At 42.3% G+C, this 68,898-nt stretch overlaps 7 protein-coding genes, 1 long non-coding RNA gene and 1 other non-coding gene across 13 annotated transcripts; 5 read left to right on the top strand and 4 right to left on the bottom strand.

Moving 5' to 3' along the window:
- The first annotated feature begins 9,973 nt into the window (after positions 1-9,973).
- Positions 9,974-11,210, top strand: LOC104447815 (zinc finger protein ZAT10). The gene has a single exon (XM_039315013.1). It carries the CDS (start codon positions 10,167-10,169, stop codon positions 10,998-11,000), a length of 834 nt encoding a protein of 277 aa, XP_039170947.1. The 5' UTR covers positions 9,974-10,166; the 3' UTR covers positions 11,001-11,210.
- A 6,705-nt stretch (positions 11,211-17,915) lies between these two features.
- On the top strand, positions 17,916-19,320 carry LOC104447816 (LOB domain-containing protein 37). The gene is made up of 2 exons (XM_010061544.3): positions 17,916-18,282; positions 18,530-19,320. The coding sequence occupies exons 1-2, from the start codon at positions 18,099-18,101 to the stop codon at positions 19,051-19,053; spliced, it is 708 nt and encodes a 235-aa protein (XP_010059846.2). The 5' UTR covers positions 17,916-18,098; the 3' UTR covers positions 19,054-19,320.
- A 3,851-nt stretch (positions 19,321-23,171) lies between these two features.
- On the top strand, positions 23,172-26,542 carry LOC104422019 (DNA-(apurinic or apyrimidinic site) endonuclease, chloroplastic). Of its 3 annotated transcripts, none has more exons than XR_005551884.1 (6): positions 23,172-23,451; positions 23,567-24,131; positions 24,547-24,722; positions 24,808-24,888; positions 25,249-25,408; positions 25,567-26,542. XR_005551884.1 is itself a non-coding variant. In XM_039314994.1 (6 exons), exons 2-6 carry the CDS (start codon positions 24,033-24,035, stop codon positions 25,686-25,688), a joined length of 525 nt encoding a protein of 174 aa, XP_039170928.1. In that variant the 5' UTR covers positions 23,172-23,451; positions 23,567-24,032; the 3' UTR covers positions 25,689-26,542. The 3 variants fall into 3 exon arrangements, 2 of the variants coding, with proteins under 2 accessions (XP_039170928.1, XP_039170929.1); XM_039314994.1 differs by having other exon boundaries at positions 24,547-24,609; XM_039314995.1 differs by lacking the exon at positions 24,547-24,722.
- Positions 26,543-27,475: 933 nt separating this feature from the next.
- Positions 27,476-31,945, bottom strand: LOC104423641 (actin-related protein 2/3 complex subunit 5A). Of its 3 annotated transcripts, XM_039315087.1 has the most exons (6): positions 31,829-31,945; positions 31,018-31,659; positions 30,830-30,902; positions 30,651-30,751; positions 28,293-28,372; positions 27,476-28,156 (listed from the first exon to the last, which is right to left on the bottom strand). In XM_039315087.1, the coding sequence occupies exons 2-6, from the start codon at positions 31,236-31,238 to the stop codon at positions 28,152-28,154; spliced, it is 480 nt and encodes a 159-aa protein (XP_039171021.1). In that variant the 5' UTR covers positions 31,239-31,659; positions 31,829-31,945; the 3' UTR covers positions 27,476-28,151. The 3 variants fall into 3 exon arrangements, with proteins under 3 accessions (XP_039171021.1, XP_039171022.1, XP_039171023.1); XM_039315088.1 differs by lacking the exons at positions 28,293-28,372; positions 31,829-31,945 and having other exon boundaries at positions 30,835-30,902; positions 31,018-31,709; XM_039315089.1 differs by lacking the exons at positions 28,293-28,372; positions 31,829-31,945 and having other exon boundaries at positions 31,018-31,707.
- A 3,500-nt stretch (positions 31,946-35,445) lies between these two features.
- On the bottom strand, positions 35,446-37,170 carry LOC104447818. Its single transcript, XM_010061545.3, has 4 exons — positions 36,968-37,170; positions 36,765-36,888; positions 35,963-36,024; positions 35,446-35,836 (listed from the first exon to the last, which is right to left on the bottom strand). Exons 1-4 carry the CDS (start codon positions 36,968-36,970, stop codon positions 35,645-35,647), a joined length of 381 nt encoding a protein of 126 aa, XP_010059847.1. The 5' UTR covers positions 36,971-37,170; the 3' UTR covers positions 35,446-35,644.
- A 210-nt stretch (positions 37,171-37,380) lies between these two features.
- On the top strand, positions 37,381-37,453 carry TRNAA-CGC. The gene has a single exon. It is a non-coding gene; the product is annotated as a tRNA-Ala (tRNA).
- Positions 37,454-38,351: 898 nt separating this feature from the next.
- On the bottom strand, positions 38,352-39,921 carry LOC104447819. The gene is made up of 3 exons (XR_726140.3): positions 39,751-39,921; positions 39,158-39,257; positions 38,352-38,647 (listed from the first exon to the last, which is right to left on the bottom strand). It is a non-coding gene; the product is annotated as an uncharacterized LOC104447819 (long non-coding RNA).
- A 7,455-nt stretch (positions 39,922-47,376) lies between these two features.
- Positions 47,377-54,989, top strand: LOC104447821 (casein kinase II subunit alpha-2). The gene is made up of 10 exons (XM_010061549.3): positions 47,377-47,638; positions 48,618-48,747; positions 50,467-50,661; positions 51,000-51,157; positions 52,192-52,282; positions 52,362-52,427; positions 53,055-53,137; positions 53,617-53,680; positions 53,805-53,873; positions 54,592-54,989. Exons 1-10 carry the CDS (start codon positions 47,553-47,555, stop codon positions 54,649-54,651), a joined length of 1,002 nt encoding a protein of 333 aa, XP_010059851.1. The 5' UTR covers positions 47,377-47,552; the 3' UTR covers positions 54,652-54,989.
- Positions 54,990-62,367: 7,378 nt separating this feature from the next.
- On the bottom strand, positions 62,368-65,492 carry LOC104447822 (uncharacterized protein At2g23090). The gene is made up of 3 exons (XM_010061550.3): positions 65,208-65,492; positions 64,765-64,805; positions 62,368-62,662 (listed from the first exon to the last, which is right to left on the bottom strand). The coding sequence occupies exons 1-3, from the start codon at positions 65,278-65,280 to the stop codon at positions 62,543-62,545; spliced, it is 234 nt and encodes a 77-aa protein (XP_010059852.1). The 5' UTR covers positions 65,281-65,492; the 3' UTR covers positions 62,368-62,542.
- Positions 65,493-68,898: the final 3,406 nt, after the last annotated feature.

The raw sequence follows: 68,898 nt of genomic DNA, 5'->3' as shown, positions 1-68,898 counted from the left end.
AGCCAACGACTAGGGAGGCTTCTCATAGGCTCTTGGCTACATTAGGGTGCCCAAATCGGGACATGACATATAACAACTCGTGTAAGGAATGAGCATTTGAAAATGATGTTGAAAAAAGGAATTTCAACTATGGAGGAAAATGCGGTTTGTACATAAGGTGGTCCAAATGGATTATGTGAAATTTATGAATGCGTGCCCTCCAAGTTCTTTTTATAAATCTTTGCACCTTAACCCTAATTTATTTAAAAAAAGAATCATGTATGCTATTTAGAGGGATAAAAGGACAAAAAATAATAGGCTTAATTAGCTAAAGAATCTTATATATCAATAATTTTCATTCAAGATAGAAGTTCCAAAAATTTGGAATCTAAAATTGTGGTCTTGATCCTCTTCAACTCTAACGTGATAGGCAAAAGAGTTGGATATATTTGAGCCTACTAAACATTGCATTGCCCTTCCATTCTTATTTAAACACGTGGACATTCTCACTCTATACTTACGCCCAGAACAAAAAGTCAAACCCATCATTGTCAACCCTCCTCCACGTTTCTTCAATCCTTCTACAAACGGCTACTCCGCCGCTTCAGGCCATTGTAGCTGCCAACGCCTCTACCCTTGCCACGGACTTTGTCGACCGCCGCCACCTTTGCTCGACTCTTGTCTCTTGTCACCATCTCCTTTTGTTCATTTCTATCAGGAATCTATCCATCGCTCTTTAGCTCGCTCCCTGGAATGGACACACAAGCGTAGGCTCCCTCTCTCTCTCTCTCTCTCTCTCTCCATTGTTCAAGCTTGATGGAGCTAGATTAAGCTTCGCCCTCAGACTCGACTGACAACGAATTGCTTGTCGAGGTTGACGGCGACTTCCTAGAGAGAGAGAGAGAGAGAGAAGGGGACGGAGGACGTGGTGGTCAAAGGCAACAGACCATGTAGATAGTCGGTTTGGCTCGGTGGGGTTGAGGTTCTAACTCATTTCATATTCCTTTCCAAGTCTTCAAGCTTGAACTGATAAGGGGGCGCATACTGGATACACCTCTTGGCTCGAAGCCTAAATCCTCTCATCTGCAAAATTCAAGTGAACAGTTCACCTACCCTCGGCATGTCGAGAAACTTAAAATGCGCAAAGTTTTGGGCCAACGATGCAAAAAGTTCGAAATTCTCCGTTCTCCACAAACATCAATAAAAGCCCGGCCCAAATAGATCATCTTTTGAAGTTTTTTTTCCTCTATTGTCAACTCAACTAGGACCTATTTGGTAACTATTTTAGAAACAATTTCTGTTTATAAATGATTTTTTTTTATTATGTTTCCCGAACAAGTTTTTGAGCATTTCAAAACATTTGATAACTATCAAAAATTTCTATTCTCGGAATAGAAATGCATTTAGTATAACCTCAATTTCTTTAAAAAGAATTTCTTTTAATTTTTAATAATTTATTTCATCTTTTTTTCCTTTTATTCTTCTCCTTCTTCCTTTGGCCAGTCACCGGTCACCGGCCAACGACCAGCCAGACGAGGGTCGGCAACTTTGTCAAAGTGTCAACGGCCCTCGGTGAGGCCAAGCCTCGTCAATCGAGCCTTGATTGGGTGAGCTCGACCTCGCCAGCTCGCCTAGCCACCAAGGAGGCTCGACCTCACTGGGGGTCTGTGATGCTCCGACAAGGCCGTCGGTCATTGTTCTTTTTTAATTCCAACAAAAAAAAAAAAGAATAGAATTAGACACTGTTTAGCCGGTTATCAAATATGGCCTTAGTGGCGGTCCCACTTATTCCTTGTCATCTTTTGCGTTCTTGTATGTGTGGTATGTATTATGTAATTAGCACATCAAAGAGTTGATCTGAGGTTTCTATGTTCATCGATTGCATAACTAATCAGCCTCGAAAGAGGCTCGGTGAGAAAACATTTTCGAATTTGATGACTCAATCTCACATTTGAGAATTTAAGGACCTGCATCGAAAAAAAAAATGCGAGTTTAGGGGACATGATTTCTCTCCATTGTAATACATCAAATTCTGCGGTGCTGTGCAAGCTCCATTTTAATATTTCGATGTTAGATCCATAGGGTCGAGCTATTTTCCTACAGTAATTTTCACCATTAAAACGAGTATAATGAGGCCTTAAAAAAAAAGAAATTCTACATATTATAGGGGGTCCATGCCACATGGCGCTTCTCCATTGGTGTTCAAGTGGCGTCGGTATCCACCACACGCTGCTAATTAAGACAATGCTACGTCTATAGCCTAGTCTCAAGTGGGACTCTCTCTCAATCTATACAAACCTAAAGAATAAGAGATTCACACGTTTCTTTTCCCTAACTCACCAACACTATCATATGTGCAGGTCACATTCTTCATCAATCAATTGCTATTGGATAAAACTCTGGTGTACTACATCACACAAACATATACAAATTTCGGGCATACCAACTTGTAATTTGTCTTCGAGTTTGGCCCGGTTTTTAAAATGATTAACGACGTCGACACGAGATGCAGGTGCGAACTAATTGCTTTCTCTTTTCTGAGTCTCCTCCCCCGTCTTGCGATTTGAAGAGCAAGAAAGGGACATCGAAAGGAGAAACCATGGGTTTTGTCTGTCTTGTCGAAACGTGGATCGGGAACCTGGCCACGTGGCGATAAGCACGAGCAACAGGGATGGTAAAGCAGTGACTTCACTCTGCCCAAACGAGTGCGCCCGTTCCGCGGACGGACGACCATTTTTGTGGTGCTCTTTTCTCGTACCTTGTCCCCCTCCTTCGCGTCGATATCCATCAGGAAAGTTCTCGACACGACACCGAGCGCAGTGCATCTTCGTGCTGAAATTCGGCGGCTTTTGCATAGGAAATTTACCTTCGGACGGGGAAGTACGTCCGCCGTACAAGTGCTTCGAAGAATCCACTCCTCCATCGTCTGCAACAACCCGGAAACTATAAGGAAATGCCATGGGATTATTCCCACGCATTTCGTCCCGTTGTAGATAGATGCCGTCTGCTAGGAAATAGAGCAGTACAAAATGGAATCAGCCACCATCAATGAATTTTTCTTAAGAGCACGGGACTTCTTCGGAGAATCTCATCTTGAATTTACATGAAACCAGATTTTAGCTCCAATAAAGATCCCCGATCTTGATGAGGATCATATATCCATCAACAAATGAGGGAATCTTTCAGAGTCCACGTGACTATTTAAATGAAGTTGTAAGATTTGTTGTATTATAAATGCCCGTGACTGTTGACCTCGATTACATAAGGGGAGGTCAATGCTCAAATAGAAGTGTAGTTTGGAAAAAGGTTAATTTCCCACAATTTCACTGTGTATTTTGATCTAATCATGATGAGTTTGTTTGGCAAGCATGAGCTTCGCTTACCATTTTAAGTGGATTCTCCGTCGTCATTATGCTATCAATCGCAATCGACTATTAACCTGTAAGTGCCAATTTAAGAGGGTCAAAGATTGATCAGATAGAAAATGTGAAGCTTCTACAATAATACCAAAAGGGTTATTAACTAGTGGCGGCCCTCGCCTGATTTAGGCAAGGGTTGGGGGCACCGGCTCACCCCTACCCTCGTTGGCTCCTTCAGCAATGGTGCAACGGGGTGGTAGCAAGGGCTGCAGCCATACCTACCTCACTTCTTCTTCTTCTTTTTTAAATTTAGCTTATTTTAAAAATTTTAATATAAATAAAATTAGTATTAAAAATTGAATTTAGACCAAAACGACTTGTTTTAGTCTTACATTTTATAATTTACTCACGTCATTGTTATGTAGGAATAATATTTATAAAAGAAAACATATCGGTATTTTCTATTAGTCAAATTAAATGGAGTTAATAGAATGATTCGATTTAACCAATTTGACAAAGTTTAGGACTTAATTACTTTTTTGCAAGTTTTAGGACTTCACAGTGAACATATCACATAACTAATCAAATAAGTACATAAAAATCCGCGTATCGAAAAAAGTGCAACCAACCTTCTACATGTCTGAAACTTCTCAAACTTGTCTTATGCGCAAACCCTAACAATCCGAAGGCCATCCAGGCCAAAGGGGCCAGTACAAGAAGCTTCTTTTCTTGGCTTCTTTAAGCATATGATCTATTAATGTATCAATCTTAACGCTGTGAGCAAATCTCTAAACACACTCTTCTCATTTACAACCTCACGTTCCGATGGAGTTACCATGGTTGATTCCCACACTCATTGACAGGTTGTATAGTTATGGCTCAAATCGAATATTCCGCGGAGGATATTAAACCTTTTTTATGATACTTAGAGAATAAATCGCATTAGTCGTCCCTCTTTGCCCCGTCAACTAATTAGATAAAAAATAGCAATTGATCCAACGCGTCTTCCTCCCATTCGTTCTTCGAGAACAGCATGCGGCCGGCCATATTTGCCGACTTTCATTGAAATTACCAACAAGAACACCTTAGCACCTAAGGAATAAAATCTTCGAGCCTCGCTACCGTTGAAGATTTAGAGGAATTGTATTATCCCTCTCAGTAACATCGTACCTTTTTCTTTTATTACGAAGTTGAACTTCGGATTAATTAGAAATTTGTGTATGAATTCCGCGTAGTAATTCATCAGATTTAGTTGTCTGAATATAATCAGACAAGCATTAGATTAAATTATCTTCCGGTGCATGCACTAGTGTCTTCAGATCAACTGCATGCGTGCTATTGCCAATGCTATGTGACAGTTGTTTCATCGTGTCTACATAATTTATCGGTTTATTCATTTACTTCGAGAGTCAGGTTACCCTTGCGGTGGCGGAAGGTCGCCCAAACCCTTGCGCCCGCGAGGGAGGACAGCCCGGCCTCAGCCGTAGTGGATCGAGGGTTTGTACAGCGTCGCAATCAGTTGGCAAGGACGTGCTCGATCGTCGGTTATCCGTGAAAGGGAGCCGCTCAAAAGAGCCATCAAATGAGGGACAAGGGTGAAGAAAAGCATTTACAACCGACGAAATTAAATTGTTGTTGATAAGGAAGCATTTTTCATCGATTTATTATATCAAAAGACGCAACCGATTACTTTTAAGAAAATGTTTTCTAAATCTTTCATTCTACGCTAGATAAACAAAATCTAATAACGTTAGGAAATAATTAGATTGGGGTTGAATAACTTGGGTAACTTTTAACATGCGCAACCTCCTAGAGATACAAAGTCAACTATTAGAGAGGCTTTTCGTAGGCTCTCAGCGACAATGAAGTGCCTGAATCAGGAGATGACCATATAACAACACATGTAAGGAATGAGCGCTTGAAAATGATATTAAGGAAAGGAAAGTCAACTTTAGGGGAAAATGTTGTTAGTACGTGAAGTGGTCCGAATAGGTTAGGTGAAATTCATCAGTACGTGCCCTCCAAGTCTTTTTTTTTTTTAAATCTTTGTGCCTTTACCCCTAAATTATTAAAAAAAAGAAACATGTATGGTATTTAGAGAGATAAAAGGAAAAAAAAAAAAGGCTTAATTAACTAAAGAATATTATACATCAAGAATTTTTATTCAAGATAAAAGTTTAAAAAATTTGGATTCTAAAAATATGGTCTTTGTCGTTTTAAACTCTAACTCGATGCGTAAAAAAGTTGGAATTATTTGAACCTACCGAACAATACTACATGGCCCTTCCATTCTTATTTAGACACGTGCGCACACCCTATACGTACACCCGGAACAAAAGTCAAACCCTTCATTGTCAACCCTCCTCCACGTTCCTTCAATCCAGCCACAAATGGCTCCGCCGCCGTTTCAGGCCATTATAGCTTGCTGACGCCTCTAACCTTGCCACAGACTCCGTCGACCGCCACCTCCTTCGCTCGACCCTTGTCTGATCACCATCTCCTTTTGCTCATTTCTATTAAGCCCTGGACCGGACGCACAAGCATAGCTCTCTCTCTCTCTCTCTCTCTCTCCATTGCTCGAGCTTGATGGAGCTAGATTTAGCTTCGCCGTCAAACTCAACGACAACGAAATTACGTGTCAGTGACTTCCTAGAGAGAGAGAGAGAGAGAACGGATGAGGGACGTGGTGGTCAAGGCAACAGAGCATGTAGATAGTCGGATTGGTTCGGTGGGGATGAGGTGTAACTCACGTCACATTTTTTCTGTTTTCCTTTCTAAGCCTTCAAGCTTGAATAGATAACGGGATGCGGATTAGATTACACCTAAGCTAATTCATGTAGATGTCTATTTGTCAGGCTATTCACCTAAACCAGAGGCAGTTATAAATGCTATAACAAAACTTCATAAGAAAATAGCTAGAGAAATCTATGAAAAGCGAATTAGGTCTCAAGAAGAAAATTAGTGTTTTATTACCAATTTTCATGTTGGATGTAGTATTCATATTGGAAATTATGATCAATGATTACTCTATCAATCACCATCTCCTTCAGAGATGCCTCTTGAAACATTTTTCAAATACAAAAGTTTAGTATCTTCCCACGAATGAATTAGTGAATTAGGCAGATTCCTTTGTATTGACTCAAACTCTGAATTCTCTCTCTCACTTGCAAAATTCAAGTGGACAGTTCACCTACCGCCCTTCGAGAAATTAAAAATGCGCAAATTTTTGGGCCAAAAATGCAAAAAGTTCGAAATTCCACATCCTCCTCCGACATTGATAAAAGCCCAAGCCCAAGCCCAATTAGAACGTCTTTTTCAAGCTTCTTTCCTCTATGGTCAGCCCAGCGTCGGCCCAATTAGTGGTGGTCCCGCTTATTGAGAATTTGAGGACCCGCCTCGAAAAGAAAGTAATTGCGAGTTTAGGGGACGTGTTTTCTCTCCATTTTTATAGTTCTAATTCCACGGAGCGAGTGTGAATGCTCTATATATATTGAAGTTGGATCCACAAGCTCAAGTTATTATTATTTTTATTATTATTATTATTATTGCAATAACTTTTACCATTAAAACGAATATCACAAGCCTTCCAAAAAAAAAAAAAAAAAAAAAAATCTACAAACTATGAGTCCACGCCATGTGGTACTTCCCCATTGGTGTTCAAGAGTTGTTGATATCCATCACATGCTATTAATGAAAACGGTACTATATCTATAGCGAGGTGTCAATTGGATTCACACAATTTGCAACTTAAAGTAAGACAAAAATTTCGCACATTTCTTATCACTAACTCACCAATGCTAATTTATATGTGCAAGTCATCGTATTCGTCATCAATCAATTGCTATTGGATAAAACTGTGGTGTACTACAGCACACAAACATACAAATTTCGCGGATACCAACCTGTATTTTGTCTTCGAGTTTGACCCGGGTTTTAAAACGATTAACGGAGTCGGCACGAGATGCAGGTTGCAAGCCAATTGCTTTCTCTCCACTCTTATCTCCTCCCTACAATGCGATTCCAATAGTGTAAGAAAGGGCAAAACGAAAGAAGAAACCATGGGTTTTGTCTGGCCCGTCGAAACGTGGATCGGAACCTGGTTCCCGGCCACGTGGCGATAAGCACGAGCAACAGCGATGGGTCAGCAGTGACTTCACTTTTGCCCGAACGTGTGCGTCCGTTCCGCCGACGACCCTTTCTGTGGCGTGCTTTTCTCGTACCTTTCCTCCCCTTCGCGTCGATGTCCATCAGGAAAGTTCTCGACCCGAGACCAAGCGCGACGCATCTTCGTGCTCGACTCAGTTGGCTTTTGCATAGGAAATTCACCTTTGAGTTAGGCAGCACTCCCGCCATACATATATGTGCTTCGAAGAATCCACTCTCCTCCGTTGACTACAAAAACCTGGAAACTTTAAGGAAGTGCCACGATATTATTCCCACGCATTTTCATGCCGTCGTAGATGTCACCCGCCGAGTGTAATTAGACGAGTACAAATGGAATCGGCCATCATCGAAGAGTTTTTCTTGAAAGCAAGGGATTTCGGAGAATCTTATTTCGAATCAACGTGACAATTGAATTTTAATTTTGATAAAGATTTCCAATCTCAATCGAAACCATGAACCTAACAATAAATGGTGAACTCTTTTAGATTCCACACAACTATTTGAATAAAGTCATAAGCTTTAACGTATAAGAAATGTCCATCGGTCTAGGATGATGCTTGAATAGAAACATAATTCGGAAAATTTCTCACAATCTTATCACGATGAGTCGGTTCGATACGCATGCTTTTCGCTTATCATTTTAAGTGGATTCTCCACCGTGGTTACGCTATCATTCCCAAAGTGTTTTGATTTAAGAGGGTCAAAGACCGATCCATGAATTTACATGGCTTGTTTTTCACGTCTCCAATGGATTATCAGTCAAATCCTTCGCGATTCTCTCGCGAAAAATCAAAAAGTCGCCTCCCATCAGCGTCCACTGATACACATATATGTGTGAACTTGTAATTCGGGGTCCGAATTTTCTTCACGTCATTCATCCGTCTTGGCTTGACTTCATACGTGCTTGAAAATAGGCACGAGATCATCAAAAATAAGCAACCAAACGAGACGTGGGTGGTCCTCGTTGATTCGCTAACCTACGAAACATGGAGCGAAAGCGGCGACGTGTCCTTCGTAGGGACGGCGGGAGCATAAAACACTAAAAACAGGGGCGCATCTCCCACCAGCACCAGCACCAGCACCAGCACCGCCTCCCGCCACCCCCATCCACCTGTAATCAACACACGTGCGTGGGGCCCACTTTTGGCCGGCCGACACGTGTGAGACGGACGGTGATCCTTCGTGTATATTCTAGTAACGTCCCCCCCGCGACCGTCTCGTACGCCGCGGAGATCCCCCGAAAAATCCCGATGGCACGACAGAAACGCACGAGAAAGAAGAAAAACAGAGCAGGGTCCGCTCTAGCTACTGGCTTCTTCCTATTCTAGAAGGCCAAGAACGTGCCGCCTCGTGAGAACGTTGACGAATCGTCTGCGATTTTTAGATGTGCTGGGATCGAGTTTAGGCCGGGGGGGAGGTTGTTCGGTGTGAATGCGCGGCTGTTGCGGGCATGGATCGAGCTGGCAACCGTGCCCTGCCGAGACCGGACGCGTTCGTGAACTTACGTACATCGGTAGAAACGTGTTTTACGCTTGACGCCGAGCGCGAGAGTTCAGTCGATTGCAAACGTGATGCGTGTGGTTTCCGCTACAGATGCTCCCACCACGCTGGTAGTGCAGTTCCCCCGCGCATTATTCCGGGCCCCATGTCATCCGCCCCAGGACCTAATTATGGGTTCGATGGGAGAAATTTTTTTTATGGGGGGGTATCACGCGCGAGATCTTCCAAATTTAGAGAATCTTTATAATTACACCAAATGTGCGTAACTTGTGGGTTTGATGCTACGCATTTCGAACTGCAGTTGTAATCTGGTCCTTTCATTCTAAGTTACGACATTCTTTTACCTCGTTCAAAAGCGCTCCGATAAAACTTATGACGAAGCACACGTGGTCTTGGACTTGGTCAGATGAGTACAATATGATAAAAGTGGCTTTAAGGGAGTAGAGAAAGTAGGACTAGGTTAAGAGAGAGGTTGGGCGATATACGCACTTACGTACGTACACGCGGGGAAAGGAGGGATGGTTACTTAACGGACTGGACTTCCCCTTCCGACGACTCTTCCAATCCAAAGGGGAGGGCTGCTGGCGAACCGCGTTCGCAGTTGGAACGTTATCCGACTGTTTCGGTGGCCGTTGACTTTGAAGCGGTCTCTGGTCTCCACTGGAACGATAGGAAAAGGAAGGCCCTCCTTCCTTCCTTCCTCTACCCACTCTTTTCACAGCAGGCAAAGGCCGCCTCTCCCCTCTCTAGAGAGAGAAAAGCGAGAAGACACTGTTTGACCGACTTCAAGTCGTTCTTGGCCACCAAGCAAAACCCCCCCTCTTGTTCCTTATTCTAACCAATCGCCGAGAACGTGCTCCACTCCTCTTTTTTACTAAATTTTTTAATATTCGCATGCGACACGGAAAGAAGGAAGGAAAGGTTGGAGTGAGGGGAGAGGCCACTTCACTTCGCTTCCGACCACTTGTCACGCAACTTCCCCCTCACCCACTTCCCCCTCTCCTTTATAAGGCCTCCTTACTCACTCACTCTCCTCACCATTTCAATTCACGCCCTCTTCTCTCCCTCTCCCTCTTCCTCTCCCTCTCTCTGTCGCAGAGCTCCGTCTGAACTCGCAGAATCCACGCGCAGAGCGACCCAAGAGTGTTTCAGAACAGTCCGTCCATGGCCTTGGAAGCTATCAACTCTCCCACCGCGGCCTCAGCGCCGTTCCAGTTCATGGAGGAGCCCTTGAGCTCCCGCTTCTTGGAGCCCCTGAACAAGCGCAAGCGCTCCAAGCGCCCCCACCACCCTCCCTCCGAAGATGAGTACCTCGCCCTCTGCCTCATCATGCTCGCCCGCAGCGGCGCCGCCCCCAAGCCCAACCACCACGCCTCGCCCGCTCCTCTTCCTCCTCCTCCTCCTCCTGCGCCCACTAAGCCTGAAGAAGCCGCGGCGACCGCCACGGCAACCGCGGCCCCGGCGAATAACTTGAGCTACAAGTGCGCCGTCTGCGGCAAGGGCTTCCCCTCCTACCAGGCCCTCGGCGGCCACAAGGCCAGCCACCGCAAGTCGGCCGCCGCCGCCGCCGCCGCCGCCGCCGCCGCAGCCGCCTCCTCCGCGGGGGCCGACGAGCCCTCCACCTCCGCCACCAACTCCGGCGGCGGGGCGGCCGCCGCGAGCTCGAGCGGGGGCGGGAGGTCGCACGAGTGCTCCATATGCCACAAGTCCTTCCCCACCGGCCAGGCCCTGGGCGGGCACAAGCGTTGCCACTACGATGGCGGCGCCAGCGGCTCCGCCAACAGCGGGGTCACCACGTCCGAGGGCGTGGGGTCCGCGGCCCCGCCGGCGCTCGGATACGACAGCGGCCGCCGCAACTTCGACCTGAACGTGCCCGCGCTGCCGGAGTTCCCGACCGGGTTCATCGTGTCGGGCGACGACGAGGTGGAGAGCCCCCACCCCTCGAAGAAGCCGCGCTTCTCGACGCCCCTGAAGATCAAGCTCTCTCCAGAACAGTGAAATCTTTGCCTGTGCTTTTAGGATTAGCGCTTGTTAATTGATTTAGCTAGGGCTTTTGTGGATCTTTTGATCTGGAAATTTGGGTGTACATATACAGCTCGATCCCCAGGTGGATCTCTCAGTTTGCCTTGTTTCTTCATTCATTCTTTCGGAGTTGTAATGCCCCTATGCAATTCTTCAATATTCAATATTCTTTTCCATTCGAAGATCGATTTCGTGGATGTCAACATACAATTCTCGAACGATTGCTAAATTTCCATGGGAGTTTTTAATGATCGGCGGTCAAAATCCGGCGGTTGGGCCACCGAGTTAGGTTTGGCGGCGAAGCGGTCGTTGAGTTTAGCTGAGCTATCAGTGTGTTCTCCTATTTACCCTCTCTCTTTTTTTTTTTTTTGGAATTATCCTGTTGGGGTATTTTATTGTTTAATTACTATTTAAAAGGTGATATTTTTTTATTCAAAAAGGGCAAAACCGATGTACCGAATCCGGCGGTTTAAATTCGCAAGTAAATCTGGGGTTCTTCGCGCGGAAGAGCTTCTCAACTTCTCTACTTCTTTCTTGGTACAGAACATATTCCGTATTTATCCGATAGGAGTTCGCTCCTGGTTTTGTTAACGATTGTTTTTGGGGCACGCTCTTTACTCAAATGTAAGAGAAAGTAGCATAACACGAAAAAGAAAATTGCATTTAACAAATTATCGAACTTAATCTATAGTAGATACGATATATTTTTATGGCTCTTTTTTTACTCTCTCGTAATTTCACTTAATCTCATACTCATTTACTATGTACCATCACTTGAGTTTTGGCATGAGATTTTTTAATTTGAGTTAAATATTGAGATGTTTTAATAATATAAGTCAAGTTGGGTAGGGTAAGATCGGGTTGGGAAGATGAGTTAAATATTTCAATTTAAATAGAATCTTTTGTAATTTGACTCAGTTCACTCATTTGACAAGTCTAGTCTAGAGGTTGGGATGTCTATGTTGTATGTCGACTTCCACAAATTAGAAATTGTCCCTCTTGCTATTCAGACACGGATGTCGTCATGCATTATCTGTACTCGGGATAGAGAGGAGCTGAGGAATGTTCACAATGTTCGGTGAGGATAAGAAAGAGTCGTTCTTTGCGGGAACGGATTGGGACGACACATGGCCCTTTACTTAAGCCAGTAGCGTTCCAACTCATGTATTCTTTCCTTTTTTCAGGCGACTCTTCTTCCTCCATCTTTCTCTGTTTATTCCACGCCATGTATGGGAAAAAGACTTTGTCCACGTTCAAGGCTTTGAATGTTAGATCGGCACGAACCGACCTTGGCGAGGTGAAGTTCCTAGCAGTTTCTGATATTTTCTCAACAGTGGCGTGGTGGGCTTTCCGATCTAGAAGAAAACGATCCCAATTTAGCTTATGGCGAGATGGGTTTTTAGCTGTTAAGCACTGACCCACTACAATCCTCCACATAACGAGTGCAATGTACGAATTTACCCAATTCAATCCGAAGTGGCCTGGTCTTGGTGCATGCACATGGGGATCCCTTTATAGTCGAACCCTATTGATTGCACATGAAAACTATTTAATGTGACGACATTGACGAAGTGAGTGCATGCACACCGAGAGTTTATCTGATTATGACTCTGTGATTAGAAGGATAAGAGCGGAATGGGTTCCTTTCAGTTTAATCCATCGCAAGCCTTGTCTCAAGGCCTCGTTGTACCTTGAATTCGGAAAATGGATCACCGAACCTGGCTAACTTAAATACAAGACAGGGCAACGACGTGATATGAGTTTACTACAGTGTAAAGCGATCTAGCTCGTGTTGTTCTCTGTTTCATCTTCCAAGTGATCTAATCCTCACGCTCCATTCGTGTAAAATGGAGCATTGAACCTGGGGCCGGGTCTCTTGTCAACTTCGATTCCATGACAAGCGTTGACTTCGATTGCCAGTGCATTTCCATGTGATTTAATCACGGTGTAGGTGGGATGGTATTCCCTGAAACCAGGACAGGAAGGGCTGGATTCCGGGTGGCAACTGACTGGTAACAACCTCGCCAAGCAGGAGGAGGAATCCACGGCGCTTAACATGCGAAGAAACAAACCCAATATCCCAATCCGTGTGAAAACAACCTGGACTTTAGCTTCGATTTCCTGTCTAAACACATGGAATGTCACGCGTCGCGTCAACACCTCTTGTTTTGACGCCATCGCTTTTAGGTTTACAGACCTCAGCAGACATAAAAAGAAGAAGAAAAGACATCCTCGATTGACCCGATGATTGAGTTGCCTTGTCGTGCGTGAAAAGGTGTGGTAGCTTAACGAGCGCGCCAGGACCAAGAGAGGTTTCGTATGAAAGAGAGAAATATGCGAGAGCGAAGCAATTTCACGGACGTATGCAGTGCGCTGTTGGGTTTGTCCTCGTTGCAAAGCAAGTGGAGCAGCAGCAGCCATCACGGTCCCCGCGGGATCCCATTGTTTACTGCTCGAGAAGACGTCAAACATGCCACCCGGCTAATCAGCATTCAGCGCGGAAGCGTAACCTTTCCGGACAAACGCGTGGAATTGGAAAACCTTTTCAGCTTTTCCCCAAGTCGACGTTAGCGAAATGGGGCTGCAAAGCACTCTCCGTTTTAGGAAGGATCCGGGACAGCAATGGTTAACTACTTTGAAAAGACCTCGAAGTTGCGCGTTGACCGGTTCTGGGGCTCTTGCTTATATTCGACGATGCTATATCTGTGTACTTACTGAACACTTTGGTGGGATAAGCAATCGGCAAAACATCGATGAAGATAGTTCTTCTTGTGATCCTTGTACTTACTGAACACTTTGGTGGGATAGTAATCGGCAAAACATCGATGAAGATAGTTCTTCTTGTGATCCTGGCAGTCCCGAATTGACAGGTGGGGTTCGATCTGTTTTTGGATTTCTGAAAGTGAAGTTGGGCCGCATTGAGTTTGTGTTCTTGCTAGTAATTGAAACGTACACGACTTAATGCCACAACATGAAATTCATAACACGTGGATAAATGTGATTAATCAATCACATCATATCTTCACCCCCCGCATAATGCACCCATCACATTAAATACATTTTCGCTATGTAGACGTGCTCCGTAAACTTCTATTCCCTATGAATGTCCAACTCTTCCGGTTGTCAATTAGCAAGAAAAGAAACAGTTGCTACGTGATTTAGCAGCTAGTCTTTAAAGTATTCGTACTGGAAACAACAAGAGTGCTACCATGAAACTATGGTAACTTTTTCTCCATGGGAGTGTCCTTATGTGAAAATTCAATTAAAATGAAAAAATTTAAGTTCTGTTTATTTCGTAAAAACTTAACTTTGCTGAAAAATATTTCCAAAAGAAATTCGGCTCTATTTGTTCAGCTATATTTCGTGAATAATATGGAAGTTCTTTTTTTCAAGTTTTTGCATGAAGATTATGACACGCATTTGAGAAAAATTCTCTAGTACAACCCCATATCCCTTTCTTCGCCCATTAGGGACTCCTCAAGGCCAACATCCCGCCCGGCCCATAGGAGTTAGGGCACAACCATCGGGGTACCAAACACGGCCATACAGGGACCTAGGCCTAAGGGTGTATCCTGGCTTAACTTTCCCAATGAGCTTTTGGCCTCCATAATACCTTAGGGAAATGTTTGGATTTTTGGCAAGTTTTCCCAATGGGCTTTTGGCCTAATGTTGGCCTTGGGAAAGTTGAAAAACTAATGTGGGTAAAACTAGCATTGGGCTATCAATATTCGACCGAATACTGAAATTGATTTTCTTCTTTCAAAACTATCATCATCGATTTCTTTATTTTCCCAATTTTGCCCCTTGTTACTATTCATCTTTTTGAGCAAGGGCAACCGGCAAGGCTGGATTGGGCCGACGAGGTCGCGTGATGGTTGCCTAGGTTGCACAACTTTGTGCATTACAACAACACAACCCAGGTGGCCATCGCCCAAGGTCGCACGACCCTCACTGGAGGGGTTTATTTTTTAATTTAAAAAAAATAAAAATTAAAGCCAAAAGCCCTTTGCAAAAAAAAAAAAAAAAAAAATTGCTAAACACTATTTAGGACAAAGTAGCTTTACAAAGAATATTTTACCAAAGACAATTTGTATTTTCACAAGGAGATTTAGGTCAAAAGCATTTCCTCAACACTCATTTTTAAAGCCAAACCAAACCTACCCTAAGTCCCAGAGTTATAAAACCAAGCCTGACCATTGCAGACTCGTACATGGCGCCAGGGTCTTGGGCTGCCTTGAGCGACCCTGGATCCGACAACTTTCATCCCAACTTCCCAAGGACACGAGTCCGACCTTAGGGGTCCCGGGCACTAAGGTCCCTGGTCCCATCACCTAATCCCAGGATCAAGGGCCATGGACCAATTGTATTTTCGATTACGATTTCTGATTTTCAATTTAGAAAAGGTAGTCGAATTCTTGTATCTGTTAGTTACGACAAACTATCCGCTCGACTCATTTTTCTAAGCAATCCATTTTCAGGCAAAAAAAAAAAAAAGAAAAAAAAGAAATAAAGAGACCGTCGTAAGAACCGAGAGGCAAAGCAATCAGCTGGTGCGATCCAATCTTTTATTTCCTTCACCTGGGCTCTCTCTCGTTCGAAGAAAGCACGAAGATGTGGGCTCGAGAGAGCCTGGACCAACACGTATCCGTTCAGAACCAAAAGCCCATCACGAGAAAGAAGCCCAGCTCCGTATCCAAAGTATCCCCGCAACATTACATATCGGGGAAGAGAAATTTCCTAGAATAGGCTAGGCCTATGGGGATAATTTCGGCCTCCGCCATCCCCCCACTTCGGTTCCATTTCCGCGACGTACCCATGTGGATCGTGGACTCACCTTTACTAGTGGAGCCTCACCCCCTTCCCCTTTTAGTTTTTCCCCTTCTTCCAAAGTGGGGGAGCTTAGCTTTATTCAAACCGATCGCAATTAGTGCACATTTCCGAGAATGCACAATCCTTCCAGCATGCATCATCCTCCAAAAGGCTCTTTTGACCCTATGCATCGCGGTGCAAACTCGATTCCCGGAGATTTTTCTCACCGTTTGTCCCCGATTCTATATTCGTTCGATTCGTCGTACCTAATCTTACCTTTCACAAAAAAACATGTATATCAAGAAGGATAGGGGGCATGATCTAGATGCAGCCACGTGGATGACTCGCTCCATCTGGCCGCTCTCTCTGTCCGCCACGTGGCATTGGGCTTCTTCTGCTGTTCTGTATGTCTGGGGAGTATGGACAGAGTAAGTTAGGGGGGAAGTTTCGTAAGAGGGTTTTTGCGACTTTTAATGCGTGGAACCTTCCCCTTCATCTTCACGAATTTCTTGCAAAAGTAATAGAATTTATGTCCCTTTTTTAGTGCCAATCTGATTTAATATTCGAAAGTCCTGGTCTAGTACATGATTCGGTGTATGACTAGTTAATCGCAAGATGAGATCGCGATTGAAACGTGAAAGGATCATTTTATTAAGGAATTCGAAGTTAAAAAGAGTAATAAGGATTTATTTCACCCAAAAAAAAAAAGAGTAATAAGGATTTATATGTTATAAATGATGTTTTGCGTGTGAATATAGGAAATGAGAGAAGAAGATGTCGAGCACGTGCATCGCAGAGGGTCTTCATTTAGTTAATTGATATATTTAGTTTGAGGTACTTGGGACAAATTCTTTTATTTAAGGTGTTTTATTATTTTGCGTTATTTAAAAGGAAAAAAAAAAGCACCCGATTGAATGTTGGATACTATATATTTGCATCTATTGATTTTGTGATGTACTTTTATTTAATGTCGATGTCCTCAATAGTTTAAAAAAGGAGAAACACGGGACACACTCCCCCTTGTATTTTAGTGTTTTATTCTATGATCCCTTGTACTTTCAATTCGGTAAATACAGACCGTGCACTTTTGCCAATTCTACCAGAGCCCTTCAAAATTAGTTTTAGTAGGGTTTGTCATCAAGACGCGAAATAATAAAAAAATCGGACATGACATTTGTTAACAGCATGAAAGCTAAGTCAAAAAAATAAACTTGCAAAACGGGATTTACCAAATCCCATTTTCGAAATTTTATGTCACATTTTTCTTACAAAAAAACTGTTATTGAATTCAATAGGAATGGGATTTTAAATGGAAATAGAACAGCACACTAGATATGTACACCGAAATGGAAGATAATGCAAGGGGATCTTTGATAAAGATATAAAAGTGCAAGGAATGTTTGTATTATTTTAAATTGGAAAAAGATTATAAGAATTTTTATTTATTTTTTTGGGTTAGTACACGAGCACGCAACTTTGCCCCTTGTTTTTCCTACTTTGCAATTTGCATTCGTGCGCCTATTTTCCTTTTATTGCCACATATATCTTTATATATATTATGGATATTTCAGGGGCATTCTCTCTCCTCCTTTTTCCTCCGACCATAGGGAAAGTACAGGACCAGTGGAACTGACGAGAGCGCATCGGACGGTCCACGTTCCACGAGGCGTCTCCCTCGAACTAGTGGCCTCCGAATTATATTATTATTATTATTATTATTATTATTATTATTAAAAAAAAGGAAAAGGAAAATAGGAGGAAAGGGGAACAGGAGCTCGCTCTCGCGGAAACGCGCAGCCGCTCGAGCTCAAACTCGGGAGAGTTTTGGGAAAAAGGTTATTATCGATATCAAAATCATATTCGCCCCATCTCTCTCTCTCTCTCTCTCTCTCCCCAGGGGGGCCCCACCCCGGACGCCACAAACGAAATCTTGACCGTACACGGAATCTCCACCGTCGAGGCCGCGCCCCCACATCGATACCTCGAGTCCGATTAACCCAACCCTGGTTCGCCTCCTTAACCCGACCTCCTCCTCCCTCCTCCCTTTTTATTCCCTCTCCCCCATCGCCGAGCTCTCATTCCAAGCTCGCTCATTCCAAGCTCGCTCACCCTCTCCATCTCTCTCTCTCTCTCTCTCTCTCTCTCTCTCTCTCTCTAGCCTTCGGTGGTTTTGCGGCGCTAAGTGGGGAATCCCCGGTTCAGGAAAGCCAAGCGAGAAGTGGGTTTGCTTCGGTTTCTGGCGGCGGTGATCGGACGTGCGCGGAGATGAGCTGCAACGGCTGCCGGGTCCTTCGAAAGGGTTGCAGCGAGAGCTGCGTGCTGAGGTCGTGCCTGCGGTGGATCCCCTCCCCCGAGGCCCAGGGCAACGCCACCCTCTTCCTCGCCCGCTTCTTCGGCCGCAGCGACCTCCTCTCCCTCGTCGCCGCCGTCCCCGATTCTCAACGCCCCGGTACCTCCCTCTCCTTCTCTCTCTCTCTCTCTCTCTCTCTCTGTCGTGTCGAGAAATGATTTTCCGGGATGTGTTTGATTCGTGGGTTGATTTCTTTTTCGCAAATCGAGCTTCCGCATTGTGCGAAATGCGGGGCCTACTCGGCGTGTTGATGTCGACTTTGATGCGGAATTACGTCAGCCGGATGAGTCGTTTTGCGCTTACGGGGCTCTTATTGTTTGTTTGGTGGGGTTTGATTTTTTTACAGCTCTGTTTCAAAGCCTGCTGTTCGAGGCGTGCGGGCGCACGGTGAACCCGGTCGGCGGGGCGGTGGGGCTGCTCTCCAGCGGCAACTGGCACGTGTGCGAGGCGGCGGTCGAGACGGTGCTCGACGGCGGCGTCGTCCAGGCCCTCTGCGGCGGCGCCGCCACCCTGGCCTTCGGGCTCGACCAATCCGCCGACTCGCCCTTCTTCCCGCCGAGCACGTGCAGGGGGCAGAGCCTGCAGCAGTCCCTGCAGGTGCCGGCGTCGATCCAGGTGGACGTCAACCTCGCCCTCCCCCTCTACGACCCGGACCTCAGCTTCAAGGAGAAGCTGCCCGGGAAGAGACGCGGCAAGAGGAGCCACGTGACAAATAATTGGCCCACCCGGACGACCACGACGACCACGGCGGCGGCGACCACCCGCCTGAGCTCCGAGGCGTCGGAGGTGATCGACCCCCCGAGCGGCTACGATCACGGCGGCGTGGGCCCCGGCGGTCAAGAGACGAAGCTCCTGAACCTGTTCGTATGAGAGCGGAGGCATTTGATTTTCGGGGGCGATTTTTCCTTTTTTTCTTTCTTTCTTTCTTTCTTTTGTGGGGGAGGGATAAACCGGCGGTGTAGAAGTGAAGTAAATGAAGGAGGGACGATCGACCGGCCGGAATTTTGCTCCGGCGGTTTTTTTCGTTTAATGGTATGTAGAGACCCTTTAGATAAAACCGAAAGTACTCTAAAAATAGAGAATCTTACATGTAATGCCTTTTTTTTTATATATTAATGTCAGATGATTTCGTACCTACTTCGCTCTGTTTTCTTTTGTTATATTTTGCTATCGTTGATCTTGACCTCGTAAATACAATGCTCCGAACACACCCCGGTCCTTGTCAGTCCACGTACGGGGGAAATTTTGTAGGGGTTTAATAAAAGAGTTGGAGTGCCCTGGGAGAACGTCACGTCCATTTTCAAAGATCAAAGAGGAATCCCTTTTGAAAAGGAAAAGGTAAAGGACGAGGCAGCCAACGGAGATTGGACGCGAACGGTCTTTGGACATTGGTAAAGAGACATATCCGTCGAATCAAACCTCCATTTCTGCTTATCAAATGGGCGATCGATTTTCGGACCCTTTTCCTAAAAAAACTTAGGTTGTCAGGAAAATAAGTCGATTTTAATTATGAATGATCGTGAGCTCTCTTTTTGACCTCTTGCCAAAAGCACAAAATTACATCTAGTTTTAGGGTTGATGCTTCGAGAAGTTTGAATATGTATGTATTATCTTAAAAGAATAATTCCGTCAACCCAATCATGTAATTCCACTTAAAAGATTACGAGACCTATTGCTAAATTATGTGTTCAAAAGTTTAGAGAGCATCAATAATTCCTCACATAGGATTGGCAAATTTCAAACCGACTTATTTGCAAGACATATACTTAAGCATGCCGTATTTAATATAGACGGTTGCGGTTGAAAATAAGTCAACTCTTCTATCGCAAATAACAAATGCGCGTATCGATCGGCATTTTCAATCCCTTTATAACGTGTTTTAACGCGTTTAATTACATGAATGAGCATACTGTTCATGTTAACATGATGGGCTGTCTAGTACATTCAAACAAGTTTAAATACATTTATGCATGTTTAGATGAAACGTGTCACGTTGAGTAACTCCTTTTAATAGACATGTCGTGTTTGGATCTCGGAGTGTCAACACTATTAAAAAACATGGCGTGTTCGGGTTAAATCTGAATTCGACGTGCGATATGATTATGAGACAAGTTAAAGGAAATCACACCAATTGCCCGACGCGTCTTTTAGTATGAAAATCTTCCATCATAGAATACGTTCAAAAAACTTTGAGCGACTCTTAACTTCCCTCGTATCGTCCGTCGTTTTATATCTAGGAAACATCGAATCGTCTTGCATTGAACGAGATTAGTAAACACCTCCGACGCCGTCCTTTTAAAAAAAAAGAGAGAGAGGGAGGAAAAAATAACCCGAGAAAAAGAGAAAAAAACAGGGGGTGAAACGATTTGTCGGCTGGTGGTACAGGCCGCGACGGGTGGTCGTCTTATCGGAATCTATGTGTCGGCTTGCATAAGCAGATGGACTTCCATCTGTGGCGACTCGAAATCGCATGCGCGAGTGTGCTCCCGTCTCATCTCGTATCTCATCCGATTCGCCGCTTCTGGCTTCTAGGCGGGTCGTTTCGCTTTCGCCGCGACCACGATTCGCTCGCAGATTTTGGAATCGCTGCCGCTGACTTTCTCGACGCAAGCAAAAGACCATACGACGGTTTGAGCGTGCAAACCGGCGACCCGACTCATTGGCCCGCGCCACGTAAGTGGGGTCCGAATGAACTGCCGAGTCCTTTCTTCCTAGACCGCCTCTGATGATTTGCTGTATTTTAAGGTGGTTGGGAAGAATATCACTTCTGTTGATGGGACGGGAGCGTGGCGAACATGGGATCTGGCCAAACCGCCCCCGTGGAGTCGAAAGGAAACTCGATTGCGTTCGGGACCTAGCTTCAATAATTACCGGAGGAAATATGGTTTTGTTATGGAGGGGTCGCGGGGGTCGTGACGTTGGACTGAATTGAAGTTTGCGTTTGCGCATGAACTTGGGGGATTGTTGTGGCCCCGAGATGGAGATTCCTCGAGCCGAATATTGACAATTTTTGCTGATGCCAAGGCAGCGGAGCTTCTCCCAATAATGTCATTCGCCCCAGCAGATTGTGTTTAATTAATGACGAGATGGGGGGGGTTATTATTATACCTCGGCTTTACGACGGGATCGAAAGCGCCTTCTTTTGAGTTGGTGGTTGGTCTAATTGCCAAGAAATTGCAAGAGGGTTGCTTCCCTAGCGAAACCGCCTCCAACCACACTAAAAACGCACTAAATAAGGCTTGATCTGAAATGGAAATTTAACCGGGCGAAGATTTTAAAGAGGATCGGATAGTTACGGTTGCATAATTAATGGCTTTTAGGCTACTCATTGAGTGCCTTCTATGTGCCCATCTCGTTCTCGACCGTCGAACGAATCTTATATTAGGCAATTGGAAGAAAAAAGCCCCTTGTTTCAAGGTGTCAAAATAGTTTAGGAGACCCGAATCATCCGAAGAAAAAATGAATTTCTATTTTTTTTTTCTAGTCTTAGTTTTTGGGCTAAACTTCATGTTTGCAAGTTGGGCGAATCCTTAACTTTTTCATGAGTTTGAGGTTTACCTATGTAACCTTCGCTTTCTTGTCATTTCTTAAAAAAAAAAAGGAAAAAAATCAAGCAAGGAGAAAAGGTTCTTGATTCTCAATCTTATTGATTTGATATATTATACTATAAATGTACTTAGACTCCATATGTGTGACCAAAGCATGATACGAACAAGTTCCTTATGGTTCGCATGACATGAACGAAACTTTATCCTTAATGTTATATATTCTTATTCATCCATTTTCTTTCGCTCGAAAAAAGGATGCGAATTTTTTTCCAAAACTTTATCTTACGCTTTGATTTTGCAATACCCATACAGAGATACATATATAAAACTCTTTTTATTTCTAAATAGATTTCTATCCCAAATATTTTCATATTTTTATCTTATAGTCTAGAAGCGCAAGCTCTAAGCAATTTACATGTTAAATAAGGGAATCTTTGATTTTTAATCTAGAATGATTTTGACACCCTAGCCAATCGCATTCGGGCCATCAACCCGACTCATAAAAAGGTAATGTTTTTGCACGGCACGACGATATGCATTTGCTAATTCACATGAGGATGAGTCCATCGTGACGGAATCGAACACTGAAGAAAAGTTCATGAATTGTTATTGTAAGCATCGCTGCTGCCAAAATGAAAAGATGATCGGACAATTCATGCAACAATGGATGATGAAAGAGGTGGAACTTTTCTTAATCTCCCAAAAGAAAACGGGAGGAGGAAGGGAGAGAAAGAGAGAGAGAGAAAAGGGGGGCAAAAACAGGTGCGGTGCACGTCAGCCTACTCCAATCCCGAAGTCCTGAGAAAATATTGGGTACCCTAACAGTGCCACGTCATTCGTGCTCTGAACCATTCATTGCGCGACACGTGTCCGGATGTCAGTCCACGTCGTCCACCTCTCCGTTTCAGAGGTTCTGTCTCTCTCCTCTCTCTTCTCACGAATAAATAGGGGCGGGCTCGGCTTGGCTCGGCTCGGCTCGCTGCAGAAGAAAAGACAGGTCATGACTCCCGCCCAAAAGATTTCTCTCTCCTCAGTTAAATTTTCTGCAATTTTCTCTCTCTCACTTTCTCTCTCCTCGCAGAAGAACAAACAGAGAACGATCGAGACCTGCGTTTTCTCTCTCCCTCCGCATCCGCCGGTTGCTTCCATCGCTCCCACGCTCTCTCCCCTCCGCATCCGCTGGTTGCTTCCATCGCTCCCACGCTGAGGCCGACACCGCCGACGCTCCTCCTCCTCCCTCTCGCGACGTTCGCTCTGCTCTCTCTCTTCCCCCCTCCGCGAAGTCGTGCCTTGCTTCCAACGAAACGCGACGCCGACGGTCCTCCACCTCCGCCGGTTGCCTCCGTCGGTGTCGGAGTTCGTCGCCCCCGTCTCCTCCGCCTCTGCCTACACGCCCGACGCCAACGCGTCGAACCACGACGGCGAAAATGGAGGAGAGAAACGACGAAGCAGAAGACGGAGACGAAGAAGCAGAAGCGCGCGCGTTCGGGGTTCTGGACATGGGTCGTCGCGTCGGTCGCATTCCGGCTCGCCCTCGTCTATCTCCCAGGAACCTCCGCCTATCCACCCGCCCCGAGGTCGCCACCCCTCTCACCAGCATTCGCCGCCGTAACGCCAGAATGATGGTGGCGAGGGACGACTTCGTGGAGGCGGACAACGCGGAGGCCATCATCTCCAGGATCGAGCACAAGTCCCGCAAGATCGAGAGCTTGCTCAAGCAGTAAACTTCCCCTCCTCGATCCCTCTCTTGCCGCCTTTCCGTCCGCGATTTCGCCGGATTGACTTTGAGCTGACCCACCTCCGCATTTCCTCGTGTTTTGTTTCGTTGCGTGCAGGTCGAAGCTGGTGGATGCTCTCAAGACCGCCCTCGAAGGCCTTTCTCTCTCCACTCAATGGCCTCATCTCATCTCAGGGCTCCATTCTCTCGGCGACTCCTTCCTAAATCGCGCTCTCTCCCGACGACCAATTTCGCTCGCCTCTCTCACGACCTCCTCGCTTTTGGCGGTTCTTCCCTCGCGGTTCGGTGAGGTCTCGGGTATGCTCTCGTGCTGCGTCTCTTCTTCCTTGCTCAGCAACACCGTACTGCCTCTCTCTCTGAGTGTGACTCTCTGTGCATTCTTTCATCCATGAGGCAAGCATTTCGACTAGGGTTCAGGGGTTTCGCCTGAACCCTAGTCGAAATGCTTGCAAGGGAGATTATTGAGCAGGGAAGTGAATATTACTGATGGAAAACCATGAGGTCTTGAGAATTTGCCTTCAACAAAGAGCAAGGTCTTGAGAATCTGCTTCGTTTGGGTCAAGATGGCGGGGCTTTGCAGCCGCACAAATCCGCGGTCTCACGCTATATGGTCCGGGCTTGTAGCTCCATCGACGGCAGAAGTAAGGTCTACAGAGAACTCGGTCCGTCTCCCTCGCCTAATTCCATTATGTTGGTCTTTCTCAAATGCTTTCACGTGGGTAGTTCTTCTTTTAGTCAGATTAAGATGGAGTGCTCGGTTCATTTGCAAATGCACAAGATGATAGATGGTTCTTGCTTTTTTGAGAAGTTCTTTGACATGTTGTTTTAGACTGCTTGTGAAGAAATCCAGACCGGTTCGTGGTAAAATGAAAAAGAAAGAGTGAACTTTTCCGGATTTTATTGGTCATACAATCATGTCTTTCGCGTAAAATTTGAAGTCAGTAAGTATCTTTTGATCTTTCTCATGAGACCTCTCGCTTCACATTAGGTGAACTCCCATGCGTGAGTGGTTCTTGCTTTTTAAGTTATCACCCCTGTTTTGGGGACTTGACCATTTAGCATTCATTTTTTCTGTAGAAAAATTCTGGTGCAAGCATCGGTGAAGTCGTGTTGCCTAATAATGACCCGGCCAAAATTGAGGCAATGACATTTCACGAACTATGTAGCCCTTTTGTTTTTTGATAAAGCTATCTAGACTTTTGTTCTGGAGTCATTATTCACCATATCATGGATCAATTCTACAACCTATAAAGGTTTTCCGATAGACTTACCATTTTTATTCTGTTGCAATATTGTTTCATCTTTTACTCAAATTTGTGCTTGCTGTTGGCAATACAGGAACTTGAAAAGTCGAAGCCCGTGATTTTGACTGGCGATCTGAATTGTGCCCATCAAGAAATAGACATTTATGATCCTGCGGTAAGGGAAACAATCAATGTGCCTTTTCTGCCTTTTATTGACCAGGTGCATTAATAATTTGCATGAGCTTTTTAACTGTCACAGGACAATGTCCTGGCCACACCATATGCCTCCACCCCACTTAAAAGGAGGGGAAAAACCCCAAAACAGAGAAGAGGACTGTAATCAGGCTTTTCCTCCATACAACTGAATTTTGTTTTGGGTTTTTGTTGGGGGAGAGGGGAAGGGGGTGTGTTTGGGGTTTTGTGTTGGGGTTGATAAAAATCACAATTCAGGCTGTTTGGCATCCCGAAATAGAAGTTCTTAATACGTCTAATGTTTCTTATTTCTGTCATTAATCTGATTGTCATGAGACTCCAGGGAAATAAAAGAAGTGCTAAATTTACAATTGAAGAAGGGGAATCTTTTGAGACCAACTTCCTGTTGAGGGGCTTTGTTGATACCTTTAGAAGACAGTATCCTCATGCTGTTGGTTATACTTATTGGGGTTATCGGCATGGTGGGAGGAAGACAAATAAAGGTATACATAGATCTACTTGATGGAACATTATATATCTAATGTTACACTTCTCTCCTGTGATGGTGATAATATGAGCAATGACAAGCTTTTGCTTTTTATTGAGTCATTATGCATATCGTTGTCTAATCAGATGAAGCATATCCTCTTGCAATCTACAGGGTGGCGGCTCGATTATTTTCTTGTTTCAGAATCTATAGCAGACAAAGTTCATGACTCGTACATCCTTCCTAATATCACCGGTAGTGATCATAGTCCTATTGGCCTGGTTCTCAAGCTTTAGTTCTGTCATCTCTTTTAGGATCTTGGTGAGTGGATTCTGTGAAGGTAGTCTGGCAGCATCATCCTAGATGCTATTTGCTGAAAAGTATTGAGCTTTTATTGTCATTGTCATTCATGTTGAAGCCACTAGCAAGGGAAAGTTTTTTTGATGAAATTTGCTTAGCAAAGGAGGCAAAGAAAAGAAGGACGAGACGAGGGGGCTGACTGTATTTACTTTGTCTGGGCCCTGTGGAGTGATCTGGGTTTTTCTAGGTTATTTTACAAGGCATCTTTTGGAGGAAGAGTTATGATGGAACATTGAAATCACTTTCGAAAAAATCTGTGCAAGTTTTTGAACATACATTCTGATGCTGAAGTTGGTAGGGGAAAAATGCTGAAATACTGAGTGCAAATTGTAGGTACAACCGTTCTGGTTCGCAATTCAATCTGATTATCTGGTGGATGTTTTTTTTTTCATTTAAAAGGAAGTCTGGAAAGACAGTTGTCTACAACCGTCTGCTGCTCAAGTCTTTTAAGGAGTAAGGCTGGGCGTACAATGACTTATCATGCTTGCGTCTTGTTTTTAGAGAACCTCAAAGGAGCACGTATCAGCAATATGTCATTTTTGGCTCTTGAATTTTGTACATGATGAACGTGGTAGACTTGAAGATGGTGATGTTCCCATAATTAGGTGCGAAAAGTTGGCAATGTTTTAGACAAATGTAATTAGCGAGTTTCATTTATTTATGGAATCCTCCAGCTGCACAAGTGTATTACTGTTTGCTTGATTCCTTGACAACTACGAAGGCTCCTAGAATTTGTCTTTGCATGATAAGGGAAATTTGCTTGGAATTGTTATGTTGGTTATACCAGGAAGTCCCAGCAAACTTCACAAAGGCCAGGATAAAGCCTGAACTGCTAATTATTATCATCATCCATCGACATGTTTTTTCCATCCTTAAACTTTTATCTATATCAATGAACTGCAATTGCTTCTTCATAAATCCTGAACTGCTTATTATTGATTCTTTCTTGGTTATTCATGCTCATAACGTGAACTTATCATGCCCACTGACTTCATAAACCATTCTTAGTTATTCATGCTCATAATGTGAACTTATTATGGCCACGGACTTCATAAACCAAGTGAGAAGACGTAGGCCGAAGCTCGAAGGGAACAGTAACATTGAGAAACGAATCTACCTCATGCGTTTAATTGGCATGCCTGTTCCTCACACCAAATCAAACATTGGGATGTAATCAAACATTGGGATGTTAACATGTAAACTTAATTATTCCGAATTCTGTGAATGCATGTCTTATACATACTCATCAAACTTTGAGCGATGTTTGGTGTGATTAGAATTACTTATTGCTTTATCCCAACACCGTGACTCTGTGGCCTATGATGGCTCTATTGTCTTGGGGAGCGTTGAAGCTCGACAGTCAGAATTACTAAAGATCGTGAACCGGCAAAGAAGCTCAACTACCTGGACATACTGGTAACTTCATATGCCTAGTTCATGACAATAGTCATGATCTCGAGTAGTTTACACACGCGTGATGGGAATTTGATCAGATTACCTTCAATTTTTTAGCTAAAATCTCTTGGTGCCCCCAGTCAAAATGCCTACCAAAGGGTCACTTTCTATTTTCCCAACTTATGGTTTTGTCAACAAAATAAATTTCAGGCGTAGATAAGTGTATGACGAAGGAACAATTGTCTTGTTTTTAACATAAAAATAAACTTCAAGGGTTAAAACTTTGGGACGAAGAACCAACGCAGAGAAATAAATTAATAGAGCGAAATTGGGAAAAACTGCTTTACTATGGAGGCATGTCATTTGAGAGTCTCATCTGGATATGAGCTCCAATCAGAGGTTCTATATTACCGTCCAAAACAGAATACAGGTCAGGCGTTTCAACACCACTTCTTACATCTTTCACATGCTTGCGAGGGTAAAGAACGTATCTTCGGACCTTGTCTCACCATATGTCGAACACATTTTCTTTCTTGAAGCCATTTATGCCTGGAACTCCTACATCGCTAGCTGCGACAAGAAGTTTAGCCTTCAACCGGTTGAGGGCCTTAATCTTATTTGCAAAAATGCTCTTTTCACCTGGGATAAAAATTTTGAGATCTTATTTCTCAATCACAAAATGTCGTACTAGACAGGCAATCATGAACGTGTGTTCAGGAACAGGCATTTGCTTCTTTGTAAAGTCAAAACCGGATTGCAGAAACCATTGGTAAACAAATTTGAGTTGGAAGGTCAACCCTAACAAATAAGGGAATAGACAACTCATAACCCGAAGATTGGACGACAAAACCAGTAGGAACATGCTGAATAACAACTCCAGATTGGCCTTCAATGACTTTTACTTCAGGCAATGATGATGGGCACAAGATTAGCAAATCCTCCTCACTAATTTTAGGTCAGGGGCCGAACCACAGAACAGAGGAATTATGTCGACAGCTGCTAGGCTAACCTGCAAATTTTGAGTACTAAAATGAGGAACTGACAGGAATTTAGGGGCCAATAATGTAGCAGAACAGAAACACATTACACAGAAAAGGCATTGGCCAGCCAAACAACAAAACCAACTGGTCAATAAAAATATCTACCTTTAATCTCAGTTAACCATGGTAAAATTAGAAGACAATGCTCAATTTGCTGGTCATGAGACCATAGTTGCATGATGAGCCTGAAGGTCAAAGTAAAATACATGTTAAGCGTACATGCATAAGGCAAACAATAGATGCCATCAAATCCTATCTACTTAATAACCAGTCATTTATGTTCACAGCCATAAGAACATTCAAGTACTTTGACGATGACCTCAAGACAATTTTTGTTGTATACCATCTTGTCAGTTTAGACTAACTCAAGTACCAATAGCGATAAAGAAACACCCCCAGAGCATTTGCATATAATTCTTCAAGGAGAGTTAGATAATGCTCTAAGCCAGTCTTAAGCATTGACAAGCCAATAAGTCATATTTGCAGTATCCATAGAATGAGATAGGTTTCGAGTGCTGATGAAAAGAAGGAACATGTTCTCCAACCAGAAAGAAAAGTATCGTGCTATCAAGCACAATTTATCTGGTCAAATGACACTGTTATGGACATGAAGGAATTTTAAATACATTACTGCAGGGAGACTGGGGAAAACAGCATGCAATTGTCTTGTATGATCATTATATGCCAAAATTCAGAGTGAGAAGAACACACGAGACGAATGAACATGGTACTATTTTTTTTCTGGCTGAGTTGTGAAGACTATGGCAAGCCAATAGAGTATGGCACCTTGGTGAAAATGGAATCTAAACCAGAATCCTGTAGAAACAAAATTATTCTACTCCTGCTTGAAACCGGCCTTGAGATCAAGCTAACCCCAAAAGTTGTCAAGTTAATTCCTCTCCTTCCAATCACTCAGAACAAAAATACCATTAGATCAACCTACTCAGAAGTCTTAGGGATTTGATCTAGAAAGGAGATCTTTTAGGATTAGATTGCATGACTTGGCACTCAATACAACCAACAAAGAAGCAGCCAATAAGGACTTTGTCGATAAAATTGATGAAATGCCTTGTCTAGAATTCAGGGAAAGCTACACGTCATCATAGTTTTGAGACAATCTGAACCAGGAGTTGCTTCTGCTACTCTAGATCCACAACCACCCCAAGCATTAACACATATAACCCCAGGACAGGAGCAACTATCATTGAGCATATCTTACCATCTATTCCAAATTGACAACCTTACCTGCCCTCCTTTATCCTCTCCAGTCTATCATTCTTATACTTCGTTTAGAAGGCAAGGATGGGATGAAAATGGAAAGAAAATTTAAATTTCTGTCCTCTCTGTGCCAAAGTTTCAAACTTTACCCCAATTTTCCTTCCCCTCCCCTCCTTCCCATACAAAGCATTGGTACCGATCCTTGGGAAGAGGCAACTAGAATGCCTAATACAAATCACATTGTAGCAATAAAGAAAGTCCAGCTTCGTCTGAGCATAGCCTCTAAAAGGGCTTTTCTTTGGGAATAGGAATCCCTATACACTCTAACTTGACTGCCTTGCATAGTTTAACAAGGTTTGTTCCTTCAAAAATGGGGTGTCAACAAATACGTAGAGCAATCACAAGTAGCATAATTCAGTGAATTCACAATACAACAACACAAACATTTTAACAAGGCCTTAAATAGATAGACTATGATCAGCCAAAGCATACAATTAATAGTAGTTACTGGCGCAACCTATTCTTCATAAGCAAAATTGAGAAACTGATAACCTAAACCAAAGTGGTAGGCTATTCCTTTACAAAGTTATGTTCAAATTTCATAAATGGTAATTCTTCCAAGATCACTTCATTAGTTTGTGTTATTCTCACCCAATTATTTGTAGGTTTGAACACCAGAAATAAGAAAATGAATATCAAACTAAGTTGTTGGGGTAAAAAAAACATGCCAGCCCTGATGACACAGATAAACTAATGAACTGAAGAGACAGTTTGCTGTTTCTAGTCATTACATCACCCATGAATTCTTGATCTTTATTAAATATCTCTACCAAAAGCTGCAGCCACAACAAACGGCTCAATAATTAAGCCCTTCACAACCGATAATCATTAGGCATAATCGTCACTACCCAATGAGCCCATGATCCTTATGTTAATCTGTATCAAGGGACTACAGGAGTACTCAAATGTCCCATTGAAAGAACAAGACAGTTGAGTGAAAAGATTAAGCCCTTCACAAACCCCCCACACACAGTGGCATTTCGACATTGATATCACTTGTGCCTTCAAGCGCTACAAACTTAATGGAAACAAGAAAACCATCCCCTGTGCCTTAAATTGCTACCATCACTCCAAACATTTCAATTCCACAGTAAGGATTACTAAGCAAACACGAAGCAATAAATCCGAACAAGCATCGACAACAGACGGGTACAGAAAACAGGGAAAAGACAGCGCAACACTCACTTCATGAGGATGTTGTAGTACTCGGGATCCAGAGAAGAGAACAAGGTGTCCAGATCCTTCATCGCCATTATCGCTCTGTGCACCACTATCCAGTTCGTCGACTGCAAAGACCACGACTTCACCACCCGGAAAGATCTACCGATACAAGCAGCAAAAACCCACCAAAAAACAGGGCAAACCTTGCATCGCTCGTCCCGCGTGTTCGGAGGCAATCCTTCGAGGGCGGTCTTGAGAGCGTCCACCAGCTTCGACCTGCACGCGACGAAACGAAACACGAGGAAATGCGGAGGTGGGTTAGCTCAAAATCAATCCGGCGAAATCGCGGACGGAAAGGCGGCAAGAGAGGGATCGAGGAGGGGAAGTTTACTGCTTGAGCAAGCTCTCGATCTTGCGGGACTTGTGCTCGATCCTGGAGATTATGGCCTCCGCGTTGTCCGCCTCCACGAAGTTGTCCGTCACCACCATCATTCTGGCGTTACGGCGGCGAATGCTGGTGAGAGGGGTGGCGACCTCGGGGCGGGTGGACAGGCGGAGGTTCCTGGGAGATAGACGAGGGCGAGCCGGAACGCGACCGACGCGACGACCCATGTCCAGAACCCCGAACGCGCGCGCTTCTGCTTCTTCGTCTCCGTCTTCTGCTTCGTCATTTCTCTCTCCTCCATTTTCGCCGTCGTGGTTCGACGCGTTGGCGTCGGGCGCGTAGGCAGAGGCGGAGGAGATGGGGGCGACGGACTCCGACACCGACGGAGGCAACCGGCGGAGGTGGAGGACCGTCGGCGTCGCGTTTCGCTGGAAGCAAGGCACGACTTCGCGGAGGGGGGAAGAGAGAGAGCAGAGCGAACGTCGCGAGAGGGAGGAGGAGGAGCGTCGGCGGTGTCGGCCTCAGCGTGGGAGCGATGGAAGCAACCAGCGGATGCGGAGGGGAGAGAGCGTGGGAGCGATGGAAGCAACCGGCGGATGCGGAGGGGAGAGAGAGAACGCAGGTCTCGATCGTTCTCTGTTTGTTCTTCTGCGAGGAGAGAGAAAGTGAGAGAGAAAAATTGCAGAAAATTTAACTGAGGAGAGAAAATCTTTTGGGCGGGAGTCATGACCTGTCTTTTCTTCTGCAGCGAGTCGAGCCGAGCCAAACCGAGCCCGCCCCTATTTATTCGTGAGAAGAGAGAGGAGAGAGACAGAACCTCTGAAACGGAGAGGTGGACGACGTGGACTGACATCCGGACACGTGTCGCGCAATGAATGGTTCAGAGCACGAATGACGTGGCACTGTTAGGGTACCCAATATTTTCTCCGAAGTCCTCCTCCACCGGAAGTGGGTTCCACGTCATCACACGCCCCCCATAGAAACAAAAAATAAAAAATAAAAAAATATATATAGGGGAAAAGACACGAGAAAAAGAAATAAATAAAGAAAAGAAAAGCACATCATCGATTCATCATCGTCCAATTCGATGCCCACCATGAAAACGACAATCACCCAACCAAAAACAAAAAGCATCGAAATTCCCTCCTCCCCCTCCTTTCTCGCCCGCCCCCATGATCGCGTCTCAGTTTCGCCGCGTCTCGCCAGCAATTATTTCCCCCTTCCCCGCGCGGGCCCCACCTCGACCGATACCTTCAACTCTCACTTCCCGATTCCGCAGCACCTTAAAAAAAATAATAATAAAAAAAGAAAGAAAGCAGAGATTTTTGCAAGCTCCCGGGTTTACCTACGTAAGCGACTCAACCGAGGGGGCAATCAAATAATAATCGCAACCACAATAATTATATCGTTATCGGTCGAATAATAAAATCTCGATTTTCTTTTGATGTTGGGGCGTGAGGGAGGCTGCACCAAAGCGTCACCAATTACGAAATTTGCAAAAACGATAAAAGAATTTTTTATTTTTATTTTATTTGTATGAAAAGGGTGGTGGAGTGCGAGATTCCAGTGGCCCCTTCGATCAGGGGGCGTGCGCCCTCTCGGAATCAATTGGGGATATTCAACCCTTGTATTATTTTATCCCACCCGATCCCTCCGTCTCGTCTAAACGTCCCTTTGACTCCCACAAAACAAAACCAAGTATATGTATCCACGCATGCGATACTCGAAAACGATGATTTTGGATTACTTTAGTCTGGTCTGTCCAACTGGGATGGAAGGAGAGGGGAAAAAAAAAAGGCGACTCCACGGGGGTAGAATTCGTCGTTGAAGTGTATGACGTCGTCATGATTAAAGTCGGGATGTAATAAAAATTATCGTATTTCGTGTTCGGTCCCCACCCAACACAGGATAAGGTCGGAGAAAGAGGAAGTATGGCCTAGAGAAAATTAGTTTCTGAAGGAGGTGAGATGGAGGTGGATATAAAGTTTATATCGATGCTCCTAGAACGTCACAGTTAACGTAACTCTCCAACTTTTTCCCCTTTTTAGGCACTCGGAAGTGTATAATCACAATCTAGCACATATGGCATCAAAGGAATGCATGCGAAAATATAAAACCATGCAATTTTCATTTCCTTCTTATTTATATACTTTTGGCGACCTAAATCAAGTACACTAAGATCAGCCAAAAATATTACTATTTCGGATTGTACCAAAATTTCCATTAATTATATCACTTCGACCATGATATTGTCTATCTACAAGGTTGTCTAACGTGTTCAAACCGCACTCGCTGGTCTTTTAAAAAATGCTCTCCTCATCCTCCTGCCCTCGTCCTCCTCGACCTCGCTGTTTCCATCATCGTCACTGCCTGAGAGTGGAGTGATCCCACCAGATGCCCGCCGATCCATGCGTAGATGGCAACGTCCGAGAGTGGGAGTGTCCCCATCAGACGCTCACCAATCCATGCGTAGATGGCAACGAACCCAATTAGTACTGGGCCCAATGGTAGGCCCTATAGTTTAGAGTAAAAAGTAAAAGACGAAAATACCCTATAGTTTAGAGTAAATGTGTCAAATGGATATAAATTCGGGTTTTTTTGTGTCATGAAAAAAGATTGGGGTGAATGTGTTACGGTTAGCAAAGTTTGGGGTTTTTCATATAAAAAAAAAAGTTCGAGGTAAATTTGTCATTTTGGGCAAAATTTAAGATTTTTGGTGGCTTTTTCCCAAATATATAAGATAGTTATGATATCAACTTGCTTGAGAACCTTTTCTAAAATCAACATAGCAAGTGAAAAACGTTTCCTTTGAAATCAGCAAACAAGCAAAGCTTAAATAAAATCTGAAAATGTCAATGATCATATTTGCTGTGAATTAGTTGTCACCATCCTCCAGGGAATCTTGTTACCCCTCGAGCATCTCACACCTATCCGGTATTGCGAGGACATTTGGGGAAACTGTGTTACACCCCCTAGGCGTCCAAAGGAACTCAATTATCCCTTCAAGCATCCCTATTACAACTTGGGGTATTGTTGTCCCAAGGACCAACGACATTTCCAATAACACACTCATACCATGGTGCAGCAATTTAATAATTCAATTTAAACATGCCATCCATTGAGTTAATGTACAGAAATAGTTTGGTGTCCACCATCAACTATCCTTCGTAAGCCAGAGAAATGATAGAAAACATTTAATCGGCGGTACTAGTTCAAAAGGATGGGTTACAAAAGAGAGTTCATCCAAAATTGATAGAAAAAGGATAACTCGCCTGTTTATAGAAATCAAGGGCATTCATCAAGTAAATTAGATCAAAAAATCGTGAAACTTTAACATGACGTGGATGAGACTCTGGGAAACGTTTTTCAATGAAGAACTCAAGACCAGTTTGGCTTGTATAGGTCCTAATAATTTTATATAAATCATGTAAAAACAAGGTAAAGTTCCATGATAAAATAGATTCGAGAGTCAACTCTTTCTCCTCTATAGCTCTCTAATTTAAGTCAAAAGTCTACTAAACTCCTCCTCCCTAGCTCTAAGGTTTGTGTTGAAGTTTCACGAAAGTGGCAAGAGAGTGCAAGCACTGTATTTTTTGGAATTGCGAAAGTGAATCACGATACTTTCTCTCTTTTACTAAATTTAGCATTCATTAGCTGATCTATCTCATCGATGTTGTTGGTATTCGTTTACATTTTTTGTTATAGTTGAAATTGTAGCTCCGAAATGCTGAATGAGCTTATTTGCTATAGATCATACAATAATCCTAGATTGATTTATAAAGATCATTTGTTATTTCTATAACAATGAATCACGAGAAATTCTTACCTTACCACATTTGTTTATAAGAATGGACATGGCAGGATATGTAAGTATTCAGTTTTAATACTGATTCAAATAATAGGATATAGTAAAATTCATGAATTTTTTTATCATACTCTATCTAGTCCTATTATAATGTATCGTGGCTTTGCGTCTCTCTGATCGACACCCTATTATGATATATCGTAGCTTTGCGTCGTCTCTCTGATCGACACGAATCGCCGCCAAAAAACTTACTCGAGTGGCTGCAATTTAGTGCTCCATGAGAGCTTGCATAGATGTAGAAGTCAGTGCTGCAAGCGAGGGCCTACCACATGTTTCGAGTGCCTCTTGATTCGGCTACCAATAGGCCTAGATTTGGGCCTGGCCCGTTCTGCTTGGAGATAAAAACATGTTCACTAAGGAAAGAAGTGATAAAAACTTGTCGCTCAATTAAGTCGGTGAATGAAGTAGTAACTAGGTTGATGGACTAAAGTCCTCCCATCCAATCCGCATTAAGAAGGAACAAGGAAACCGGGCCGTGTCCATTGGTGAGCTGACGGCGATATACTATGTTATCTGAGCACCTAAGCACACGTCTTGGCTTCTACAAATCAGGGACGCCGCGCCCCCGATGTTATTGGAGATCATCATGTACATCAAAGGGTACGAACATGTACTCATGCCAACGTAATGCACATAATAACTAGACTACTTAGTTAAGATTACACAGGATGGATATGTTTTAGATGACGCATGCTAGATTCTCCGAGTGTACCTAAGTTGAAATAAACCCAGCACAGAAGCAGCAGCTCTTTCTTTGGCTGATCCAACTCACCCGCCATTCTCGGTGGGACTAGGAGGTGAAGGCTTTGGTATGAATGGCATGAGAGGAGTGCCGTGGTCGATTGGTCCAGGCCTTATCGACGCCTTTGAGCTTGGAACCGGATCGACTGGGCCATAATCCTCCAGATTTGCTTTCCCAGTGTTCTCCTTCGCGTGAGTGCTAGGAATATGCCAATCTTCCTGCAATTCGACGTAACAGAAGAAACTTTGTAACCATCTTGCACAAATAAAAAATTCAATCGGGGTGTTCTAATGGGAAAAGAAATTATTATAAGTTCGGCTGCATAATCAACTCAGGCAATGTACCTTCAGCTTCCGGCATCTTGGTCTGTTGGCCAAACTGCCAGCACCAGCAAAATCAACTCCACCTGTAATTAAGTAAGTGTCGCCTGTGGATCAGTGACCGGGGCACAAGAGATTTAAATCCGTGCTGCAAAGTTTGCTAGATATTGGTTCTGGTAAGTGGCCGATTTCTCTGTAGACAGATACATCATTCTGGCCTCGAACAGTTAAAACTAAAGAGATCATTCTTGACTAATGCCATGCCCTAGGGATACATTTGTTGCAGTAAATAAAAAAAGGGGTTCATCATAGCATTATCTGCATGTGATGAGCAATTCAAATGTCGCAGTTGATATCCTGGATACGAACAAGACATTTGTTTTTCCATGATCCTGGCAGAAAAGAACTGCTCCGGACCGAAACAGGACCAGTTATGGAACCATTCCCTAGTTGTAACGCGACATGCAACTGCAACGTGCTCTTTCTTGTTATACCAACAAAGTTGCATGACATACGAACGATCAGAAAGTCTTTCAGGGACCGCAGAATCACCCTACCCCAGTTCGTTAGTCTGGTGTTCTTTTTTTGCTATCAAGATGACGAGTTACCCTCAATTCCAGTCCCAAAGAAATTAAAAGGGCAGGACATGCAGAGTAAAAGTCCCCCGAAATTAGGAAGTCTGGAAACACCAAGAATCAGAGCAAGAAAACCCCAAGAAATATATACAACAGTATGTGAATAAGAGACGCATCTCTAGGCCCAAAATTTGAAAAAACAGATGAATCTAACAGCACGCTTTATGGCGAAAGACTCGGATTTTACTTACCGGTGGATGACAGACCCAAGAAAGTCAAAGCTGCCCCAACGAGAAAGAAGACACACCAGAAGCTTGAAAGCCTCATTGCTGTTACGGTGCCTTTCGAGAAGTCAAAACCAAGCAAATCCTCCTCCTGGATACCGAAAACCCAGATCAGAAAACTTTCCTCTTCCTCAGCAAAGGACTCAAGATTCTAGAGAGCAAGAGAACACCATTAGAATCGGTGGAGCCTTTTCTCTGATGGTTTTAAAGACGCCACCATGTTCTCGAGTGTGCGCGTGTCTGTCGTTATGCAATCAAAGCGAGGCACGCTGTGTTTACGCCGCTTGTGGTCCGAGCTCAGGTGACGGAGAGAGTGAAGAAGGCAACAATGAGAAGGTCCATGCATGGGGACGCATTAAATGTCGGTCGCCACCTGGCGACAGAAAGAAGCAGAGGTTGCAGGACCAGAGCAGGAGAGACTTGAATTCCGCTGCAGATGGGCGCGGTGGAATGCGAGCCGTTCGGGGCCCGGGCACCTCTTGGGACGCCAACAGCGACTACTCATTTTGAATTATTTAAGGCACAAGGCGGTAAACGTACAATAAAGGTATAGATAAGATGAATTAGAGTGACTAATCATCAAGGGGGTGTAGCTCATATGGTAGAGCGCTCGCTTCGCATGCGAGAGGCACGGGGTTCGATTCCCCGCACCTCCACTACCATCTTCGTTTCTTTGTCACCCCATTGTGAATCTTTTTTGACCTTCTTTTTTACACGTCCTCGAATTGTAATTTTGAGTTGCGTTGCGAGAATTGAATGCCCAAAGACAAATTAATAAATGACAGAAGCGAACATGGATCCGGATTGATCTAAGATATCATCTCCTGCAGTAAGAGTTTCCACTTTCTGCGCAGATCTCTCGGGGATCTTTGAGGAAACAGTGCAGCGCTGGCTCTGTTTGATGTTTCCCCATTTGCGAAGGTTATCATAACAAGACAAAGCTGCCTCTCTTTTCTTCGGCCCCTCCAGTTATGTTTTTAAACGAGCCAGGGACAGAAGAACATAGCGCCAAGAGTCTCATAATCCCGGCTAACATTGCGTATCGGTTGTGCTTGTCCCTGAACCAAATTAGCACTCTGGAGACGGCATTCCAAACGGAGAACCATCATCGGCTAGACGTGTTCTTGCTATTGATCTTGGGCAGAGCAGAGCAAAGGCACGGACCGCAGAGAGAGCAGGTCGAATTTGCAATGCCCGTGGCCCCTGAAGGAAGGGGAAAGCGATCTATTGAATTTAGTCATGCGATGAGCGCCATCACTGTCCAAGGCAAAGCTTTTGCCGATATCTGAGGACTGACACCATAGTCTCAGCCTACGAATCTAAACTCGAGACTCACTCGCCGCGCACTTACCCTTTTGACATTGTATGTCAAGTAGCATATTCTGGTTACGGGAGTCCAGATGTTGCTATCCTAATTTTGATCTGACAGGATTTGCCCTTAGCCAGTTTGTTTTCATTCCTTGAATCTCTACCATCAGTTCATAATGATCCTCGAGACCAAGTCCCAAGAGCGCCGCGCATTCAATGACCAAGAGCAGCAAAAGAGTATTCCTGCTTTCTCACAGAAGGCATTCATTAAGCCAGACCGCAGCCAAAATCATGACCACAAACATGACCTTAAATAGACCAAAAGGTAAGTACCGATGCAAGAAACAAAAGAATGTAGTTAACGTTCTATAATTAGCTCAAATGTCAGATGATTACTATCCCCGACTACCCGACTATAAGACAGGTAACTCTTAGTTCAGAGCCCTTCCACACATGAGGAAACCAGCTGGCTGCTGCAAGGGCTACTCCTCAAGCAAGACATCAGAAGATTTTTATTCATCTCCACCGAGCCATCACCGGCACTGCAACACAGAAGCAAAGGTATGACTTTTGTTAAACTACTCAACGAAATGCAGAGGAAAACAATCGCTGCTCTAGAAATATAAATGCACAGGATTTGCCCCATCACATACTCATGGCGCAACCAAACTCTTACAAATATGAGAAGGTCTAGAAAACTTTGCTAATGCAACAGGTGTATCAAAGTTCGCCAAGACAAATCTCACTAATTAGATTAGAGAAGATTTGATTCCATAAATAGATCCTAAAGCATCGGGTAGGGAGAATCATGAAGGACCACCTCAACCCAAGTGATCCAGACTCACTTTTTCACTGGCAATCTACAGTAATGCAGCCAAAATACAGAGTAAGGGGAATAATAACCACGAAAGACTTTTTACATGGAATTTCTATTTAGTGGTGAACTGATTATTGGCAAATGGCAATGGAAGTCACAAGCATATGACGTGACAAGATTACACGAAAGGCCGCTCTTTTGGAACAGAAACCTGGCCAGGAAAGAAAAGAACTACCTTGATGAAACCGATTTCCTTAGCGTTGCTGCGGAAGCACTGCCGGCAGCACATCAGCCCGTACTTCCTGATCAAACCATGAGGGTTCCCACACACTCGACTGCGGAAAACCACAGAATGTTAAAAGAGTTCAGGCAATGCACCTACATCCCCTACACGTGCATTATCTCATATCGCCACCAAAAACCATCGAAGCAAATATATACGGCAGAAACCGACACAAAATTGGAACTTTAGATTACCCAACCGAATGAAGAAGCCCTAAGTCTTCCCTATCAAGTTCACGGCGACCTAACTATCCCGAGAAACCCCATGTTAGTCATGAAAAAGCAACACCACGTCGCTGGTTCGGCTTGACGAATGCACCACAAGGACCCGATTCGGATTCTCTTCCTCTTTTGAGCTTTTCGAGAATCGATCGACCACCACGCCACAAGGGGAACAGACATGCCATCGCAATCCTCGTCCCGGAACAAGATGCAATGAACCGATCGGACAGCTCGATTCGGTTCTCATTCGCGAATATTTTGCTTGCTATCGACATCGCGCGCGCGCGCGACACAGACCCAGAAAGGCAAAAGAGATCAACGTACCAAGCGCGAGAACCGGGACCGTAGTTCTTCGGATGCGAGTTCGACACGTTCGAGTGCCCCCATTCCTTTCTCCCTTCCCGCCCTGTAAAACCCTAGTTCGTTCAACCGGCGTTCGAATACCTCGGACTTTGCAGCCGGAAGAGACGACACAGAGAACCGCCACAAAACGGGAAAATTGCAATTTGCCCCCCTTACTTTTAGCCCCTTCTCCATTTGAGCCCTACGTTTCTTAATCAGACTTAGCTCTTGATTATGAATTATCAATAAGCCTTGCGATCTTATTTGATTGATCATGCATTGGTTATGAATTATCGACAAGTTAGCTTTGTTAAACATACCTAATGCTAAATAGGAAAACATTTGACCTTTGAACCCATTCCATCGTCCGTATCACAAGAATAAACGGTACTTTAAACATTGTAATTTTTTCATTATCTAATCAATGAAGAAGTGTATATGGCACCTTCCACCAAAATTGTCTATGTACATAGTTTCGTGCACCATGGAATGGAAATGCCACGAAGCATGCTAAGTTATAACATATTATAGACACTATTGTCTTGATGTTACGTTTGGGATGGCGGAATGGAATGGAATGGAATAGAATAGAATGATAATTTATCTTTTCATTTGGTAAACTGTGCAAATGAAAATGGAATAAATATTAATGTATTTGGTTGCAAGAATCCTTTTGTGGGAATGGAACAAATTGGGAATTTTAATTAACTTAATTTCTAAAGTAGTAGAATAGGTATAATCAAATTATTAAGATTGAATAGTGTGCAAGTTTGCATTTCTTGAACACAATGTATAGTTTATAAATTTTTTAACATTAACATGATAAGCATATTGATTAAACATTATTAAAACTATGCATATAGTGTAATCCAAAGTAACGTATATATCTTAAATTTCGATTGATGTCAGCAGACGTCTCAAATTCGTTCTCCTCTCTTCACTCATTCACGGGTTTCTTTCTTCGTATGGTCAGGATCTCAGCAGTTGTTTTGCACATGGATCACGCACATCGAATTCCTTTCTTCCTATCCTCCTTGGATTTCTACAATCTTTCCCCTGTAAATGCTCGCCACACCTCACGATCAAGTGGACCAGGCACATTTTCTTAACTTTAGATTGACCAAACTCATCAAGCAATCTGCCGGTCGAGATCGAGACGGGAGGGAATGGCGGATCTGGTGGTTGAGACATCAAAGCACCTACCGAAGGTGGTCGTTTTCAACTGAGATCATCAGCTTCCAAATAAGACAGCCGATAACTACCACAACAGCTTCCAGATGTCTATTCCATACATCACGATGTGCGCCTTGTCAGTTTCTTAAGACAGGTATTTCATTGTAATTGGCTGATCAAATGATAAATTTGGCTCATCATGCAATTATCGCCGACTAACAGACCCAGAAAAGAAAAATATAGCCGACTGAGACAATGAAGTCAATCAGTGAATTCGGGTGACGATCGTCCCTGCCTGCCGACCTTTCCTCGGAATCAATCAGACGAGTCAAAATGCATCCTGAAGGGGCCGTTCACCTAGTAGCTGATCAGAGTAATGCATCCCCATAATATAGCAAACTTCCAAAAGAAACGGTTGCTTTCGACCGGTAATTACACTGACTTCTTCGGTTAATAATGTTGCAATAGTGATATGGCCGACCGACCACCTAAACAAAGCCGACAAACTTGTTTGGCTTTTCGGAGCATCGGCGACACTCCTGGTATGTAATCTACTGTCTATGACAATTAGTATTGCCAGAGCCTTCGACAGAGACCCGCTCGACACAAACATGTTTTTAAGCAAATCTTCAATAACTTAAGCATCAACTCTTAAGGAAAACCCCAGCCAAAAAGATAGTAGGACTCCTAAGAGGCATTAGTGATGGGAAAAATGCTAACGCTGTTCCTTGGCTTGGTTTGGTGTCTCGGCAACGGCGACTGGCAATGCCTTTTCAAGCATATGACCAAAGCAAGAACTCAAGTAGGAGAAGCAAAGAGAGAGAAAAGAGTAGATGAGGCACCAGTCTAGTAATATACACGTAAATAGTAGATTATATTCTCCCATTTAGTACAAGCAAGGGAGTATATACGGAGCTATAACTTAATTCATAGAAGCCCAGGCATAGCGAGTAGGGAACAGAGGAACGGATCAAATCCATCCGGGAGGCACTTTTGATATCTACAAATGGCTTGTTTGATGGTGAGAAGAAACTCCGGTATATGGGAGGGATCCTCTCTTATTTTCTAGTTGGCCGCTTCTCTGTTCGGATATACTTCACCAGTGTGCAATCAGAAAGCTTGCGAGCAAGTGATTCAGGCATATCAATCAGAAGCTGCGGTGAAGGCATGGAGCACACCGAGCCCATCCAAAAATACTCCAGAACGATCTTTCCTTGATCCGCCTGGAGGACTGGGAAATCTCCCGCTCGTTTCTCTCCAACATCTCCCACATCACATGCACATCATCATACTCGCACCTCCTCACGTCATGTTGCAGCTTCAGGTGTCCTATATTTCCCCAAAGAAAAGGTGTCAAAACCTAAAAGTAACCATGCTTGAATCAAACAGATAACTAAGCAATGATGCAGAATCTGGCGTGTCTGACAAAAAGAAAATGGTAAGGGAGATTTGATTTGCAAAACATAAAAGAGTGACGTAGCTAAAAGGAATCAACAGACGATCATCAAAGAACATAAGGCAAGTGGAAGCACTCGATACGACACGGTCCTTCCATGAGTTCAAATTCAGCTAACTTGGTTCAAACGATGTTTTTGGCAGATCCCCATTTTTGCCACTCATTTACATTAGTCTCCTTGTAAGCTTAGCTTTTGCCAATAAAATCAGGAAAACAAAACGGAAAGAAAAAGAAAATCCTACTCAAGGCAGAATGGAAGCAAAACGAAAGCATCACGCCATAACAAATCATCGTGGCCTTCAACGCACAGCAAGTAGCAAAATGAAAAAAGCGCAAGTAAGCGATGTCTTCTTTCCTATCAATAGTAAAATAACCATGCTGCTTGTTGCTATCATCATTTAATTCACTCAACACAAGAAAAATCACGAATTAACAACTGCAGTACTAATCAGCACAAAGCTGACGCTCTCTGAGAAGTGAGAACAGAACATCCAACTTCTAAAAGATTTAGCCAAAACAAAAATGAAGGAGACAATATTTTCAACAGGGAGATGCACTAGTATCGTCACACGAAAAAGAAGAGGAAAAGAAAAAAAAAGAAAAGAGGGCGAGATATCGTCAGGGTCGCCCTTTTCTAATCGGGACCATAGCTGACAGAAAATTTCTGATAGAAGAAGGGTTAAAACATGAACATTGAATCAGAAAGCGCGAGGAAAACGAGAGACCAAGAAACAATTTTTGTGAAGCAGAACGAGGTTGGTTATCAACAACAATAACAATCTCCAACTGGGTATAACCCTAAAACGAATCCGCTAAATACCTTGTTTAGCCATCAGCCGACAGCATCCCCTAATCGAACAATGTTAATCAAACCAGGGAAAATAATTATAGGATGCAGGAACAAGAAAAAACAAACGATCTACTTTGATCTACAATCCCTCCATACACACTAGATTTCGCCAATCGGGTCGCCGAAATTTCACAGAAGGAACAGACCCAAAACAGCAGACGCTCAATGCTCCGACACCCATTTCCGGGAGAAGAAGAACAGAATCAAGAAGAGATCAGAATCAAAACCGCGAAGACATCTCAAGCCAGGCGACATTACCGCTCTTGCGAATTCCGAGGCGCGCGGCGACGCCGAGCCAGACATTCTTGAGAGGGTGCTTGAATCTGCCCCACAACCGCATTCTCGTCCCGCGACGGCGCAAAGGGTCGCCGGAAAAAAACGTCCTCCTCCGGCGACGGAGGAGAGAAACAGAGACAGAGAGGGTGGGGAAGGCGAGGGAGAGAGAGTCTTCTTCGCTTGCCAAAAACAAATACGGCAAGGCCCGACGAGGCCAGGAGATTATACGCGTGCAAACCTGAGGACCGTAGGCGTCAACGAAAATTTGCCTAAATTAGAAGAAAGCAAAAAGAGAAATTTGTTCGAGGGAGATGCCTCTGTCTACGCTTGCAGATCGACTGACGACGCTGAGGCCACGATCTTCTCCCCCGCTTCTCTCTCTCTCTCTCTCTCTCTCTCTCTACCTGAAGGAGTTCTTGGTGAGGAGAGAGAGGGAGAGAAGATGGGTTGTGTCGGTTCGCCACTCGACGAGGAGATCGCGGGGCTCGGTTGGCCGCCGCGTGTCGGCCGTTGCGGTGGTGGGACTCGCCTCGATTGGGACTTCCTTTCGGCTGGGGATGTCGACGGTTGACTCGATCGGCTCGCCCCACGTGTGTGGCTGCCGGGTCCGATCGTACGCCTGGAAAATGTTGGAGGTACTCGGAATTTTTATAAGACAAATTTCTTATATTAGAAACATTGAATAATCATGTCGATTTTTTTTATATATATTTCTTAAGATTAAGCATATATCTCATTTGATTGTATATGATTGATATATTATACCTTAAATAATCATCTTATAAAACTTATAAATAAATCGATGTATTATTCATTAAATATATATAAATTTCTTGACCTTATCTTCTTCTTTATTTTTAACTGAGAAATTTCAATAACACCACGTCGAATTCACATACATTTGCTTTTTTTTTTCTTTATCTTTTTCTAAATATTTTATGTTATGGGGTCATTTTCTTTACTTAAGTCATTCTTGATCAAGACATGCTCAAGAACTTTAGGGCTAGCATGTTTGTATTCTTTTTTCTGTTCAAGAACATATTTTTCTGTTTTTTTGTTTAGGGAGTGAACAAAAAAGAATAGAAATGCGTTTGTTTGCGTTTTGTTCAAAATCTGTTTTTTGTTCCCAACAAAATTAAAACGGAAATAAGAAACAAAAAAAGTTATTTTTTTGTTCTAAACACTTTTAAATAACAAATTTTCTCTCTCCTCTCTTCTTCTCCTCTTTTTTTTTTCTTCTTTTCTTTTTCTTTTTTATTTGGCTAGTCGCCGGCCTCGGCCATAGCCGACAACCTCGCCGGAGCGTCGCTAGCTCTCGGTGAGGCGAGCGCTCTCGGCCTCACCTTGGGGGCGAGCTCGAGCTCGCTAGGGTTGGCAATGCTTAGCCTTGCTAGATTTGGGGCGAGGCCAAGCTCACCCAACCAAGGCGGGCCGAGCCTCGCCCACGACGGCGACGGTTGGCCTCGCCTTGGCTGGGTGTGCTCGGGTTCACCCGGATCCGTGAGGCAAAGCCCTCGTCGGCCTATTGTCGGCAATGGCCGAAGCCACGATCGGCCAAAAGAAGAAAAAAGAAAAAGAAAAAAGAAATAAAATAAAAATATTTAAAAATTAAAAGAAACAAAAAAAAAAAAAAAGACAAATTTACCAAACATGTTTCTATTTGTTTTGTATTCCTGAAATAAATTTACCAAACGCGTCTTTTTGGTTAAAAATTATTTCTTGTAACAAAAATAAAATTTTTTTTTTATTTCTGTTTCTTATAACACTTTTTAAACAAAAACACAAATAAATGCGCCCTTATAAAATTGTTCAAGTGGTATGTGCGTTTATCTTTCTTACCGAACATTTAAGTTTCAATCATGATAGCATTCTTTCATGCCCTACACTTGGCACCCTTTGGGTATGTGGGGCAATGGGCTGCCACACCCGATGTAGGGCTTACATGTGTTGAAGAATTCTAGAACATAACCTCTCTCGATGTCGCCTGGCTTCCGTTAGAATGATGATGCCCACGTACTTTTTCATCCCGAATAAAGTAATATGTAACTTAATGATGGGTTTCTTAGTTCAAATTTCGTATTCTGATTCTTAAAATTAACAATTTATGATACTCAACCATATATATCTAGCTTGTTTGTTCTTTATTATCTATTATTTTTTGATAAATTTACTTCAAATTAATTTTTTGACCGCTAAAAATAATAAATCGGTACACTCATGATAAATTTAGCCATCATTAATTTTCGTTAAATTGAATTAATCTTACCAAAAACTACAAAATCGATACACTTATAACAAATGGAGGGTGAAAACCCCAATATAATATACTGGCTTGGGTCTACCGACTCTCACTCCACCATTGCCAGCCTTTTGCAACGATAGGCGAGGGACTTGTAAACCACGCTAATTTGCTAGTTTTGTTGTCTTCTCTTAAAAATTTAGTTTAATGTTTTTTAATTTGATTTAATTTATGTTTACATAAAATATTAAAATGGACCAAATTACTTTTTGAGTTATCTGTCTTGTTTTAGCCACATTAGCACCATGTAGGAGAGAGAAAATAATAAGAAAAAAATCAGGGCAACATTTTTCGTTGCCCAAATTGGACGGAATTAATAGAATGGCTTGATTGTATTAATTTGTCAAGTTTATGACTTAATTACACTTTTATGACAAGTTTTAAAATTTATCAACCATGTATCCTAATATTCTAAAACCGCTGAAATACCCAACAATGTGCCTGCATTTGGTTGGACTCGACTCTTAAACGTGACATGCGCTACAATTGATCAATGTTAAAACTTAAAACATCATAACAAAGCAATTGGGAGGGCCTCGAGTACGACCACCGGAGGCCCTTGGGTCCGGCTGACCTTGGGCTCAAGTCGGGCCATTGGGTTCCAATCGCTCGAACCCAAAGCCCATTGGCTCGAGGCCCCAAGCCAACCCAAGCCCACTTGCGGATGAGTCCCGCAATCGACCCTCTTTGGACCCATGTCGGGGCCCTCGAGATCTCGATTCTGACTTGGGCGAAAATCCTGGGTCGGTGCGTCGACTGCCAACCAAGGACTTTCGGTCAAAGGATGTTAGTTCATGGGATCAGGACGGTCAATGAAGGTGGTGGGGGGTCTGAATGGATTCCATCAATGACTTTTGGCTTTCGAAAAGCAAAAAGTTTCCTTCCCTGGCTTTAAGTCGTAAACTTTATTAGCCATCCAAATTTTTCGATTGATTGATCTTCCGAAGGTCATCGAAAGTTGAGAAAAATGCAAAACTTATTTTTTCAGACATTTTGGCCTTTTCGCTGCTTGTAAAACAAAAGACACGGGTGTGTTTAGATGTCTACGAGCCAGTTCGATACAATTTGTGGCTATAACCGTGTCGTGGTGTGATTACGCTACGAAGCAAAGTGCTGTAATTTATATAGTCATTAATGTACGGCTTAAAAAATCGCATTAAAATTAGATGAAACCATTTTTTAGAAACCATTGTAATTTTGGAAGTGTTGTAGCGACCGAAATGTTTGTCAAAGATCTTCGAAATTGCTGTGCCAAAGTAGTTCCGAAGAGCCTGTTTATTTATGTACATGACACGCGAGTACCAGAAAAAAAAAGGTTACCATTTATGGAAGTTGAAGTAGCTCTCTCGATTAATTTCTGCAGCACTGCAAGTGCAAAATGGCCGGTGATTTCCACGTAAATCCCAACTGTCAACAGTTGCTGCAGCTGACGTAGCATTATCTGAGGGGGGGAGCGGATAGCTCTATATTCCGCGTTAGATATTTTCCGGCTGCAAAAAAAAAAAAAAAAGAAAACCCGAACGAAAGAAAATGGAAAAAAACCTTTAAAAAATGAAAAAACGCAGGGATCGATAGATTCAATCATTTTTTTTTTTTAAGAGTCTCTTTCAAGAAAAACGAGTTTCGGAAGCTTTCGGCGTCGTAGCTCGCTGCTAATAAAGGTTTGCGATGCGCCGAGGTCCTGATCTCGTCAACTGAAGGATTTTTTTTTTTCGAGGTTTGCTGCCGCGATGTCAAGGGCTCGCGTCTACGCCGACGTCAACGTGCATCGCACCAGGGACTACTGGGATTACGAGGCGCTCACCGTCCAGTGGGGGTAAAGCCCGCTCCGAATCCCTTCCCCCCCCCTCCGATCTGTTCCGCGTTTCGTCTCCTTCCGTTCCGTCCCCGGCGGCGGCCCGCCGGGACGTGGTTCGGCCGTGACGCGTGCGGGGTTTCCGGTTAAAGCTCTCGGCTTTCGGCTAAAGCTGTTGGCTTTCGAGATGGGTTTCTCTTTTTTCGTCTTTTTCTGTTCTGGGTCCGCGTTAGGGTAGGTTGGGTTGCGGTGTTGTGGCTTTGCTGGATTTGGGTCGTGTGGGTGCGGCGAAGGGAATGTGGGGTCGTTATGATCGGCTGCGGTTGTTGAGTTCGTTCTGTAGGGATGCGAATCGTTGGCGACGAGGTTCATGTCGTCTTGATGGCCACGCACGCTGTGGAATTTGGGTGGAGGATGCGAAATGGGGGTTTAGTTGAGTAGTGTTTTAGCTTGAGGAAGCTAGTTGGTGATTAGACGAAGCTTGAGCGGATCAGTTGTTCGCCTTTGTGCTCGGTGATCTGGTTCGGCTGAAGTTTTTTCTAATGTGCGTGCTAAATGGTTTGATTAGTAGTCAGAAGGTGGATGTTGTAAGACAGATGGGGTTATTGGGAGGGATGATATGGCAGTGATGTGTCTTTTGTTTATGCTTTGCTCCGACGGGTTTCTTTTTTGTTTTTAATTAAGAGTCCCTTCTATGTCATTATGTCATTGAATCAATGGAGTTCTTTGAGGTTAAGTATCTTTTGCAAGGTGGATTATGAGATCTGGATATTTGTTGGCTGCTAGCAAGAGCTGCTGATTATTCTCACTCTCAGGTGTCTTCAACTTTTCCTAGGTTACGATGGATGAGAAATCTGGCTTTTGTTGTACTGCTCTCTTTACCTATATGCTGTCCTCTATATCTAGGATGCTGAAGCGTGTTTTCAATGTTTTTGACTTTGTGGAAAATTTGAACAATCTATAATAAAGTTTTCCTGCTCTTCTTTGTCTCCATGGCCAGAGATCAAGATGACTATGAGGTAGTTAGAAAAATTGGGAGAGGAAAATATAGTGAAGTTTTTGAAGGTATTAACGTCACTAATAATGAAAGATGCGTCATCAAGATCCTCAAGCCTGTTAAGAAAAAGAAGGTAACTCTTGCATTTACTTCTTCCACTCGGATTTCTTAGCAATATGGATATATGTGTTGCGAGACTAATGCCGGTTGGTCATTCTCTGAAACATACTCTTCTGTATAATTGATATAATACTTCATGGTTGTGCTTGGACTTTTGAAGTTTAAACAATGCATTAGACAGGTGTTTCGACTCACTTGACTTTAGGAAATTTGACCCAGGGGTCCATCATCTTTACTTTGGATCATGGCATTAAGCTGTTGAAAATGAGATCCTCTTTCTTCTACCAATCCTTCTTGCTCTGGTGAAGTCATTCAAATCACCTGAAATTTAAGATTAAGATCATTAGTCTTGTGGCCTAAATTAGTTTTTAGACAGATTAAAGGCAAACTATTTGTAGTTCTGCAGGTGTTCAATATGTCATTTGTTTCTTGTGGTGCTCATAATCATTAGTATCACCACACATTTAGCACTTTTATTCAATATTAATTTGATCAATGCATGTAAAGTGAGAAACTGCGTGTTTTTTGATATAACGATTCAACTTGCACTCCATGTTGTAAGGGGTACCATTATCAATCTCTCATAAACTGAGTTGTTAATGTTGTCAAATTCTATACTCACTTGTATTGGCTTTAGCTAAGATGTATTTTGATCAAAGAGCTCAAGCTATTTCATCTCATGTATCCTCTTCCATTGTCCTAAAGTCGTGTCTCTTGTCATATTAAATGGCTTTCTAATAAGAACACATCTTTTCACTTTGGTTTGCTTTGATGTGGTGCAATGTGGATAGAATCTCTAAGGTGTCTGTCTAGTGCAGTTTTGTATTCTATTGTTGGAAGGATTAGCCCAATTGTGTATTTGAGTCTTCCAGATAGTTCATGGCAAAGCAGCCATCAGGTGAACTGATAAGGAGAATGTGCCCCACTGCTGGTCGAATCCCTAAATACCATTTCATTTACTCTTCGACATGTAAATGTTAAACGTTCTAAAAGTTCATGTGTCCAAGATTGCACACGTATGAGCAAGCATTGATTGCCTCCAATATCCATGAGTTACCAGCAACTAAAATTGATAGATCAATTTGTCGTGCTATAACTTCGAGGAAATGCACTGACTCCTTTAATGTAATGGAGACAATAAAGATGAAAATATAAAGAGTGTGTCATTGATCGTGCTTCCACTGCACAGAATTGATGGAGAAGATATGTTTATAATCTCCTTTCTATATCTACAGAAGTTGACATCTGTTCTGCAGGTCCTATCTCCAGAACAATTCAAATTCTACAAATCGATTTCTGCACGTGCCTTGAAGCATTTGTTTATTGATGTCCTCTTGATTGGTTGCACCATATTAATGTTTAAACTATCGTCCACGCCTGGCATTTAACGATGATAAGAAATTTTGTATCCCTGTCTTGGTGCCTGTGAGAGTACCTAGGCAGTAGTGACTTTATAATTTGATGTTAGTGTGGACTTTGGTTTTAAGCGAACATGATTGTCAATATCCTGTATTTGACTGCTATAGAAGACAATCAATTGATTATAGATATATACTTCATTGATTTCTGAATCCTTTCGCTTTCTTATATTTACTATTTTCACCTTTTGTACGATTCATGAGTCTACTTTCCTTGGTTTCTCACAGTTGAATATTTTACTTTTGGTAACCTTTATAGGATTTGCTGCAATCATCTTGTGCTCTAATATGGGGGTATGTCTGTATCTCTGCAGATCAAAAGAGAAATAAAAATACTGCAGAATCTCTGTGGTGGCCCTAATATTGTGAAGCTGCTTGATATTGTCAGAGATCAGCACTCGAAAACCCCTAGCTTGATTTTTGAATATGTGAACAGCACAGACTTTAAAGTTTTGTACCCCACTCTGACAGATTATGACATACGATACTACATATATGAGCTTCTTAAGGTATATTTCTTATTCAATGATGCATCAACATCTTGGCTTTGTGTCTCTTTTACTAGGAATGCATCTCCTATGGAAAATAAAGTGAGTTTGGATAGACTTTTACTATTTACTTTTTGATTAAGCTAAATCTTGCAACATACGCACTTTAAATTTTTCTAATCCCAACCACTACACGTAAATTCACATATATCTTGTTCATAATTTTTTGAAACTTGGATAATATTCTAAATTTTGGCGGTTTGCTTAAACTTTAATTTTAAACAAACAAGCCTTAGTATTCATAGATTAAAGTACTTTCTCGGCGCTTCTTAATGGCTTAAGCGTCTTTCTAACTTCAGGCATTAGATTACTGCCATTCACAAGGCATAATGCATCGAGACGTCAAGCCGCACAATGTTATGATTGACCATGAATTACGGAAGCTCCGTTTGATTGATTGGGGACTTGCTGAATTCTACCATCCTGGCAAAGAATACAACGTCCGTGTAGCTTCAAGGTAAGGATTATGGATTCCATGGACTCATATACTCGTTTGATTTTGTTGGAATCTTGTACCTTCTTCCAAAGAAAGTATAGTAAAGACTAACCGATTGTGTTATGTGCCACCTTCCATAGTAACATCAGCAATTACGATTTTATTGCTATGATAAGAGAAACTGAAACTTTTATATATTTTAGTTTTTAGATTTCAAAGGCACAAGCTGGTGCATTTCCCTTGAGAAATGATCTTCTCTTAGCAAGGAGTTAATGGTGACCAACTGATTACCTACTGATTTCGTGCCCTCCCTCCCATTTCCCTCTTGAAGAATCTAACTATTCCATATAAGGTGGAGCCATGTATTTTAGTTTGGTGTTCTGTGAATTACTTCCTTAGTGACTGGTACACTGTTTATTTCTAGCAATCTTGTTGACATTATGGGTTACAACTGGCTCCATGAAGACAATTTTAGGATTTTAAGGAGCTTGCTTTTTGTTTAACTTGAAATCACTCTTTCTGAGGGTTATTAATCAACCTTATCGGTTTGCATGTTGATTAGTCAATTACCTGGCTCATGCATTTTGTGATAACCTTAATTGAATGGGGTCTGTTCTATAGGCTCATATCTCTGTGTGGAGACTGGAAATGTTGGATGATTTCTCAAGTGAACTGGTTAATCATCCTTGTTTGTCTGATGGCATGCTTTCTGCTTTTTATATTTGTTTGTACTTTTTCTTGTTTATTGTGTTTTGGATAATCCAGTTAGTGTACCAAGATTTTGATGAAAGATATTAACTATTGCATCTGGAATCTGTTTACCTACGTCAGGTATGTGGTGATAATTTAGAGTATAAGAATATACCCCTGTTGGTGTCTTAGATGAACTTCATACTTTTTGTTCAGAGGCTCCACTTGACACATTTGGATTCTGTATAACTACGTCAGATATGTGGTGATAATTTAGAGTATATGAATATTAATGCTCTGTTGTATGAGAATTCCTTCACTATGGTGTTCTCTTTGCATAAAATTAAAGAATATGTTACTTTCAGATATTTTAAGGGTCCAGAGTTGCTTGTTGACCTCCAGGACTATGATTATTCCTTGGACATGTGGAGCCTTGGGTGTATGTTTGCAGGAATGGTATGATAGTACTGTCAAATTTAATGGCATTTAAAGTATTTGTTTTAACGAATTTTGATGCGTTCAAACATCCTTGCAGATATTTCGGAAGGAGCCGTTCTTTTATGGCCATGACAACCATGACCAGCTTGTCAAAATTGCCAAGGTAATGTCGAATCTCTGTGGCCAATATTATCTAAATTGAAATGTGCTTGGTGGTTGAGTTACATTCAGGAGCTAGCTACTGAGAAGCTTTCGGAATAAGGAACAAAAGCATGTTGCTATATTATTAAAAGCGGCAATCTTTGTTGTCCTAACTTTCGACATGCTTGTGGTCATGCTTCCAGGCATGGACCCTATGGATATGGCCTTAATAATCATAGCCCTGCATTACATCGAGGATATTAAAACCACTTGTCAGATGATCTTCGATAAATTCGAGGATTCAAATTTTGACCCCTTTTTAATGGGCAAAATTGGATTTGCTCATTATCTGGAAATACTTTCTGTTGCCTTTGAGACGGCAGAATGTGAAAGTGCAATTCCATCTGTATTTAAGGAGTACAAGCACAATTTGATCAAGATATTACACACACACACACACACACACAAGCTAATAGGATGACATACTTAGAGCCTCAGCTGGTGTTAGACATCGATGTAATGCAGTGGACCGTGATCTGAGTGATGAGCATACCATCTATAATGTCAGTGTGGCAGTGTCTTTGCCTTCTCAAACTAGTATTCAAGATTTCCTTCTAATTGTTTGTGTCGCATATGCACTGCACTGCAGGTTCTTGGGACAGATGAACTAAATGCATATCTGAACAAATACCACTTGGAGATCGATCCACAGCTAGAAGCTCTTGTTGGAAGGTTCTCCATATTCTGTTCATTTACTTCTTAAGATGCTAGCTAATCATCCTATCTCACATATTTTTAGGTTTTAGTTGGCTATGGCTTTTGGTGTGTAAAGTTGGGGCAAGTTGTTCGCAGAGATTGCCACTTGCAAACAAGTCTAACTAGATCCAACCTCTTTGAGAATAGGGTAATAAAAAAAATCAGTGCTTAACTCAGGTTTGGACAATGCTTCCTGAATAGAATGGAGGCTGCAACCTCTGAAAACAGTTGTTTTTGTTGTTGGGAAGGGTGTTAGAGATACAGTTATATCCTCTGATAATCTGCATGTATTCGAATTAGGCTCTCTAAAAAACCGGAGTCTGAACTGAAACTTCAACTTCAGTGCGTTTCAAGAAGCTGTTAATTGCACTGTGCCTTTTAAATCCAGCAGGACAGTATGTTTAAGAACTTTATTCTATTTGTGGCACCTTTCTCCAATAACTTGGTGATTGCAGGCACAGCCGGAAACCGTGGTCCAGATTTATTAATGCTGATAATCAGCATCTTGTTTCTCCAGAGGTTAGTTTTCTGTCATTATGTTGGCTTCTGAAAATCTCCAAAAGGATTTCTGATTAGTTTCCTTGGTTTTTCTTGTTGTATGCCTCTATTTGATTGTTCATTCTTGATCACATGATATGTTCAGGCTATTGATTTTCTTGACCACCTCCTCCGATACGACCATCAGGATAGGGTTACAGCAAGAGAAGCAATGGTATGTTTTTGGGCTAAACTGCCCCTCATGCTATCACTAATCATTTCGTCTATTAGGTATTGCCATCCACAAATTTGGTCCCTCTTGGACCATGGAACTAACAGAAAGCCTCTGTGTATGTGATAATCACATGGACACTTGATTATTAGGATCATATAGAGGAGTGTCTCTTGAACCCTTCTATTGTTGTGCTAAAGGTTCTGTATCATCCTACAACTCTATAGTCGAAATGGCTCCCTCTGTCAAAATAGTTCTTTTTTCTCTGTGGGTACACCCTGTGAATAATGGTTGTCAATATTTTAGAAGTGAATACAGGAAGAGTTCACTCTCGGCTGTCCCTCAGTATGTTGCTATGTTTCCGCGAATTAGGTTCTCAAGTTTATATGCGTCACTACTCGTTCTCTTCAATTCCGGCCATTTGAGGGACACGAGATAGTGAAACAAAGAAAAATAAAACTGGAGGGTAAGATTAGTTTCCCCTGTTTATGTTGATGCCCCTTTCTTATGCTCTTAAATCATTGGATGTGGGATATATGCTAGCTCAAACTTTGCCATGAAATGGTTTGAATGAACAATGTGTGATCAGGTTAACTACTAACACTCCTTATATTTTGCAATTCCTAATGTTGGCTTTCACTTAGCGACATCAGTCATGAAGTCCTTATACGTTCTTATTGTTTGGAAGAGTGGCTCATGTCAACATATTCATCTTTTTCAGGCTCATGGGTACTTCTCCCAAGTAAGATCCGCAGAGAACAGCAGGATGAGGACACAATAAACCGCTCCATGAGTCATCAACCATGGTACTCTATTCTAGTTCGGGCTGCTTCCTTGGCGAATCTTTATGACCAGGAATAGCTTCAAATTTTGCCCCATAAATTGATTTTAGCGTTTCCATTTCTCAAACCGGGGCCACAGAATGTGCCTTGAATTTTACCAACGTTGGTCATTCAGTTTGGACATGATCAAAATGTACGGCTAGTGCTGATTTTTAGATTATCCTGATTTGCCTGCTATTATAAAACACTGCTTGGACGATGTTTGCCATTGACTTAGCATCAGTGTGTACTCCCAACTGATTTTTTGCCATGAGACTCCTGTCAACGTGTTTCGGTATCCAAATTTGTCCTGCGTGGCATGGGTTTGTACAGGACTCTTTCATCCTCCTTGTTTTCCAAGCGTCGCGATTGAGATTGAAAACGCGAGAGGCTGTGCTCGGTGAAGTGGGATGTGGACAATGGAGGGAACAGAATCCTTTTCCTAATTATTGGTAGGAACTCGCCGTCTTCTGCACTCGGGATTAAACAGAAACCTGCCGGTTAGGACATCCTATTCCAGATGTATAGGAGAGATTCTTCTTCCTCCTATGTTACAATGAATTTGTAGATCACCTTGTGAATTCTCTTCTTGCGCTTAACGAGAGGAAAATGTTCTTTTCTTTTTTTGGGGGTCGAAAGAAAATTATGTTTATTGCTCAAAAAGACATAAAAAGTACATCAATTTCATAGCAAAGTAAATCGAAGTAAAGCCAAACCCAAAATACTACAAAACAAATGCAAATCCAGAAAATAAGGAGAATCAACTAGGCATAATAGGTACATACTCGGTCTATAACAATAAATATGTCATGTAAAATAATTGACCATCGATCACTAGACTTCATATCATTGTCAATAATTAACACATTGAAAATTCGTTCTCTAGTAATTATGGCGTGGCGAATTGGTGATGCACGGTTAAATACGGCTTCCTCTACATTACCGTATGAAGACAATCAAAACAAGTTGAGCAAATGTAACCCTATCATTTGAAAAAGCAAATTTTCATGGTTGCAAAACATCAGAACTCCTACGATTACCAATGAAACTAAAGGCGAAGGACCTACATAAGGTAGTGAATCTAAATATAGATACAATACAAAAGTATCGAATCTTTGAAAACATACTTATTAAACTCCTAGATCTAGATCATGAGAAAATAGCTCTTAGATTTAGAGCTAGATCATGAGAGTTTAAAATCTCAAATCTAGAACTAGATTGGGAGAAAAGAGCTTCCAAATATAGATTGGGGAGAAAAAAGAATAAAAAGAAGAACAAGAAAACTCAAAGAAAATCAACAAGAGAAAGAGGAAAGGAATAAATTAGCTCAAACACTTCCCCATTGCCCAGGGTTGAAGAAGACAATGAAGAGAAAAAAAGAGAAGGAGATAGAAAGACTTTTCAGCTGCTGTAACATAAAAGAGTTCTTTTTTTTTTTTTTTTCGGGTCAAAAATACGATTACTATTGATTTATTTAACTAAGTTTGGAGCAAATACATCAAAAGCATTGGCGCATAAATAAATCAAAGAGGGCAGGCGGGGATTAGCTACCAAATTATTAGGAAGACAGTTAGATCTTTGGGCTTTTGCAAGCCAATCTACTATTCTATTAGAGTCCTTGCTGCAATGGGCCAAAGAGAGGCCTGGAAATTCCTTTAGCTTGGTCTTGACCTGGTCCACAATAGCCTCCACTTCCCAGTTTATCTCCGTCGAAGACAGAATTCCTTGCACAAGCTGTAGATAGTCAGAGTGTACTTGCAGACTTAAATTAGATATGGTGGAGAGGAACTCTAGGGTTTCAAGAAGAGCAAGAGCCTCCGCCTATTCCGCTGAGGATGCCGCCACCAGCTTGGAGAAGCCATCAACTAGTTGACCCCTGGAGTCTCGGCAGATGCAAGCGATAAATCCCTTGTGTTCGTCCGCTCCCCTGTTCTCCTCAAAATCTGATGTTGCGTCTTCGTTCCGGGCAAAGGAGGTGTCGATGTTAATTTTCAACGTATCTAAGGTTGGGGGTTGCCATTTGTAAGTTGGGGCCTCGCTTTTCTTCTCTCCTTTTGATTTTCAGTTCCAAGTCACAAGTTTTTGTGTAAAGCTATGGCCTTGAACAACGTTTGTTGCGGGTGCAGGGGACATTGTCCGAAGATGAAATGGTTCATGTATTTCCAAATACACCACAAGGTTGTAGCGGTTTGGTCGAACTTAAGAGTGCTTCGTGGGTCTTCTTTTAGCATATGCAGCCATTCATCAAGTCGTGTTAACCCGATTCTTGTAATTCTAATTTGCAGGGGATAGCGCTCCATATTAGAGCTGTCCAAGGGTAGAGCAATAAAGTATGTTCAATGGTTTCGGCTTCCTATTTGCAAATAGGGCATAAGGGATCATGTACTATTCTTTTCCTGTGCAAGTTGTCCAATGTAGGCAATGCATTTTGACATGCATTCCAGAGAAATACTTTAACTTTGGGTGGAGTTCCAGAATGCTAGATATATTTCCAGAGTTCTGGTTTCATTTGATGAGATGAAGTTGCTATTGTTATATGTGGGCTAGCTGATATATCTCTAGTGGTGAAATAACTGCATTTCATTGTATAGAACCTTGACTTGTTGTTAATCCACACCAGTTTATCTTTTGTAGTAGGTAGTCCAATAGGGGTTGCAAGGATTTCTTTCACTCTTTGATCATCAAACAACGATCTTACCATTGGTTCATTCCATTTTTTAATCCCCTATTCTATTAATTCGCCCACTTTAACTAGCTCATTTCTTGTTGCTGGGCTGCCAATAAGTCCACTCTTCAACCATTTATCCTCTCTAATAGAAATTTTCTTTCCATTCCCAATTGACCACATAACTTGCGGAGATATAAAGTCTCTTCCCAAGATAATGCTTTGCCATCCCCACGAAGGTCGGGAACATTTTCCAGCTTTCCAAAACTTACATTGTGGATAATATGGACCCTTCATCACTTGGCTTTAAAGGGACTGGGGATACTGTGAAATACACCAAGCTTGCTTCCCTAACATAGCTTTATTGAAAAGCTAATAAATCTTTGAAGCCAAGACCCCTCTCATCCTTCCTAAGTTTCAAGATTTTGCATTTTTTCCAATGAACCCCAACAGTTTTGTTACTATTTTTCACCATAAATTGACAATTTTCTTCTCAATAGCTTTGCAAATTGAAACAGGGATTTTGAAAATGGACATTATATATTGAGGAATGGCATGCACCACTGATTTAATCAATATTTTCTTCCCTGCTTTTGATAGCAAGTTATCCTTCCAACTTTCCAACTTCATGTTAACTCTGGCAAGAATCCAGACGAACATATCTTTCTTCGAGACTCCCCAATCCAACAGAATTCCGAAATACTTCTCTATTTTATCAATTTTTGGAACTATCAACTCTTAAGCCATATTCCTTCTCAGATTCACTAGAGAGCTTTTACTAAAATATATTTCTAATTTATTGAGATTAATAACCTGGCCTAATGCAAAACAATAATGATGTAGAATGGCCGCTAGATTTTGACATTCCAATATGGTACCATTGAGAATAGAGTCGTCCACAAATAGCAAATGTGATAAGAGTAGGGCAACTGCTATTAAGCTTAATTCCTCAAAGTGTACCATCTACTACTGCTTGTTTCATCAAGTGAGAGAGGACGTTTACCACTAAAATACAGAGATAAGGGGATAATGGATCACCTTGTCGAATCTCTCGTGTTGGCTTGAGAAAAAACAGAGATTCCCCATTGAAATTTATGCTGAAGGAAACCGTTGAAACACATTGTGTCACCCATTGTACCCACTTATCATAGAATCCCATCTTGATTAAGCATTCTCGAAGGAAGTCCCATTCAATTCGATCATACGCCTTTTGCATATCTAGTTTTAGGACAGCTTGGAACTTACTTTTCTTCTCATGAGTTCACAACCTATGAAGTACTTCTTGCACAATCAAGATATTATCTTGAATTTGTCTTCCCCCCACAAAAGCGCTTTGTTATTCAGCAATAAGATTTGGTAGCAAAAGTTTGAGTCTATTGGTTATTACTTTGGAAATGATTTTATAGACAAAGTTGCATAAGCTGATAGGGCGAAATTGTTCAAGCTTTTCGAGGTTTTGGATTTTGGGAATAAGGGTGATTTGGGTTCTGTTCATATTAGAATTTAGGTATCCAATATCAAAGAAATTCTACACTTCCCTGAAAATATCCTGACATATATCTAGCCAATGATTTTGGAAAAACGGTCCATTTAGTCCATCTAGTCCTCGGAGCTTTGGTAGCTCCTAATTGTTGCATTGCAACAGTAATCTCCTCCAAAGTGATAGGTTCTACTAACCGTTGGTTCATTGTTTCATCGACCGAGGTTAGAATTTGGTGTAGGATAGGCTGAAAATTTCGAGACCCCACTGATTTACTCATATAACTTTTTAAAGTATATCTTCGTCATCTCCTTCAAATGATGTTCCCCTCTCACCCAATCATCTTATGCATTCTTTAACAAGGTAATTCTATTTTTGGTTCTTTTCTAAATAGCTGTGGCGTGGAAAAATTTAGTATTTCTATCACCCCATTTTAACTAGCTAATTCTAGAGCGATTCCCTAATACATTTCCTCTTGCCGTCACAAGTTTTCAATTTCTTGGGTTATCTCCTTTACTTCCTCACTTTCTTAAGAGACTTCTGAGCTATTCATCAACCTTTGTAGTTTATTTCTCAGCCAATCAATTCTCATTTTAGCATTAAAGAATCTGTTTTTGCTCCACTTAGCCAACTGTTATGCCACTATCTGTAGTTTTTCCACCATATTTAGTCTTTGGGAGTCGGTTTCAGCCCAAATTCTCTTTGACTAAATGCGCACATTCCTCATCCTCTGACCAAAAAGCTTCATATCCAAATACCCTCCTCTTTCGTTCCTTCCGTGGGTAGAGTGATAGTATGAGAGGACTGTGATCAGAACTGATGGCTGGTAATGTTATACATTCAGCATTTGGACATGCAATTCTCCATTCCAAAGTACATAAGGCTCTATCAAGTCGCTTCTTGACAAATTATTCTCCTACTCTATTGTTTGTCTAGGTGAACGTACATCCCTTGCATTCCAAATCCATTAAGGAGTATTGGTGCATGAAGTCTTTGAAATCTGTAAGTCGGTAATTTTCTACTCTTTTTTTACCCATTTCCCAGTGATACAAAATTTCATTGAAGTCCCCCATACAAAGCCAAGGTAGATGATAATTGACACTTGCTCTATGAATAGCCTCCCATAACATCACTCTTTCTTGAAATTTAGAAGGAGCATGTAGAAATGTAATACGTATCCTCTATTTGGTTTCTTTAACTTGGCATTGAACATTAATAAAATTATCCGAGAAAGAGTCAATGAATAACAATACCTGGTCATCCCAGAATATGGCCAAATCCCCTGCAATTCCTTCTGAATTCACCAAGAAGCTATTCTGAAATTTCAACCTCATTCTTAAACGTTGCACCTTTTGCTCTTGATTTTTAGTTTCTATTAGAAATATGATACTCTCAAAACTTGAATTGTCAAGGGTGTGCCCAACCTCTGACAATTCCAACTAAAAAGCTTCATGGATGATCCGGTGGTTTATTAGAGCTAGCCACCAAAGCCCACTATTTAACTTCTCCGCCACTTTAATGTGTATTATCAAAAATTGGTGCCTTTGAAGTTTGAGCGCCATACGAGTAGAATCTTTTCCCTTTTCTGGAAGTGGATAGCTTGGTACCTTTGGATTTGTGCCTAATAAGTCCCTTTCACCTACTAGGGTCTCTATCATGTCCACTTTCGCTGTCTTCAGTTGTTCCTCATAGAGTACCATGACATACTCTTCATCTATGCAGCAACTTCCTCTCTTTTGAGGGCATTTCTCTTCCATGATTAGTAGTGCTAGAGAAGAGATAGAATGGCTGTTCCCCTGTTGAGTTGGATTGTTAGCATTGTTCTGCCCACAGATGGACAAAATTTTATTCATATTTTGATCCTTAAGCTGTTTTTCTTTTTTAGGAACTGAAGAGATAAGGATCTTTGACACACTCTCATCTTCTTCTTGTATTATATCTTGTTTGCCATAGAAGATTTTTCCATACGGACTAAGTTCCCGCACTTCCGCTTTTAGCCATTGCCCAAATCTTCTGGTAAGTCCTCTACTAGCTTGGAATTCTCATATAGTATCTATTTGCAAAATGTAGCATAATGCCCAATTCTTCCGCATGAATAATAATAATGTGGAAGCCTCTCATATTTGAATTCTACCCACAGTCTCTTGCTCTCTAAATTGACAATAACCCTAGTCTTGAGAGTTTTGCCTTGCCAATTTTATAATTGTTGTTCCCTTTAGCTTCTAATTTCATCTCTATTACCTCTCTAAGTTTCGATGCAATATCCCTAACGACTTCATTAGTAAGTCTCCCAAATGGGAGGCCCAAAAAATGCACCCAAAAAGCACAATGGGTAAAATTCATAACAGATCTTTAAGGTGTCGGAATCGCATTGTTGTAGAACTAGTAGATTGCTAAATAAAGACCATGGCCCAGAATCTAAGACTTTATTTTTTAGCTTCGAACTTTCAATTTCGAACTTGGAATGAGAAGGAGAAATAGCCCGACTCTAATAAGGTACAGGTAACATTTTCAGTCCTCCAAGCTTTTTTCATTGTATTTAAAAAGGCTTGAAAATTCACATTCGGTTTAGAGTACAGCTTCCTAAACAATGTTTTCCGGCATTTTGTCAATTTCTCTTCAAAATGTCACCTTTAACATCAACTACATCATCTTTAGACCAAAGCTTACCTAGCCTTTTGCAAAGAGCCGCCAAACGCCTCTCTTCCTTGTACTGACCTTCCATCTCTCGATTTCCAAGAACAAGGCCAAGAAGAAATAGAGCAGGATGCGTCCCTCAAAGGTGAGGTTACTTGGGCAAACTGAGGCAGGGACTATGTTGATAGAGATCTTTGATTTTCTTCGCACAAGCTGGCATGAGGTATTTGGAACCAGCCGAAAAGGAGAATGCAAGCCCAAATCGGTTGAAGGGAGCTCTGATGCAGTGGGTGGATTATGGGTTCCTCAAATGGGGAGTGTGAGGGGGGATTGTTGATCTGTGTAACGGGTGTTGTGGAGGGAATGGCAATCACAGCCAGATGGAAGGGAATGTGAGGGTTTATCCCTTACTTTGGGATCTGAACCAAAAAACTTGGGTAGAAAAAATAGGATTCTTGTGAGGGATGGATTAGGGTTTGCCATTGGGGCTAAATCGAAACGTACCCTGAAGGTGGGAGAGAGAGAGAATTTGCCCAATTCTTTTACTTTGAATTTGTAACAGAAAAGAGTTTGACGTCTGCAAATGTTGTCAGAGAGAATTTGCCCAATTCTTTTACTTTGAATTTGTAACAGAAAAGAGTTTGACGTCTGCAAATGTTGTCACTTGGGGGGCCGATAACCTAACTTGATTTCATAATTCTGCAAGTGACGAAGCGATGAGCATTCGCATTAGGAGTTAAGGAACGGAAGGAAGATACCTATACAACCCCAGCAGTTACTAAAGCCTTGATCGCTGGACCCTCAACTTTGGCGAATTAGATTTAGAGCAAGCAGGTCATGCGCTTCACTAAGTTTCCTTTGTGGCCACTTGTAATACAAACTTGAACTTAGAAAAATCAAATGTCACAAAGGCAGCGGATTTTTTATTATCATATATTTCATAATATGTTCGAGTCGATGAATACCCCAAGAGTGGATATACTGCTACACAAAAGCTCCAAACTTGACCACAATCACAACGAGAACATGACAAGTTGATAGCATCATTGTCCGCTGTCCTCGGTTGACGTCATTTCTTCAGATGAGGAAAGCATGCATACAAATCCGATTTGGGATGTTTTGCTTCTGCGTGTTCTCTGCACTTGACCTCTGTTGTAGTGCAAATGAAAGTCTGCATGCAAACCTTGCACTGCAATGACAAGAATATTTGCATTAAAAGGGAGAGGAAGGACATTGAGCCTGTATTTTCGCGTCACATAACTTATAATTTAACCATAAACGAAGAAAATGAAGATTACGGTATGATTTGGGGCGGAAAAACTGGCCGTCAAATAACTATTGGGAAAAGAGCCATCTTCATGAAAGCATGGCACCAAACGAAAGAGTAAATCGCAGGATGAAACAGAACAGAAAGACGATTTAAAAGACCACAAACTACCACATAAAATCAATATGTTGACTACTAACTATCATATACGATTAATATGTTGACTAAAAAAGGGCTTCACAAAGCCCTAATGCCGGGTTTGACAAAAATATACAGGTCAAGCAACCGCAATATTCTTCACTGACATATCGCTCGTGGATCACGATTTATATTGATGCATCAACCAAAAGCGTGACAAAAATATACAGGTCAAGCCACCATAATGTTTCTTCACTGACATATCACTCGTGGATCATGATCTATATAGATGCATCAACCAAAAGGGCATGAGTGAGTATTCAAAAATCAGAGAAATTACTGTAGATTTGGAACACAGTTGAAAACTTGAAAATATGCATAACTCTGTGTGAAATGTTGTGAGCTATATGTTTGATGATCATGCTTTAAAGTTGCAGCACTTCAAAGCTGGGTGAAGCAACTTCTTGAAAACTGATGCACGCTGCTATAGCTTTTGAGGTGTTTGCCAAACACCTTTAAAAACTGCAAACACCTCAAAAGCTACAGCATCCATTTTAACAGCTGAAACTGTGGCAGAGAAGTTGTACCAAACAACCTGTCAATATGGCAAACCACCAATTGGATCTAAAATATGCCATTCTACTCAATAGAAAAGCATGATCCACCACCAGAGCAACAGAAAACTGACAATATGGTTGTATAGATGCTCGAAAACGATTAATGACACAGTGAATCCTTAAACCACCTACTATAACAGGAAAAAAGAACAGAACAAGAAACTACAACTGCGGCAAGTTAAAGCGCAAATTCTACTAATTGGTATTCCTTGTGAAAAGATTCTGCTAACTGCTCACGAAAGTGTAGCAAGTTTTGAATTTTCGACCTCTGCTATAACAAGTGCAATGCCTAAATAATCTGAATTATAGGACACAAGAAGAGGTACACTTCTGATCACTCTGACATTAGTATTAGAGTCCATGTTGATTGTTTCCCATGCACATCTTTATTATACACTGTTATATTCCCTTTAGCTAACATAAATAGCTTCATTGAATTCAATGAACTCACTCGCTTTCAAGTTCTCACGAAATATCAAGTAATACCCCAACTTCATTAATTTTCTTTGACTCCATTGCTTTTTCCATCATTTTTTTTCTGGCTCCCACTTATCTAGCCAAGAGAACTTCACCAGTGGTCTTATAAGCGACAGTTTTAATCCTAAAACTTTAGAATTACTCACATGCAAATTAGTATTTCGTAAAACTCATTCACCTGATAACAATGCTCCTGCTAGGCTCAAGGATCTTACCAGATCTCTTCATATTTCATTTAAGTGCATAGTCACAAATTTGCATAACATGAAATTCCAATTAAAAATCTATTGTTCGGGGGAAAAATAATAATAATAATAATAATAATAATAATAATAATAATAATAATTTCCGAAAGGTTGCATTTCCTCTTTTGCTTTTTGTACTGCTATTTGAACATTCACTTTTCTTATCCCAATTAGTTGTTCCCTCCAAAGGGCATATTAGAAGTCATGACTCGGGTTTTTGGCAGACCCAACCCAATATTCAACAAGAGTAAAAGAATTCTGAGCCCCAACACACAACCACCCCAATCTTGAAGAGAAAACAGTGCATCAGAACTAAAAACCATTCCCATTAAGCTATGCTATACCCACATCCTACTCACTCGCCTCAGTCAAGCAAACGGGAATTAAAAAATCAACTTAAGAGCGGAGGAGCTCTCAACACACATAAATGCATAAAAAAGCAGCAATGACTACATCAAATCCATGCTCTCGCACTGGCCAGGAGGAGTACACAACACGTGGAAACTCAAAATCAACTTAATTGACTAGGATAAACAAACAGCGGTACCTGGATATTCATGGCTTTCTTGTTTGCCTCAAGCTGACTTCCTGCAAATATATATATATACACACCCACAATAAAATAAGACAATGAGGGGGTAACCAAAAAAAAGGAAAGCTCGAATTACAGGCATTTCAGGGGCTATTTCCTTTCAAATAACACTACAACATCAGCGTCCCACTAAATCAGGGAAAAAAAGAGCCCAGTTTATCAAATAAAGCTACGAAAAAGGACATCAAAATCGCAACTTTTCGTTCTCCTTATCTTCAAGAGGGAGCTAAGGATCGACCCAACGAGCAAAGCCTCACCTTGCAGCCGCCAGTAAGCCGGAACGGTCATCTTCTTCTCGAATCGTTTCCACTTACATAAGCTCAAGAAAGGAAACTAAAAGCTCAACCCCAGATCTACAACCTCTAGAGAGAGAGAGAGAGAGAGAGGAAGGGACACACCTCGAACGCCCTTCTGCTTCTCCAGGTTCCTCTCCCGAGCCATCTTCGCTTTCTGGCCGTTGCCTCCGCCCATCTTCTCCCCGCTCGCTCCGATCGCGACCGCCCGAGGTGATCAGGACACGGCGACGAGATCACGACGCGGATCCCCGCGCTGCCGAGACGGGAACCGGAAAGGCGAGGAGGCGCCGCAACCGCAAGCCGACAGCAGCCGAGACGCGCTTCGCCCCCCAGCAGCACGAGGAAATTTCCTAGGCTGGAGGGGCCCCTTTTTATACTCGCGTTTGTTCGCTTCTTCGACCACGGTCTCGTGCTGCGCGACTATATTTCCCTTTTCGCCCCACTTTTTTTATTGATTTTGTAAATTATAACCTCGAAAATAGGATGACCTTTCTTTGGTCCTTATTTTATCTCACGCAATCGATGCACCCGACACGTGGCAAGCCATCGTTGGCCCGTGCTCCCTGCCGCGCGACAACATATATCCACCGTCAATTCTCTTCGTTATTATTACCACGTGACATTCCCCCACCCGCCAACCACCTTAATTTGCTCTTGTAAGTACCCCATCATTTCATTCATTCGGTGACTTCTTTGGGACTTCTGGATGCCTGCACTTCGACCTGTTGGTCGGCAGAAATCAACATGTTCATTCATTACTATCGTATCTTTATAAAGACATCGAGTGAACTAATTATTTAGTAGTCATCTTAGCACGAACTACTCAACGTGTAAACATAATTAAGTTTTTACATTACTACTTTAGTTACTATCTTTTATCCCGTACCATATGGTTTTCATCTATGTTTTCTCAATTCTTTTTCTAGAGAAGAATGAGAATCATTAGCTTTACGTGCGTGAAAAATCTACCCTAATAGGGAATTCTTCATGATAGTCTAGTTTATATTAAGCACCAATTAACAAGTGTCAATTATGGCATTAGATTATGTCACTAGAAATACCAATTTTTTTAAAGAGCCTTTGAAAATTGCATATTCGCCCAAAGGCATATTCGAGGATAATTATTAAATTCCTTATGCCAAAACTTCACTTAAAGAATATACTTAACATTGAGACTCAACAGCCAAAATTGAATACGTTTCCTTCATAATAAACAAACATAGAATTTGAAATTAGGCACTTCTTTAGCATCTTATTAAAATGCCATTTCCAACTCATTCATACACATCATTCCATTATTGTCTTAATCTTTGTAATTGCCTCAAATATAGCCCTGCTCACAACCTCTATAAGTTCTTGACAGTTTTCTTCCGACTTCATCATGTAAGAGAAAACCAAAGATTTCTTAGTTTACGCTTTATCAACATCAATTGGGATAAAAAAAAAAAAAATGTATGCACAATTCTTTTGATCCAGGGTATTCCTTGAGGAGTTGGTATTCTCACAAACATTCCAATGGTCGAATTATATTGGCCATACGATTGAAATGGATTGATTCTTTTTTCACTTATGTGTTGATTTGAACATCTACGGATAAAATTATGTATTAATGCTCTTGATAGCGCAATTGAACCGGCTGGTCCTTTTTTAGAGCCCCCAGGATGCTCATGGAAGCCGGAGAAGAGGAACCACTTGAAGTGCTGGAGAGCATTGGCAGCTAGATCTCACCCATTGGAATGGATGGTGGTGGGTGGTGGTTGTACCATGGGCCCACCCCCCCAAGTGTGGGGCCCATAGGGCTTGGCATAAAGGTGGCCCATCATCAAAAGAAGGGAGGAGAGAGCGGTCAGAATTTGCGGCTTCTTTTTTTGTCATGGGCCTTTCGGGGGTTGCTAGAGCCAATTAAGAAAGTAGGGCAAATCCCAAAAAAAAAAAAAGACTCAAGTGGAGCTATATTCTTGAGATTCAAAGTGGACATTATTCTAAATAAAGATCTCAGCTCGCTGGCCAACCAAATGTTTTCTGGCTGACAAGTAAGTTTTTTCCTATGACTTGTTACTCACCCATAATTAGACCCATTAAACGGGTGGGTAGGGTCGGGTTTGGATCGGGTTATAAATGGTCCGACCCAAATCGACCCATTTAACCCGTTTATAACCCATGTATTATAGTGTAAATTTTTTAACCCATACCCGACCCATTTAACGAAACCTAAAAAGCTTTTATATATATATATTTTAAAATGGTATTGATAACATGATTTTATACAATACAAATTTAATGGATAATTTTTATAATTTTAAAATAATTATTTTTTTTATTTTTTTAAATAACTTTATTATTATTTATTATTTTAAATTTTCTTTTTCTCTTTTCTCTTTTCTTTTTTTTTCTTTTTTCTTTTTCTTCTTCCTCTTCTTTGGTAGAGCATGTCGGCGCGCCACCACGACGATGGTCGGCGATCGGCCATAAGCGAGCTCGCCTAGCTCACCGATGCGGCGAGCTCGAGCTCGCCCCTCGCCGGATCTAGCGAGGTTGGAGCCTCGCCCAACACCGGCGAATTCGAGGCTCGCCCAATCGGCGAGGCTCGGGCCTCGCCGAATGTTGGCGAGGCCTCCGCCTCGCCCGAGATCTAGCGAGCTCGAGGCTCAGGCGTCGGGAGAGCTCGAGGCTCGCCCCTCGCCAAATCTGGTGAGGCTAGAGCCTTGCCCGACGTCGGCGAGTTTGCGTCTCGCCGGATCGGAGGCTCGAGCCTCGCCGGCCGTTGGCGAGCTCGAGGCTCACCTGGCTGGTCGTCGACCATCGCCATGCCGACAACCGAAGGAAGAAGAAAGAAAAAAAAAAAGGAAAGAAAAAGAAAAAATAATTAAAATAATAATAATTATAATTTCAATTTTTATAATAAAAAAATTGTAAAGTTAAAGAGAAGAGAGAGAGATAGTGAGGTTTTGAGTGAAAATAAATGGGTTGATAAATGGGTCATAAATGGGTCAGAGAACTAACCCATTTAAAATCCATATATCTTAGTCTTGACCCATTAAAACCCATTATGGATGCTTTATGAAATAAAGCTTGACCCATTAATGACCCATCTAACCATAAATGGGTTGCACAACCCATTTAACACCCATAACCGCGCCTTGCCTCCGTGCCCCTAACCATGCTTCGCCTATGCTTACACATCGTCAACAACACTCCATGCTCCAGTCGGTAAGCAAGTTTTCCCCTATGACTTGTTACTCACCCACAACTGAGCCTCGCCTCCATGCCCCCGACCATGCGTTGCCTTTGCTTACACACCGTCAACAACACTCCATGCTCCAACCGGCAAGCAAGTTTTCCCCCATGACTTGTTACTCACCCATAACCTCGCCTCGCCCAATTTCCTACTGTGAACTAGGGATCCCAGCGCCGTGGAACCAATCGAGAACTACTCATCCGACTTTGCCCAACTCTTCCAAATGACGGCTCGATGAGCCCCAGCACAGGCACTACCTTAGTTCATCCCAAGTGACGCTGACAAGATCTTGTAAGAGTTTTCTTAATGTGGACTAAATTAATTGATATTGTAATTTACTGTTTTTACGGTTACCGTAAAACAGGGTTGGTCTAAAGAGAGATAGAATGTTTCTTAATTAGTCTAATATGGGCTAGCTAGTGTGGGCCGAGTTGAGCTGGCCCGTAATGAGGGGGTGGAAACTCTATAAATAGTGCTCAAGTCTCTCCTCTAACCCTAATTCTCACATGTGTATCCTCACCTAAGGGCGTTTACCTAACGCTAAACGTGAGGGGG

The sequence above is a fragment of the Eucalyptus grandis genome, chromosome 6 (genome assembly GCF_016545825.1).
Source record: "Eucalyptus grandis isolate ANBG69807.140 chromosome 6, ASM1654582v1, whole genome shotgun sequence".
NCBI lineage: Eukaryota > Viridiplantae > Streptophyta > Magnoliopsida > Myrtales > Myrtaceae > Eucalyptus > Eucalyptus grandis.
This window is presented reverse-complemented; position numbering and strand designations above follow the sequence as displayed.

Coding starts and splice junctions, on each gene's coding strand:
- LOC104422019 (XM_039314994.1), top strand. CDS start 24,033: ATGGCGGGGCTTTGCAGCCGCACAAATCCGCGGTCTCACGCTATATGG. Junction 24,889..25,248: donor TAGACATTTATGATCCTGCG/GTAAGGGAAACA, acceptor ATGAGACTCCAG/GGAAATAAAAGAAGTGCTAA. Junction 25,409..25,566: donor TGGGAGGAAGACAAATAAAG/GTATACATAGAT, acceptor TGCAATCTACAG/GGTGGCGGCTCGATTATTTT.
- LOC104447816 (XM_010061544.3), top strand. CDS start 18,099: ATGAGCTGCAACGGCTGCCGGGTCCTTCGAAAGGGTTGCAGCGAGAGC. Junction 18,283..18,529: donor CCCCGATTCTCAACGCCCCG/GTACCTCCCTCT, acceptor ATTTTTTTACAG/CTCTGTTTCAAAGCCTGCTG.
- LOC104447818 (XM_010061545.3), bottom strand. Junction 36,025..36,764: donor CTTGGGTCTGTCATCCACCG/GTAAGTAAAATC, acceptor ACTTAATTACAG/GTGGAGTTGATTTTGCTGGT. Junction 35,837..35,962: donor CAAGATGCCGGAAGCTGAAG/GTACATTGCCTG, acceptor GTCGAATTGCAG/GAAGATTGGCATATTCCTAG.
- LOC104447821 (XM_010061549.3), top strand. CDS start 47,553: ATGTCAAGGGCTCGCGTCTACGCCGACGTCAACGTGCATCGCACCAGG. Junction 50,662..50,999: donor ACATATATGAGCTTCTTAAG/GTATATTTCTTA, acceptor TTCTAACTTCAG/GCATTAGATTACTGCCATTC. Junction 51,158..52,191: donor AACGTCCGTGTAGCTTCAAG/GTAAGGATTATG, acceptor TGTTACTTTCAG/ATATTTTAAGGGTCCAGAGT.
- LOC104447822 (XM_010061550.3), bottom strand. CDS start 65,280: ATGGGCGGAGGCAACGGCCAGAAAGCGAAGATGGCTCGGGAGAGGAAC. Junction 64,806..65,207: donor GAAGCAGAAGGGCGTTCGAG/GTGTGTCCCTTC, acceptor ATATATTTGCAG/GAAGTCAGCTTGAGGCAAAC. Junction 62,663..64,764: donor AGAAAGCCATGAATATCCAG/GTACCGCTGTTT, acceptor TTGTCATTGCAG/TGCAAGGTTTGCATGCAGAC.
- LOC104423641 (XM_039315087.1), bottom strand. CDS start 31,238: ATGGGTCGTCGCGTCGGTCGCGTTCCGGCTCGCCCTCGTCTATCTCCC. Junction 30,903..31,017: donor ATCGAGAGCTTGCTCAAGCA/GTAAACTTCCCC, acceptor CGTCGCGTGCAG/GTCGAAGCTGGTGGACGCTC. Junction 30,752..30,829: donor CGCGGGACGAGCGATGCAAG/GTTTGCCCTGTT, acceptor TGGTCTTTGCAG/TCGACGAACTGGATAGTGGT.
- LOC104447815 (XM_039315013.1), top strand. CDS start 10,167: ATGGCCTTGGAAGCTATCAACTCTCCCACCGCGGCCTCAGCGCCGTTC.